The 69,265-nt window shown below is 45.7% G+C and overlaps 5 protein-coding genes across 9 annotated transcripts in view; 1 reads left to right on the top strand and 4 right to left on the bottom strand.

Annotated features, from left to right (window-relative positions):
- Window positions 1–8,703, bottom strand: part of CCKBR (cholecystokinin B receptor) — a 9,750-nt gene extending 1,047 nt beyond the window's left edge. The window contains exons 1-3 of one of the 2 annotated variants that reach the window (XM_063095650.1): window positions 8,553–8,703; window positions 551–802; window positions 148–397 (exon numbers count right to left, since the gene is read on the bottom strand). In XM_063095650.1, coding sequence (XP_062951720.1) covers window positions 148–397; window positions 551–802; window positions 8,553–8,703 — 653 coding nt within the window. The remainder of the gene's footprint in view (window positions 1–147; window positions 398–550; window positions 803–8,552) is intronic. The other variant, XM_063095651.1, reaches the window with a different exon arrangement.
- A 14,890-nt stretch (window positions 8,704–23,593) lies between these two features.
- On the bottom strand, window positions 23,594–28,381 carry CNGA4 (cyclic nucleotide gated channel subunit alpha 4). Its single transcript, XM_063092359.1, has 6 exons — window positions 28,320–28,381; window positions 28,079–28,180; window positions 27,767–27,873; window positions 26,863–27,508; window positions 25,782–26,131; window positions 23,594–24,054 (listed from the first exon to the last, which is right to left on the bottom strand). The coding sequence occupies exons 1-6, from the start codon at window positions 28,379–28,381 to the stop codon at window positions 23,594–23,596; spliced, it is 1,728 nt and encodes a 575-aa protein (XP_062948429.1).
- A 4,171-nt stretch (window positions 28,382–32,552) lies between these two features.
- Window positions 32,553–56,932, top strand: FHIP1B (FHF complex subunit HOOK interacting protein 1B). Of its 4 annotated transcripts, XM_063094469.1 has the most exons (13): window positions 32,576–32,642; window positions 42,036–42,065; window positions 43,305–43,633; window positions 43,775–44,413; window positions 44,767–44,925; window positions 45,114–45,200; window positions 45,406–45,573; window positions 49,713–49,792; window positions 50,000–50,163; window positions 50,603–51,382; window positions 53,851–54,029; window positions 54,189–54,351; window positions 56,410–56,932. In XM_063094469.1, exons 3-13 carry the CDS (start codon window positions 43,496–43,498, stop codon window positions 56,769–56,771), a joined length of 2,919 nt encoding a protein of 972 aa, XP_062950539.1. In that variant the 5' UTR covers window positions 32,576–32,642; window positions 42,036–42,065; window positions 43,305–43,495; the 3' UTR covers window positions 56,772–56,932. The 4 variants fall into 4 exon arrangements, with proteins under 4 accessions (XP_062950538.1, XP_062950541.1, XP_062950539.1 ...); XM_063094468.1 differs by lacking the exon at window positions 42,036–42,065 and having other exon boundaries at window positions 32,553–32,642; XM_063094470.1 differs by lacking the exons at window positions 32,576–32,642; window positions 42,036–42,065 and adding an exon at window positions 43,229–43,262 and having other exon boundaries at window positions 43,352–43,633.
- Window positions 56,933–57,257: 325 nt separating this feature from the next.
- Window positions 57,258–62,085, bottom strand: C4H11orf42 (chromosome 4 C11orf42 homolog). Its single transcript, XM_063092596.1, has 3 exons — window positions 62,014–62,085; window positions 57,659–58,457; window positions 57,258–57,388 (listed from the first exon to the last, which is right to left on the bottom strand). Exons 1-3 carry the CDS (start codon window positions 62,083–62,085, stop codon window positions 57,258–57,260), a joined length of 1,002 nt encoding a protein of 333 aa, XP_062948666.1.
- A 5,009-nt stretch (window positions 62,086–67,094) lies between these two features.
- On the bottom strand, window positions 67,095–68,057 carry LOC134374746 (olfactory receptor 52W1). Its single transcript, XM_063092684.1, has one exon. It carries the CDS (start codon window positions 68,055–68,057, stop codon window positions 67,095–67,097), a length of 963 nt encoding a protein of 320 aa, XP_062948754.1.
- Window positions 68,058–69,265: the final 1,208 nt, after the last annotated feature.

Genomic DNA, 69,265 nt, shown 5'->3' with positions numbered 1-69,265 from the left:
AAGTTGGAATCCCAAGGTGATAGGTGCGGAATGGGAATTGGTATGGTAATTCTTGGAGCAGCTGGAGGAAGGTTCTGGGGAATGGTGCTAAGCATCTGGTGGAGATGGAGAAGGGCATTCCTAGGACTAGGTCTTGGGCACCCTCACCAAGTCTGGCTGACCCGCGCACTGGGCCAGCGATGCACACACTGCAGCACACGGGGCCCCACTGGTTGCACGACGGTGTACACAGGGTAGGGCACCATGAGCAGTCCGGACAGCAGCCACGTGGCTACGATCACACGAGCCGCGTGGGAGCGAGTCTGCCACACACGCGCCTGCAGTGGTCGACAGATGGCGCTGTACCGTTCCAGGGCGATGGCTACGAGACTTAGCGTGGACACACTCACAGATACCCCTAAGCAAGGGAAGAGGAAGGGGTCACCTGGAAAACTGGCACTACACACTCACCAGTGTGACTTCCTCAACCCCCACTGAGAAAGCCCCCTACATCCAGCAGGACTTTTGGAGGGGAGAGGGATAAGGGGAGCTGGGTGTTTATCTCACTCACCCATGAGGTAGGAAATCGCCTTGCAGATGACTGTGCCAAAGATGAATGTGCCCATGAGATTGGGCAGGAGGGTGAAGGGCATGCAAGCCACAGCCAGCAGGAGGTCGCTGACTGCCAGTGAGAGCAGGAAGGCATTGGTGACAGTCCTCAGGCGGCGGCTCAGTCCCAGCACCACGATGATGAGCACATTTCCTCCAACACTCATCAAAAAGATCACCGCATAAAGGGTGACTCTAACGGCCAGCTCCAATTCTGGACAGGAAAAGGGAGAGGTGGCAGTAGAGGATTTGGTGCTGACTTAGCCAGATCCCTTATCCCACTTATCCCTAACCCTCACTACTCAGTCAGATCCTTATATCCCAAGAACACTTCCTCCCATCCCTAACACACCCACCAAGGACCTACTCAGTAAATGGTGAACTTGAATCCTTTACCCTTCTAAACCCTCAAGGCTTCAATTGGCCTAATTCTATTCTTCCTTAAGAAAGCCTGTCTCTTCTCAAGGTTTGTTCCAAATCCTTCCTTCTCTTTGCAACTAAACTTCTTGAAAGAATTATTGGTACCTTCCCACTTTCTCTTCAGTCCACTACAGTCCAATGCTCTGTACCCCATCATTGTTTGGACACTTCTTCCCAAGGTCACTAATCTTTAACTGCGAAGTCCAAAGGTCCCTTCTTGGCTTATTCTATTTGACTTCCCTGTAGTATTTGACACTGTTGACCAACCCACTACCTTTTGAACCATGTCTGATCATGTACTTTATTTTCTAAACAAAAACAAAGGCAAAACAAACAAACAAAACCCTTCACTTACTCTCTACTGTCTGCATCCCCTTAGCAATGTCATCAGGATCCTCCAGGAACTGTCCTCTTCTTCTTCCCACCTCCTCCCTGCACTGCAACCACTTAATTCACTGGATGACTCAGTTTCTTGAATGCATCATATGCACTCGTGACTCTCTTTATGCTCAAGTTGGTTTCTCAGCCTTGAATACTCTTTCACCAATCCCCCCCTCCCTTTCATCACTAACTTGCTTTCTGCATCTGGTGAATTCCTATTCATCCCCTACCTGTCAAGACTCAGATGGACTGCCACCTCTTCTGTAAGGCCTTTCTGGATACCTCATTTGATATTAATCTCCCCTTTGTCTGACCCATGCATGTTCCTTACACATCTATTAGAACTCTTTTGACTTTCTGCCTTATATTTTAATTACCTCCAATCACTCACTCTCATTCAACAGACATTTACAGGGACTTCCTTTGTGCCAGGCACTGGAGAAAAAGAGATGAATGTGAGTATGAAAAACTCCCTGCCTGAGTATGACCAACATCTAGAGCTCACAGTGGAGAGGGAAACTGAGATACATAAACAGATAACTGCCACACCATATGATAAGGGTGAGGTTCAGGGATGAACAAGGTGCTGTGGGAGCTCACAGAAGGGCACCTAGAGTTTCTGGGTGAGACAAAAGGCTGGGAGACTGGCCCCATTCACTTGTGTCATTGTCTATTGGGAGATTGATTCATCTTTGTGCTTCCATATGACAGCCGAGCAGGCCTAGAGAAAATCAAATTGACTTGAACTGGACCGAATCACCTACACCCATGGCCTCAGCATGAGGGAGGTTGGAGCTTGAAGGGAGAGAGGGCAGGGGGTAGAAACTTCAGGTTGGTGGGGAAGAAAGGGCCCAGAGGTGTGGCCCTCTCTTCTACAGCCCTATCTGGTACATTGGCTGACTCTTGTCTTAGCTCCCAAATTGAACTGTTTTCTCAAAACAATAATCAACTTATTTAGAAATTGTTGTAGGCATAAAGTAAGTGCTGTTTATAAGAAATCCCCAAACTGAACTCAGAAGTAACATTACTTACTCAGGACCACACACCTATTAAGGGGCTGAATCAGAACAGAAGCCAAGGCTCTGGATCCCTAAAATGCTTTGCCTCCTACTGCTCTCTTGCTCCTTTGTCATTCATCATACTGCCTCCTTCTTTTCCCAATCAAATCTTAATCTAAATGCCTTTCTGCCTCTCTACACTTTATCATGACATTTCTCATTGCATTATTATGCCAAATTCTCTGTCTTCCCCACTATACTATGAGCTTCTTAAGAACAGGGGCAAGGTCTCTCTTGTTCTCCAGTGCATGCCTAGCACTGGCATAATGTCCGGCACATGTGAGGCAGTCAACACATGCTTGTTAATGAGTCTTGAATAAGTCTGTCTTTCAATACAGAAATATACCTGCTTTCCCCCTTCTTATCCATCCCTCATCTCTATAAAGGTGTTCCATCATGCCCACGCCTCTCTGCCACAGTCTTTTTGGAGACATATGTTGGAGGGTTCTTGGGGAATAAATGACAGGCTGAGATTTCTGATACATTACTGTTGCTACTCTATACAAACAAATCTGTGTCTCCTTTAGAAGCTAGGCCCCTCTCTGTAGGGAGGGATTATGGGAGGCTTATTGTGACAAATATGAGGGGTGTGTGTGTGTATGTGTGTGTGTGTAGGGGGAAATAAAGAACCTTTGGGAAGGCGATCTCTGTCAGAGAGGTCCTTGGACCCAGAAAAAAGAGTTGGTGTCTATCTTGTACTCTCTGTGTCTCCTCCAAGTCCTCCTTCCCCTCACCCTTACCCCCGGCCCCTTGAACCTCTTTAGTTCCATTATCTTTCTCACATCCTCCTCTGGACATCTCTCTTCAACTAATTCTTGATGCAATTACCACACCTCAAGTTGGCACAGCTCTCTGAAGTGTGAAAAGCCCATTTCTCATTAATTCATCCAGTTGATGCGTCCCATGTGTGTGCCCTTGAGCTTGGCTAACTGTGCTGAACGATAAGGACGAGGCTAGGCCTCCCCCTTATGAAGTTCCCACTCTGCCTGGGGACTCCTCAAAACTAGAGAACAAAGTCCCGGTAAAAATGATCAGCAATTGTATAGCACTTTGCTATTTTTACTGAGCATTCCTAGCTATTATCTTTTTCCTAGCCACCACTCTCTAGGTCTTGCTATCAAATGGTTAGGAGATGTGAAAAATTCTAATTAAAAGCAATCTTAAAGTCAGGGCTTTGGGAAGAAGGAGAGGGATGAATAAGTGGAGCACAGGGAATTTTTAGGTCAGTGAAATTATTCTGTATGATACTACAGTGGTGGATACATATCATTATACATTTGTCAAAACCCATAGAACTGTACAACACAAAAAGTGAACCCTAATGTACACTAGACTTCAGTTAATAATGTATCAGTGTTGATTCATCAATTGTAGCAAATGCACCACACTAATGCAAGATGTTAATAATAGGGTAAACTGTGTGTACGCGTGTGTGTGTGTGTATGTGTGTGTGCATGTGCATCCATATGTGTTGGTGTGGTGGAATACGAGTGACCACAGTAGATTCAGTGACTAGGAACCTAAGGCAGGAGTGGAATCATGGGAGATGGTACCTCCTGGTGTACAGCCACTAGTGTCTTGATATTCTAGTCTATCTGTGGGCATCAGTTGCTTGGGGACAAGAGGAGAGCAGAAATCAGAGTAGGAGACTCAGAAGACGGGGACAGTTCAGCTTTTCTTCTGAGTTCTAGAGGATCTGCATTCATGCTGTCTAGATAATGGCAGAGAAGTAGGAGCACAAAAACTTCAGACAATGTCACATAAAATAAAAACTGGGCTTTTCTAAGAATGTACTGCACAGAACATTGAAACTGCTGCTATCTCAAATTCTACTTTCCACCAGGGTGTTGAATCTGGTCACCCATGCACACAGACATCAAAGTAATACTCATGTTTTTGTAGTGAGCACGGATAGCATGCAACTGACTGTGGGTAATAGCAGGGTGAATGGATGGAGGACATCTAAGTGTCAGCAGATACTGAGGAAGCAGAAGTAATACGGAAGGGTTTGTAGGTAATATCAGAGTGAGCATTGGGTAATACTTTAGTCTTTGAGATAATATCTGGGTGGGTGGAAGTAACTCATTTCTGTGGGCAATATCTGGAGAAGAGTGGCATCTACATATCTATAGGTAAAATCTGATTGAGGGTGGTTACATTTAAGTTTAGGTAATATCTGAGTAAGCGTTGTAACTTTTGAATGAGCACCACGCTCAGCCAGTGAGCGAACTGGCCATCCGTATATGGGATCCGAACCCGGGGCCTTGGTGTTATCAGCACCGCACTCTCCTGAGTGAGCCACGGGCCGGCCCAGCGTTGTAACTTTTGAATGAGCAAGGATAATATCCAAGTCTCCGTAGATAATATCGCATTTTGTAGGGAACACCTTCAGGAAGCATGAGTTATGTTCAGAGGTCTGTGTGTGAATGGGGGAATATACAAGTGATGACAGTAATAGCTTAGTGTGCAGAGGTAATATCCAAGTATGTGTGGGAAGTATAGATGTAAGATATCAACGTAACATGCTAAGTTAAGCCAAGATGTTAATCTTGATTGAGTAAAACAACTGAGCACCTGAGTGAACACAGCTAATATCTGAGTCTTTGCAGGTAATATCTGAATGTGTGAGAGTAATATATGTGATTTTATGGGTAATATCTGGAGAAAGGTTACTTTAGTGAACGTGGGGGATAACTGATTGTGTGTGGATAATATTAAAATGAAAGTGAGTAGTGTTTGATGGATGGGTAACATCTAAGAGACTGGGGCAATATTAAAGTGAGTGTAGATAACATCTGTCTTTCTGTGGGCAGCATCTGAGTAAACATGGAAATACTCAAGGCTGCATGGATTACATGAGAATAAAGTGGTAACATTAAAATTTCTATTGGTAACATTGGAGTGAGCCTGGGTAACATATGCCTCTGAGGGGGTGATATCTGGGTGAGTGTGGATGACAGGGTCTCTGTGTGTAATGTCTGCTGCCTGGGTAACGTCCAAATGTATGTGAGCAGCAACATCCAGATAAGTGAGGCCAAGCCTTGCACCTGTTCTGAATTGCTCCACATGCTCCTTCCTCAGGGCCCTTGCTCTAGTAACTATCCCTTTTCTCACCTGCACCTTCAACCTTCCTCTTTCTTGGCCTATTTCTCATCAAAATTTTTAAAATGCTTGTCTCTACTACACATACACACACGACAAAACTACACAAACACACACCCTTCCTGAAACCCATGCTATTTCTGGCACTATCCTGTTTTTCTGTGTCTCTCTCTCCCTGCCAAACTTCTTCAAAGTTATGTCTACACACCCTGGTTCACTTCTCACAACCCCCTCCTCCACCAGTCCAATCTTCAACCTATTATACGAGGGCACTTCAAAGAGTTCATGGCATGGTTTGTATTATATTTTAATTCTATTTTTTTATGAACTTTTTGAGGTACCCTCATACAGTCAGGCCTCAATACCCACAACTCTTCCTAAGGACTTCGTTATTGAATCCAAAGGATGCTATTCTTACTGTTCTGTCCTCATCTGACTTATATAGGCAGCATTTGACATCACTTGCTCCACCCTGCTTGATACTCTCTTTTTCTTTGCTTTTTGGAAGGACATAGCTTTTGGCTGTCTGATGGTTTCATCTGAATATCCTTCATGGACTCTCCTTCCTCTGTCTGTCTTTTAGATATTGGTCTTTTGCAGGATCCTGTCCTTGGACCTTTTCTCTTCTCATTCTCCACAATCTTTGTATGATTTTGTCTATCCTGTGAGTCTCTAGACAAACACCTTTCAAGTTTATGTTTCTATTCAGACCTCTCCCACAATTTCCAGACCTCTGGATTCAATAGCTTACTGGGCAATACCGCCTGCATATAAACTTAGTGGGTTCCAAACTGAATTTAAAATCCCCTCTTTCAAATCTGTTTTTGCTCCTTTGTTATTGATCTCATTGTATAGCACCAACATCCATTCAGTTGTCTAAGCCAGAAACCTGGATATCATCCCTTGACCGCTTCCACTCTTTCCATTTCTAGTCGGTTGCCAAGTTCTGTTGACTTCACTTCCAGAAGTGGCTCTCACATCGATCTACTTCACTCCATCCCCACTGCCAGTACCTTAGTCTAAGCTAGCATCATCTTTCACTTGGACCAGTGTAAGATAATAGCCACCTACATGTCCTCTTGCTTTCCATCTTATGTCCTCCAATCCATCCTCTACACTACAGAAGCAATCCTGGCAGTACCACTGAATCTTTCAGTAGTTCCCATTGTCCTTAGGATAAAATCCACACTCCTTAGCCAGGACTAGAAGGTCTCTAGCCTGAGTGATTACTATTCCCCTTTTATGGTATATGTTTTAGCTGCTCAGAAACAATGTCACACAGAACAAAATTTCATGATTTAAACATCCTGCCCCTCACTTGGGATGCCTTTTGCATCTTCTGTCCCTTCATTTGGCTGGCTCTCCCTCAACTTTTTGAGTTCAGTTTATACCTCATCTCCTTAGGAGGCCAAGCTTAACTCCCACTGCTAGGTTAGACCGGAGCTGCTCCTCTGGTGGTGTTCCTACTATCTTCCCCTATCAAGGCACTTCTCCTTTCTAAGCAATTCCCTGCTTACTTGTCTGTCTCCCCCACTGACTCTGAGCTCCACGAAGTAGGAATTTTGTCAATTTTGTTTAACTTACATCCCCGCTGTCTAGCACAATCTCTGGTTCAATAAATATTTGCTGAATGAAGGAATCTAAGTGAAAGTGTGTAATACTGGGCTGAGAAAGCATGAATTATTTTGAGGGGTAAATAAATACTTGGACTACAATTTATTCCAACTTTCCCTTCTTGACTTTAGACTAGTTTCCTTCTGCCTAACACTGTTCCCTCTCCTAGAATCCTACTCCTTCCTTTTATGCCTACTGAACTCTAACTTGAAGACCCAGCTCCAGGTTCTATCCTCTGTGAAGTTCTTGGACCCTATCTCCTATGGGTGCCCACAGTTTGCACCCTCCTGTAGGACTTCACTGATGACTGATTCTTCCATTGGCTTGTCTCCTCTCTACACTTGACTATAGACGGATGAGGGTGCAGACTGGGTCTAGTTCATCCCTGTGTGCCCAGCACCTAGCCTAGGGACTACAATAGCAGGTGTTCAGTAAACACTGAAGGAAAGGAAGGGTGCAAGAAGGGAAATATATATATATGTATTATGTGTGTGTGGGGGGGGGGGAGAGAGAGGGAGGGAGGGAGGGAGGGAGGGAGAGAGAGAGAGAAAGAGAGAGAGAGATACAGATGATGAGGGCAGTGAAAGTCATTTTGAGGACTGAGTGATTGGAAGCAGTCTGAAGGGGTGGGGTGGGGAGAAAAGATAATGACACAAAGGGATGGGGTAATGAATGAAGGAGGCAGCCAGGCTCTAGCAGGGGGAGACCTGAAGAGAGGCAGGGTGGAGGGAGGGCTTGGAGACATTGCTTGGAGAGAGAGAAAGAGAGATGGCACAGAGCCTTGAGAACAACTCCAACTCGGGAGACAGAGGGGTTTGAGGATGAGTGAGATGGAGACAGGTGGCTCTAACCAGTTTCCCCCGGTGTTCACCAAATTCAGATTTGAGGATCTTTTTCGGGAAGGCTGGGGGTGGGGGTGAGGGGCACAGGAGATTATAACTCTAACTTCCCTTTCAGGCCTTCCAGAGTACTCCCTCCTCAATCAGCCCCTTTCTTTTCCTAATCTCGCCTGCCTTCCTTCTTTCCCTTCCCTATTGTGGCTCAATGAACTGGATGTAAAAGGAAAAGAGGTCTGGAAGTGTTGGCAAGAGGAGGTCCTTGCCTCCGGACAGTCTAGGAGGGGGCTGTGCTTTGGGGTTAACCAGGAGCTCTAGGTGTGACCAGGGTGTGAAAGGGGTTCTGAGCAGGTGATGTGAAGCTGTGATGGAGTTGTAAGAGCTGTGGGAGCTGAATGTGTGAGGGGGAGCTGTTTGGGGGCTGAGGGGATACTAGGAGGGGGAACAGTGTGGGCGCCTGAGGAGGCAGTGTAGAGAGGTCTTGGGGGCCTCTATTAGTGTAATGGGGCACAGTGAGAAGGAGCTTGTTCAGGGGGCTTTGGGAGGTACCTACCTCGTGTCCCGGCTCCGCGGATGCGAGGGGACTCGCAGCTGAGGTTGCCAGTACTGCTGCTGTTGAGGAAGGGGCCACCCGCGCGACACAGGGACGCCCCCGGCCCAGGTCCGGATCCCTGCACGCTCCGGTTCAGCTTCAGGAGCTCCATCGGTCCCGCCGAGCCCGCTGCCTCCCTCAGCTCGGCCCGGCGGGCTCCCGCCACGGCTCCACCTGCCCGCTCCGAGATTCCTGCTCAGGCTCCCGCCCCCATCTCCCGCCCCGCCTGGTCCCCGCCCCCAACCCCGGCCTCTGCGGCTCCACTCCCGCTCCGCTCGCCCCGCCTAGGCTCGATGCCTCCCAGGCTCTGCTCTGCCTCTGTCCCACTGGGTGACTCTCCGCCCCCTCCCCAGCTCGGGAGTTGCCCCCTCCCCGTCCCGGGTGCTGTCCTCCAGGCTCGCCCCCTTCCCTAATCTCTCTCGTCTTTTCTTAGAGCCTTCTCTCTTGCCCACCCCTCTTTCCCACCGCCCCCGACTCCGGGGAATTCTTGGGGAGGGGAGAGAGATTGTGGGTGGTGGCTGTGTCGGGGGAGGTTGCGCGGGGAGAAAGGATGAGAGGGATGGGATAGGGTGTGGCTACCGCGGGGTCCAGCATCCTTCTCTGGTGGGTCAGAGGACCTGGAGGTGGCATTGGAGACCCCGCTGCTGCGCAGAGGCTCTAGCCTGCGCCTAGCACCACGGTTACCGTTCTGTGCCGCAGTGGCATCAGTGGCCGTGACACTGTTGCTACCATCGTTCTCTGCAGCTCCTAGCCGCAGGACTGAGGTAACCTCTGCATCTGGTCCCGCATCCTCCATCTCCTTTCTCAGGCCCAACACCCAGGCTTCCACCCAATGCTCCCAAAGAACCCTAAGCAATGGGGAGAAGAGGGAAGTCGGGGGAGGTTGGCATTTGTTCCCAGGGGAGCGACGGCCAGGGAAAGGGCTGCCTGAAGGAAGAGTCTGACTTGGGTTTTGAGGGCAGTCAGGGGTGGTAGTGAGAACTAGCCAGGATAAACCGCGGTGGGGTGAGAGTGGGGTATGATTCCAGTCCCCTCCCAGCGCAGGCAACAGAGGGAAGGCGGCGGCTGGCTCTCTCCGCGGTCTCCAGGCAGCGCCCACCCCCACCCGACACGCTGACGTTCCCTGTTTGCTCTCAGCGCAGGTGGAACCGCTTATGTAGGGTGTCAGGTTCCCACGAGAGGGGGCCGGAAGGGGGCTGGGTCACTGGGGACAGTGGGAACAAAGCTGAAAGGTGGGTGTGCAGGACTGACGTGGGTTCAGCTCTTTGGGACAGTACTTGCCTCTACTGTTTCAGCCCTGCTCCCTATCCATTCTCCTATAATTCCAAAGAAACTCCAATATGACCCGAAATTCCATCTTCTGGCCCCCGGCAGCAGCTGTAAGAGGTGGAGGCATCGGCGGAAGAGAACGTTAGAATGAGGATGGGATTGGGTTTATGGGGAATTCAGAAGCACTTAACTAACCAATCTTTGGGGAGGACCTTTTCCAGCCAGCACTGAGCTTTCAGGGGCTGAAGCACTGAAGGAGAGTTTAAGCCTGGGGTGGGGGTAGGGATCTAATCACCTGCTCCCTCTTCTCTTCCTCTTGGCACTGCCTGCCTTGCACATCAGAGAGCCCTGGACCAGGGCAGCTTGATTTGCTGTTTGTTCAGTTCCAGCACAGGTGGAACCTCAGATAACCTGTTGAACTTTTCCCATATTAGGTGGATTGGTAGGGAGTGCAGGTAAGGGAGCAGAGGAAATGTTGGGCAGAGAGGAGTGAAAATTGAAGTAGATGGGCATTCACTTATTCAGCAAACCATGTGCCAGTTATAGGGCTGTGCACTAGCTGTCTGATCAGTCTGTCTCTGAATAGCACCGACTCTAGTGGGGATTTTCCCAAGTATACCAATGACTGCAATATAAGATCATAAGTGCATCCACTAAGATGCAACATCAGAAATTTAAGAATCATCCTTGATGCCTTATTCCCTTATGGTCTTTCATCCCTGTGGTAGAGGCTATGATGCAAAACCCAGACTCCTCTTCAAAAATGAAGGATTTACTCTCCAGCTGCTGAGAGTGCTGCTGGAAGACAGTACTCCACTGTCAGCCCCTTTCAAGAATTGCCTGATCGGAAGAAAGACAGCTCATCCAAGGTCATGTTCCCTTTCTGGGGCATCCTACATCCAATGACTCATCAGCACAGAAGTATAAAGGTTCAATCCTTTTACTCCAAAGGAGGACAACTCTGAAAAATGCACACAACCCCAGAGCTCCTCATGGGCTTGACCGAGGTCTCTTTTTCCCAAGTATGCCAATGGTTATACCCCTAAGTGGGCCACCGTATTTGACTGATGCCTCCCTACATCCATCCTCCACCTGATAGCCAGAGTGATATGTTCAGAATACAGATATGATTATGTCACTCTTCTAACCTTTGCTTTTGGGATAGAGAAACCTTTTAACTGGATTTATGAAGCCTGGATGGCCTGGATACTGCTGACTGACCTCTCTAGCCACCTTATTTCAAGTCATTATGGTTCTTGTTTTCTCCCCTTTAGACACACTGGCCTTCCTTTAGACCCCCCTTTTTTTTTGACCTGTAAGGGGATCGCAACCCTCGGCACGGTGTGGTCTGCACCACTCTCAGCCAGTGAGCACACCGGCCATCCCCGTATAGGATCCGAACCCACGGCCTTGGCGCTCCCAGCGCCGCACTCTCCCAAGTGAGCCACGGGGCCGGCCCTAGACCCTTTTTTTGCTCGATGTCCTTCAGTTACATGACTTTTGCATCTGCTCTCGAAGCTTCTCTTTTCCTTCTCCACCTAATTAACTCACTCATCTATCTGATCTCAGCTCAAGCAGCAATTCCTCAGGGTTGTTTTTTCTGGCTTCCTCTCTTGTGGTAGGCAGAATTAGAAGATGACCTCCAATGACTCTCACCCTTGTATAGTTTTCTTCTCTCGAGTGTGGGTGAACCTCTAAAGATGATGAAGTACTATGACTCTCATGATTATGTTACATGGCAAAAGGAATTTGGCAGATGAAATTAATGTTACTAATTAGATGAGCTCAAGGTGGAGAGATTATTCGATTAGTCTTAACCAAATCACATGAGTCCTTCAAAAGCCAAGGGTTTTCTCTGGCTGGCAGCAGAAGAGGGAATCGGAGAGATTTGAAGAATAAGAAAGATTTCAACACATTGTTGATGGCTTGAAGATGGAATGGACCATGGGGAAAGGAATGTAGGTAGCTGTTGCTGGCTTGAGGATGGAGGAAGAGACAAGACAAGTACCTGAGATTGTCCTTTGGCTGAGAACAGTCCCCAGCTGACAGCCAGCAAAAGAATAAGAACTCCAGTCCTCCCCTGAATGTCTAAAAGAAAATTCAGTCTGGCTGACATCTTGACTTTAACCTTGTGAAACCCTGAGCAGAGAATCCAGCCACACTGTGTCAACTTCTGGGCAACAGATCTGTGAGATAATAAACGGGTGCTGTTTTAAGCCACTAAATTAAATGGTGATTTGTTATAGCAGCAACAGAAAAAAATAACACACCTCCCATCTCAGGATCAGCAAATGTAGATCCTTACAAGCCATGCAAGTAAAATCTGGGATCATTGGAAATTTGTTAAGATTTACAAATATTTGGAAAGATTACAGTGGCAGCTAGTATGGAGAGCAACTTAAGGGGTAGGACCAATTGGGAGTACATGATAGTAATTCAGGTGAGAGATGATAGTGGCTTGAACTAAAGTCATGGAGGTAGTGACAGATCCAAGAGCTACTTAGGAGGTAGAGAGGCAGAATTTGGAGACTGTTTCCATGGAGATGGTGAGGGAAAAGGATGAGATAAAAATGAATAACAAATCAATTCAAAATGGATTAAAGACTTAAGTATAAGACCTGAAACTGTAAAATTACTAAGGGAAAATATAGGTGAAACACTTCAGCAACTATGTCTGGGCACAGACTTTATGAACATGAGCCCAAAAGCATAAGCAGTAAAAGAAAAAAGAAACGAATGAGACTATATCAGACTATATCAAACTAAGAAGCTTCTGCACAGCAAAGGAAACAATCAGCAGAGTGAAGCGACAACCTACAGAGTGGGAGAAAATTTTTGCTAACTATGCATCTGACAAGGGATTAATATCCATAATATACAAGGAACTCAAGCAATTACACAGTAAAAAACAAATAACCCAATTAAAAAATGGGAAAAGGAGCTGAACAGACATTTTTCAAAGGAAGACATACAAATGGCCAACAGGTACATGAAAAATGCTCAACATCTCTAGTCATCAGGGAAATGCAGATTAAAACCACATTGAGACCACCTCACCCCAGTTAGACTGGCTATAATTGAAAAGATGTTGAATAACAAATGCGGGCGAGGGTGTGGAGAGAAGGCAACACTCCTACACTGTTGGTGGGACTGTAAATTAGCACAACCACTACGGAAAATAGTATGGAGTTACAACTACGATCTTCCATACGATCCAGCAATCTCACTTCTGGGTATATAACCAGAGGAATGGAAATCATCATATCGAAGGGATACCTGCACTCTCATGTTCGTCGCAGCTCTGTTTACAATAGCCGAGACATGGAACCAACCTAAATGTCCATGAATGGATGATTGCATAAGGAAACTGTTCTATATATACACCATGGAATACTACTCTGCCATAAGAAAGAATGAAATACTCCCATTTGCAACAACATGGATGAGCCTGGAGAAACTTATGTAGAGTGAAATAAGCAAAGCACAGAGGGATAAATACCACATGTACTCACACATATGTGGGAGCTAAGAGAGAAAGAAGGAAGGAAAGAAAGACCACAGTAGAGCGCTGGACTTGCAGAGGGAGAGAACATACCTTGGGCTACAAAGTGGAGTGGGGGGGGAGGAAGGGGGAGGGAGGGGGATGTTTGGGATAATTGAGTGGGGGACACGGGGTACGAATGCAATTTGTGGTAATGGGCACGCTGCCAATATGGATCTGGCCCTCACATTTTGGGCATGAGGGGTGACAATTAGCTTTGTATCTCATGAATATTCATAACCAATAAAAAAATGAAAAAAAAAAAAAAAGAATAACATTTCTGGTAACCAGAAAGGAAACTGTTTGATGATTACCTACTATGTACCAGGCATGTTACTTTTAATTAAATTTAAATCTCACAAAGAACTATAAATTTAGGTCCAAATTTAGGAAATCACTATTTTAGATGAAAAAAATGTGGCCCAGAGAGAGTTTAAGTAACTTGCCCACAGCCACAAAGACACTAGGTGAAAAAGCCAGAATTCAAAGCCAGGGATTTGGAAACCAGAATTCAAGTGCTCATAATATGCTGCTTCCCAGAATGAGCAGGAGTCTTACTAAATTTCTCTGATCATCTTCTTTCTCCCATTTCACACAATATATTTCCAAATTTTTCTTGAGTCATAAAATGTCCAATTTCATCTCCCGCCCTGACACACACACACACACACACACACACACACACACACACACACACACACACACACACACGGCATCCTTCACCCTCAATAAACTCCAGCTTCATAGAGAAAATAGTAACTAGTGGAGATCAACTCCCACCAGCAAATCTGTTCCCTTTTGAACATGTTAAGTTTCAGATGCCTATTAAACATCTAAGTAGAAATTCCAGTGGGAAGCTGAGTATACAGGTTGGATAGGATGTAATGGAAACCACAGAATTAATGAGAGTATGCAGAATGAGAAGAAATGGGGGACCAGGTCAAATGTTTGGAGAAGACCATTATTTAAAGGCTGGATAGAGAAAGACCAGACTGCAAAAGAGATCGAGAAAGAGCAGATATGACAAAAACAGGCAGTGAAGCATCATAAAAGCTAAAGAAGAGGTTCACAGAGAAAGTGCTGAACTCATTCAAATGCTGCTCCTGGATAAGAAAAATGAGGACTGAGAAATGTGCTTTGAATTTAGTGACCTGCAGATTCTTGGCAACCTTGGAAAGAGCCATTTTGGTGAGGTCATCAAGGCAGAAGACAGGGTGGGCATACTGAAAACTGAATGTGTTGGGAAGAAGTAAGGGAGTGAATTTAGGCAAGGCTTTAAGAAGTATAGTTATTAAGGAAAGGAAAGAGGGTAGAATAGAGGAGGATGTGGAATGAAGGATTCTTTGTTTTTTTAAAGATGGGAGAACTAACACTTTTTTTTTCTTCCTGATAGGTGGAATTACTCCAATGTATAGAAAAGACTGAAGATGCAGGAGAGAGCTGGTTAATTAATAATGCAAGGTTGCAAGGTTCCTAAGGAGGTGGGGAGGAATGGAATCCAGAACAGAAGTGGAGGGTCCTGGCTTTCGATAGGAATAGAGACTCAATTGTGAGATGGATTTAGTATAAGAGGATAATTATAGGTGGAAATAAATCATGGCCAATCAGATAACTATATTTCCTAAACTTTGTTTGTAGCTAAGTGTGGCTTTATGACTAGGACGGTGGCTGTGGGTGGAAGTGATAAGGACAGCTTCCAGATTGGGGTCTTAAAGGAGAGAAATGAATCCTCTCTCCCTCATTGCCCCTTCCTGCAGGCTGAAGGTTGATGTGAAGGTACGCCACTGTCATCATGCAGTGAGGATAACGCTCTAGGAACGGCAGAGCAACAAGATGGAAGAAGCCTGGGTCTCCTGTACTCTCAAATGATTTTACCATTCCTGGTTCTCCTGCATTAAACAGAAAGAAACCCTACAATTTTTAAGCTCCTTACAATTTTTTTCTCTGTTGTCATAGCAACCTAACCTGCATCTTAACTGAGACAGTAGATTTGTAGATTTGCTGTTTGATATTTCTATTTTCTCTATAAAGTTGGAGTTCTGTTTATCAGTGAGTCGTGTGTGTGTGTGTGTGTGTGTGTGTGTGTGTGTGTGTGTGTGTGTGCGCGCGTGTATGTATGTGACTGAAATTTTAGGAATTAAGATGGCTTAAGAAAACTCTATACAAAGGGAGAAAAAAAGTGGAGACCAGAGGAATGTAGTAAGATAGTAAGAAAGTATTGTAGGCCCACTTGAGAGTTGATGACCATGAATTTCTAGTGGTATTAGTTTCCCTAGCAGAGCTCAGTGAGTTGGATACAAGCAGGAAGAATGTTGATTGTTCAGTTCATCCAAAGTTGGGATTCTACCAGATGGGTGGGATGGAAAAATAATGGGACAAGGTGAAATAATGGGCCATGAAATCTCAGCTAAACATGGAGAAGAGAGAACTCTAAGGCAGGTGATGAAACCTAAAGGAGTAGTAGATAGGCTCCAGAAGATTGGCGGTTGTCAGCACCAAGGCCAGGAAGAAGGTAGCACAATGAATGTGTGAGCTTCCAGAAGAAGGGGTATATTGAGAGTGAAGAAGAAACACCAATGAGTGCAGAGGCCCCAACTCTGTGGCACATGGGTTGTGAGAGGATGAGAAGCCACCCTTTTCTGCAGAGTATGTACCATCCTTAGGGGACTGCTTGTTTTGGTTACCACAGGAGTTGGGAGAGCATTCAAAGAAGCTGAGGATATAAGAGCTTGCTGATCTTGGAACAGGAGTTACAGAGAACAAAACTTCCCTGAGAAGCTTTCCTTAACCTGACAAGTCTGGGTTAGGGGTCTCTCCCCTGTGCTTCTGCAACACCCTGTACCTCTCATTATGTATTTGGAGATAGGGCCTTTAAGGAGGTAATTAAGGTTAAATAAGGTCATAAGGGTGGGGCCCTAATGTGATAGGACTGGTGTTCTTATAGGAAGAGGAAGAGATAGACAGACACCACATCTCTCTCTCTCTCTCTCTCTCTCTCTCTCTCTCTCTGCCATGCACAAAGGAAAGGCCATGGGAGAACATAGCAAGAAGGCAGCTGTCTGCAAGCCAGGAAGAGACCTCACTAGAAAGTGAAACTGCCAATACCTTGATCTGGGACTTCTAGCCTCCAGAACTGTGAGAAAATGAGTTTCTGTTGTTTAAGCCACCCAGTCTGTGGTATTTTGTTATGGCAGCCTGAGCTGACTAATACATACCCCTTTCTCCAACAGTTTCTCTAACCACTCTCCACACTACTCTCATTACTTATTTTCTGTCTTTCCTTTATTCTCACACCTAGATGCTGGCTCCAGCTGAATGGTCATACTTGGCTTCAGGAACCTTGAATTGCTTACAGTTTCCTTTTGCATACCATATTATTCACCTCCTTTGCACCTTGCTCATGTTCTCCCCTCTACCTGAATGCAGACAGGTGATGGGAGATGAGGGCCAGGAGATGGTAGGTGTAGATTGATTTCAAGAAGATAGTTTGTGAAGAGGAAAAAAAAAAAAAAGTAATAGCTACAGTGGAGAAAGGGAGATATCATAAGCAGGGTGGGGGGCGGGGGATGAAAATGCAGTGCTAAGAGAGTAGAAGTTCATTTCTCAAAATCAGGAAATTCCATCTGTGTCAAAGAAAAGCTAGTGTTTGGAGAGAATGGGATTGCTCAGGGTCAGGAAACAGAGAGACTTTAGATCACAGCAAGGAGGGAACTGCAAAGTCAATATGGGGAACCATTGGAAGGAGACCTGGAGTCTTGTCCTGAAACAAATCAGAAACCTAACAGGGCAAAGAAGTAGGTGCAAGACTTCCTAAGTAGGGCCAGGCTCAGTCCTGTGGGAAACCGTCTTTCTAACTAAAGCCTTGACCTGCCAAGGTTGTCCATTCTTTGGTTTTGGTTTGATTTTTTTTTTTTTTTGAGGGGGGTTCTGGACCACCTATCTTGGCTCTTCTAGCTACAACAATTTACCTTTCCCTTGGGGAAGTCTCAGCCACCCCTGATACTGCCCCATTGGCACACATGTGGGCACATGATCCTTCTTTCAGTATTCTATATCACAACTGAGATAAGAGGGGAACATTTAAATAATACCTCAGTAAGTGTTCAGGGGAAATAATCAAAAAGGAGAATACAGTGACTAATACATACGCAGATAAACTTCTTTATAGGTACTGCTTATTTTAGGTAGCTTGCAGGTCCACAAAATATCAGCACTTTACTCAGAAAACCCAGTGTTCACACACACAGTAGTGTGAGAGTCATGTGCTCTGACGCACACACAGGCAGCTGGGATCTAGTGCTAAGAGAGAAACCTGCCACAGTTTAGTCCTTGGGGTGCCCAGCTCACCCGCTTCCCCACTAGCTCAGCCCCTCCCTGTGTCTGATGAGGCTGCCTTCTCCCCACATCTTTCAAGGCCTTCTCTTTTCTGCATTTCTATGCTGTGCAGATATGCTTCTGTGCTGAGCTCCTGCCCACGCATTCTCTGCCCACACACAAGGCCCTTCTCCTGGGATAAACATAGAGGGAGCAGGGAAGCTGGAGCCAGAGCAGGCAGGGATGTTGGGCAGAGGAAAGAAACCAGGGCAAGGACTGGCCTTTTAGGCCCCTGGGGCTTGTACTGGGAGAGAGCAAAGGCATACCCTCAGGGACTGGCTCTGGCTGGATTGTCACATGTGTCTTCAGACATGGGGCCTCACAGATGGGCCAAGAGGGGCCTGGATCTCCCAGGTCAGTGTCTTACTTGAAGTTTAAAAAAGCCAAAGGAAGATTATTCAGAGAGAGGGCTTTCATGAATATGCAAACTATTAGCCTCTAGGGCCCCGTGGGACCTGCTGGTGAAGGCAAAGGCTGAGGACAACAGGGAAAGTTACTGAAACTGGAAAGGTGACGACAGACATAGAATGCATCCATGGGCTTCTTGGTCCATGTGTTCTGGGGGTGAAAAGCACAGGGAATTTTCAATCTGTGGGGAGGGCAGTCCTGAATGTTCCTAGACAGTCAATGGTGAACCCTCAACAGAGCTGCTTTAGGCTCTGATTTGATACAACCTCCTCAGTAATGTCTCTCAGCATTACCACGATTTTAGCACTTGTGAAAAAATCTGAGCAAGGATTTTCACAAACCAGGTTGATGTTGCAATTCCCCAGCCTTTTCTCCTGTCCCTAAGTTTCCATTTCTACATCGGTAATTCTCCCAGCTTTTCAAGGCAATTCAATCCTGAGGCCTGGGAGAGAACTGGAAGGAGGGGCAGGAAGGGGTGCTTTGCGCCATCTGCTGGGCAGAACTGGCATTGCCAGCACAGCCTGGAGGTCCAGCCAGAGGACTTGGAACAAGCAGGGCAGGACCACCTGTGCCCCAGGGCCCTCAATGGCACAGCCGCTGCTAGAGGGACATAAATAGTAGTCACTACTACTATTAAGAAATTTCTGTCTTCCAGGCACTGGTAGGCAGTTTATATTCATTATCTCATTTACATTTTAATTCTCTGGCTTTTCTCTTAACAACCCTGAAAGATTTTGTAGAAAAGGCTGGCTGAGAGTCTTCCAGAAAGTAAATGGTTTCCAAACTAAAACCCAACTCTGATTAGCCCCAAATACATGCTCTTTCCCATCTGTTGTATTTTAAGGCGAGCCTAACACTTGCCCTGACTTGGGCCATGACCCTGATCCCAGCACTAAGCCAGCTGAGGATCCATCTCTGAGCTCTAGCCTCAAGCCAAACTCTGGCTTCAGCCCCAAACTAGAATCCACCCACCCTGCCTCCGGCTCCTGGCTCCTAATGTTTGCACTCGATCTTTCCTTGGGTTGGATGGCCCCTCTCCCTGTTAATCTGATTTCCTTCCAAGTTTGATACTTTATTTCCATCTGTCTTCCAGGGCTAGCAGCCAAACCCTAAGAAAGAAATGGGTAGGGTGGGGTGGGCTGAAGAAGCTTCTGTGTGGGAGTCACTAACTGGGAACTCTGAGGAGGGGTGTACATCCCAGATCCTAGCCAGGCTGAAGTATCTTGAGGATTGTGACCCAAGAAGAGAAGTAGGTCCTATGGGAGGGAGAAGATCCAAGCCACAAGCTGCTGGACTCTCAACAGGAGGGCACTTGAACAGTCTTGATATTCCTGCAGAGATCTAGCAGTGACTCCCAAACTCCTGCCCACACCTCACAGCTGCATATGTGCAGACCCTGAAGCTGAAGTTAGCAGCTCTTCTCCAGAGTGGCAGGTGGTCCCTTGTGTTTGGCTGTAGCTCCAAGATCACATTTGAGTATATTGGGCATCCTTGGCGGGGATTCACAAGCTTTGCCTCTCACAATTGGCTTCTGTTCCCACAGTTACCACAGTTACTGCCACACAGTAATTCTCAAGAAAGAAAGGAGGATGCCTACCTCAAGGTGAGGTAGTTCCTTTCCTTATCTCCCTAAAAGAAACAGTATGACAGACCTGGGTTTCATTCTATGTGACTTAGGGGCCCTGTAATATTGGGAAATTTATGTAATCCCAGAGTCTTGGTTTCCTCATTTCAAAATGGGGTAATAGTGGCATCTTTCTCATACAGTTGTCAGGATTAATTGAGACAATACATTTAGACTGGGATCTGGCATAAAGTAACTTCTCAGTAAATCTAATCTAATATATTTAGTTGCTCTATGGGCTTCAGTTTCCTGGTCTGGAAAAATAAGCATAATACAAATTTAAACTTAACTAACATTTAACTTCCTAACATTGTTATAAGAACAAAATGAGATAATGTATGTATAACATATGTTATGAATGATTCCATATTGGTGTGTAAAAAATTGGACATTTCCTTGATTCTCTAAATCAGACAATTTTCACTTAAGTTTTTAACCACCAACCATACAGGAGATTTAATCTCAGCTGTGTTTTGTGGCTTTCTTTCCACTCTCTCTTCCCCAGTTTAGGGCCTTACAAAAGTCTCTGGGGGTTTTATGTTGTAGAGAACATCTGGTTTTCAGATGACACTGACTGTGCTGGTTTGTAGTCTTCTTCAAGCCTGCATACCCCTGTAGGGCACTGCTCTGAGGCTTTGGTGCCAGCTCTGACATAGTGATCGTTCTCCAATTTCCAAAGACTCAACTCTCAGTGTTTCCTATTCTGGATCCTCTGTGGAAGTTCAGGCTGCTTTTTCTCTAGAAACCCTGTCATAGAATTTTTACTCATATTACCTTTGCACTCTGATGTTATTCCCATGATTATGGCAAAGGGACTTTCCAAATGTAATGAAGTTAGTTAATAAACAGATGACCTTAAAATAGGGAGATTTTCCTGGATTATCTAGATGAACCTAGTCCCTAACCTAATCAGATGAGCCTTAAAAAGCAGAGATTTTTCTCAGTTTGTTAGTAGAAGGGGAAGCTAGAGATTTGAAGAATGAGAAAAATTTAATGTGCCTTGGTTGGCTTGAAGATGAAGGAGTCCTGTGTCAAGGATTCAGGGACCTCAGTCCTACAATCAAAAGGAACTGAATTCTGCCAACAACTTGAATATGCTTGGAAGCAAATTCTTCCCCAGAAGCTCCAGATAAGAGCCCAGCCCAGCTGACACCTTGGTTTCAGCCTTGAGAGGCCCTGAACAGAGGGTCCAGTTGAGTGACACTATGCTCAGATTTCTGACTCACAGAACTGTGAGATAATAAATGGGTCCAAGCTGCTTTATGTGGTAATGTGTTACAGCAGCAAAAGAAACCTAATATAACACTTAAGAATTTCATTTCTTTTCCTTTTCTTGGATAATCTTCTGTACTTGTGTCCAGAAGCTTCTGTTTCTTCAACTCTAAGCCCTCACAGACAATTGGGTACAATTTCCCTCTAAGTGAATTGTTTGTGAAAACCTAGGAGCCCTAGTTTTCACAAACAAAATCTATGGCAGATAGTTTCTGTCAATTTCTGTTTCGATCCCATAGGATTCAAAAAGCTTTAGGTTTAGGGGATACAAAGATTTAGGTACTTTCTTATGATGGCAGGAGGGATAAAATGAATAAAACCCAAATGAACATTTCAGTAAATTTTCTGCCACATATATAAGTATTTAGCCTAGTGCTTAATGCACGCTAACTAATATTCTTTGGACTAAAAGAATTTATTTTTATTTTTTTCGTTATTCCAGGAACTTAAAATTGCATTCACTTCTGCCCAACCTAACCTAACTCTACCCAGCTTGACCCAAATTGTCAAAACTTTGTCCTCAACACAGTGACAGAAACTGCCCCACAACTAGAGGACCCCAGTATGGAATTGCTGATATACAAAGTGACTTTTGGTGTGGTGGCTCCATCATGAAGAATACGATTTCATCCTGGAACAGTGGAGACAGAGAAAAATGCATAACTGGCCACAGAAGAGTCTTGTTTCTATATCCATAATATGCCAGGTAACCAGTTATTACCACAGGATTCTATGGGGTGGCAGGGGCCACCTGTTATAAGAGAGCCTTCACTGGGGACAGGTGTGCATGTTGTAGTATGTCAATAAAAAGCTTATTCTCAGTTCCTTAAATTCATCAGTTACCACCAAAATGACCTTCACAACATACCCACCCATTTTAGTTCAACATGATTTGAAGGCAGAGATGGTATAAATACCTCTCGAGAAATTGACACACATCTTCCTCTAACATTGGACCTCTATCTACTTCAGCTCTCTTCTCTTTGGTTAGCAAATATACATTTGGGTACCTACTATGTTCCAGGCACAGTTTTGGCTCTGAGGATACAGAGATGAACAAGACAGACCAAATGCCAGCCTTTAGATCTTATATTTTGTGAGGAAGATATCACAAAATAACTACATATTTTTAAATGATTAAAAGTGCAATGATCCTTATAATCTCTTCTGAGAGTAGAGACTTGTCACTCAGTTTTACCTGTAAGTTAAATCCCAGTACATTTTAAAATATCACCTGGCACAGCTCAGATCTGAAGGATGGCCAAGCCCTAGAGGAGCTGAAGTGGTGACCCAGGGTGAATCTGATTGAGATGACATCAGACTCCATCCCATAGACCCAACAACATCCTCTCTGTCCTAAACCTGCAGACCTCCATCCAAATATACAAAAGTTAATCCAAAACTCCCAACACACTCATTCTAATTGTCCCTTACTATGATATTTCATTCCACCCAGTCTCTACTCTCCACCCTATATTCTGGAATACCGTGCAAAGGAGGGCTGGATTTCTGCCAGCACCAAGGCCAGCTCCAATAACTAACTTGGTAGGACAGGGCTAGGCGAATGGTCCTGGGAACTACTCTCCCTTTGAAATCAGCTCTGGATACAGGGAAGCCCTGGCCCCAGACTCCGGGATGGGCCAAGGGAAGTAAAAAGAAGCAGAGGTATCTGCTCTGGCCCACTCAGCTAGATCTCACAAAGAGAGACCCTCAGACCTCACAAAGCTGAGAATATACACTCTGGGACACAATGGTTAGTGTGTGTATGTGACTATATCTATGAAAGCACATGCACACACATAGCAGTGTAATCTATTAGCCTGATTCACCTTGGCTCAATATCGATTCTCTCTTCTTCAGATACCCCAAGCTCTTTGAATCCAATGCACCAGCTGTTACACAGCTCATGCCCCTCACCCTGTGAATCAGAATTCAGACAGAATTCATCTTGTGCCTTTGCCTTTTCTTTTCAGCCCCATAAATGCTTAGTGAGGAGGCAAATACTTCATTTAAGTGCAACTTGCAGGGTACACTTGTGAACATCTGTGGCATTCAAAAGACTTCTTGAACCAAGAAAACTTGGGGTATGTTTTGTGTTTTCACAAGAGCATATACACCTGTGGAGGGCATCTATGTGTCTGTTGGTATATGATTGTCAGCATATGTGTGTTCAGGAGATGGATGACTGAATGTGTATATATTATGTGGGTGTAAGTTATATCTATGCTTGTGAGAAAGCATGGGCGCTCTGAGAATGGGAACTCCAGAGCATTTTAGATAAATGCCTTGGGACCGGCAGGTATACGTGCAACTGTGTGTGTGTGTGTGTGTGTGTGTGTGTGTGTGTACTGGTGAGTGGGGGATTAGTGTGTGCTGTACTCCTACATCTCTAGCTGGGCATCTACAGGCCAACTCACTCTTGTCTCTGTGACCTAGCAGACAGGATGGCAGAATTTCTATAGACATGCTTTCCTACAACTCTGGATTCACATGGGTCCTGGGGATAGGATAGGATCACTCTGGGCCTGAGGGTCCCTCATGGCTGGCCCTGCCCTCTCCATCTTTGGAAGTTCCCTCCCCAGGCTCGCCCTCATCATCAGCCTCGGCCAGGTCCTCAGGCATCGGCCACTCTCGAGTCTGCCACTCCAGCCGTTCTATGCGGTAAGCAATCTTAAGTGCACCGGACTCCAGCTCAGCCAGGAGGCGAGCAAACTTGGTCTGTAGATCATCAAGCTGCTCATCAAGGCCTCGCAGCCGGGACTCTGTGGCCTCCTGTAAGGCAATCTCAGCTGCCTCGGCATTCACGTCCAATTTATTCATTTTGAGCAGGATCTCACGGCCCTTCTCCTCCATGACGGTCTGGGCTTGTGGATACTCGCTCAGCACCTCCCGCAAGTCCTCCTTGCTCAGGCAGAACAGGTCCGAATAACCTAGGCTCTTGATGTTAGCTGTACGGCGATTCCCAGACATGTTCCCTGTGGCCCATGGGCAGATGAGAGGATAGTTAGCAGGGGGACAGGAGGTGGGATTTCACTCCTGAACCAGGGCCTCCACTTCCATATTCGTGTTTCTGAGCCTCTCTTTCTGCCTCATTAATTCTCTCATTCAGTAATATACTGGGGACCAGGCCCTGTGCTGGGTGGGTATCAGAGACCTGCCTCAAAGAATTCAGTCTAAGAGGAGATAAACATTTAATGAAATTGTTACATAACAGTATGGCTGATGCAGTGTAGATGTATGCACCAGGTACTGTGGGAAGACAGGCAAAGAGCCCCGACCTAGCTGTAAGGCAGGGAGTTTGGGGAAGCCTGGAGGAAGGGATGCCTGAACTCAGTAGGAGTACCTAGGGGTAGAGGGAGACACAGGGAGGGCAATCTAGCCAGAGAGAGGAGCATGAGCTGCGGGATAGAGGTAGAAGAGAGTCAGGTGTATGCAGAAAACAGTAAGCAGTTCAGACTGGCTGAGTGCAGGGTGTGGGGAGTGGAGAGAGGAGAGAGCCAGGTCATGCTGGGTCATTCATGTAAGCCATGGCAAGGACTTCAGACCTTAGGCAGAGAGAAGTAAGAAACTGTTGAAATATTTTAAGCAGGGGAGCTACATGCTATCATTTATATTTCAGAAAGATGTTGGTGGTGGGGGGTGGGTGGGAAGATCATTTTGGCTGCATGTTGCAAATTCTCAGAGCTAGAAGGACCTTTGAAAAAGGGGGGGGTACTATTTATTGAGCACTTGCTATGTGCCAGGCACTGCATGGGTGTCTTACCCACAGAGCTCATCTAATCTCACAAATAACTCTTTGGGTTTTTAATACCATTCTCACTGGACAGGTGAGGAAACTGAGGCCTAAAAAGGGAGGTGGCTTGTCCAAAGTCAAGCAGACAACAGCCAACTGCATACAGGATGTGGAGTTTGAGGGGGTCATTGGAGGACAGATGTGAGGCCTTTAGAACTGCTAAAGGGTGGGACTCTCTGGCTGAGAGAGACAGAGACAGTCTAGAGCACATCTAGCCTCAGTCAGTGGCAGAGTGCTCACCCCCTTTTGGGTTTATCCCTCTCCCATGGCTTCAGTTTCTTTACCTGTGGTCAGGCATAACAACAACTGCACGGGCTGACGAGAGGAAAACATGAGCCAGTGTACAGTACCTGGCCTGGCCCAGAGGTGATGCTCAGTAAATGGGAATTTCTTCTCTTCTACATTTCTTTTCACTTGGCTGTGAGAAAGTTGTTCCTTGTACTAATCCCAAGTGTGTATACTGATTATTGTGTAAGTTACCAAACCTCTCTGAGCTTCAATTTCCTTATCTTTAAAATGGGGATAAGAATAGAACCTATTTTAAAGAGCTGCTGTAAAAATTTAATGAGTTGATAGGTGTGAAGCACTTAGAACAGGACATGTAGTAAGTATGAAATAAATATTAGATATTATTATTATTATCTCTGTCACTTTCCACGGGTCAGTATCCATAGAGCATGTCTACTCTCTCTTCTAAGGACCCACCCTGCTCACTGACGTTGGCTCAGCTTCTTCTCAGGGAACAGATCCTCCATGTCCTGCTTCTCTCCTGAGCCCTCTAGTGACTCAGGTTAGGGCCAGGTTTTCTTAATTTGTAAGTCCTGAGTACCATGGAGTCCCAGCACTGGATTCTGCTGTCTCCAGGCTATTCCCCAGCCCTGTCACCAGAACAAATTCTGGGGTGCCCACCTTTGATGTTGATGATGCTGATCTCCCCAAAGTAGAGCCCCGCACCAAGCACAGCATACTGTGTGACACCGTCATCTGCCACCACGGCCAGTTGACCCTCGCGGATGATGTACATCTCCCGGCCAATGTCCCCCTTGCGGCATACATATTCGCCTGGTGAGTAGGTCTGAGGCTGCAGCTTCAGCACCAGCTCTTCCAGCAGGCTGGCCTCACAGTTCTGGAAGATCTGCACCCGCCTTAGAGTAGATAGGTGTACAGACACAGCCACTTCTGCCCGCAGCCGCTCGGGCAAGTGCTGTAAAATGGCTACTTCATTGACCATCTTCTTGTTGATCTGCAGGTGCTGGTACCTGGGAGTAAGGGCAGTGCTATTTCCTCACCAGCCCCATATGTGCCTGCTTCCACCCCTTCTATCAGGGCTCAGCTCAGCTTCAGCCAAGGTTATGGAAGTACCTGACAATTGGCTAATCTCCTTCCCTGTTCACAGGTATGCTTTGACCTTTTCTAACTCATCCAGGGCACGGAAGCCTCCACCACTTGACAATGAATAAGGTATCCTTTACCTCTGGTCAGGCTCTACCCCACCCACCAATGATGATGGTGATGTCTTGTACCACCCCACACTGATACCTCCCTCGATCACCCATACTCTCTAGAGACTCTCTACTCTGGATCCCCAACTTTGTGGCACTTCCTTTTGCTTGGTCCACAGTACAGATTACCATGACACAGTCAACCATCTTGTTGTTATTGATCACCCTATGGGGGGGTGTTGTCCTCTCCACCCACCCCTTCCAGGGTCTTCTGAGCCCTACGAGGCAGTGGCACTTGCCATTCTCTGATCTCCATGCTACCCTTCCTTGGGCATGAGTTCCTCTCCCGATCAGTCTCCACCCTGTCCCCCAAGTCCAGGTTCCCATAATGGAGGAATTCCCTTCCCAAGCCCATCTAGATGACCCACCAGTGTGCCATATTTTGACTGTCTTGCCTGGCCCACTAGGCCATGGGAAGCCAGTCACCTCCCTCAGGTTCCACCCCATTCCCCTCTCCCTGTCCTGGCCTGGAACCTGGGCATTCTCACCAGTCGATAACTCGCCGCTCCAGCCGTCGGTTGATGTGCTGCAGCTTCAAGTACCTCTTCACGAGCGCGTGATCGGGGTAGAAAGCCGCATCTGCAGTGTTCATGTTGTAGATGACAGAGCTCATGCTACCCATGATGGTGGCGAAACCCATGACGGCCAGCAGGAAGTCGCCCACCATGAAGAGATACTCCTCCTCCTGGGCTGGCAGCGGCGTATCGCCCACCGTCGTCAGGATCAGCGTGGAAAAGTAAAAACTGTAGAGGTACTGGCGCCGCAGGCGCTCGAAGCCAGGCTCTGCGGGGTCCGGGTACACCCATGCGTCACGCCCGAAGCCCAGGTACCGGGACAAGGCAAAGTATAGGCAGCTGTTCCAATGGATGACGACAAAAATGTAAAGCATTAGCTTGGAGATGCGAAAGGCGTTTGGGTAAGCTGTGCGGGTCTCGGTGCGGTCAAAGGCCTCGAAGAGGCGGGGCACACGGAGAAAGCGGTTCAGTCTCAGTGTGGGTGTGTGCGGGCCCAGCTGCACATAAGCCACGTCGGTGGGCATCAGGGAAGCCAGGTCCAACAAGAAGCTCCAGGTGCGAACGTAGCGACTCGCGATCCTGCCCTTGTCCACGACCAGAATACCCTGATCTAAAAATCCTGGGGGGCGGGAGGGAATGGCCCGGGTGGGGGCGGCCTGGGTGAGGGTGGGCAGGCCAGGGTAGAATAGGGAGGCAGTCACCAGGGTGGGGTGGAGGCAAGCATAATCTTGCTCTAGGGTTTCTTGGGTGAGCACGGGGATGTTGTCAAGCAAAGGCACATGAAAGTGCAGCAATGGAGGGGGATCCTTTCTTGTTACTAGGAGTCTCTCTTTAGAAGGAAACATGGAACAAAGGTCAGTTCTAGGGGCTCACTGACCTGTGTGGAAGCGCACCACGATGTCCAATAGGTACAGCAGGTCGCTTGTGTAGTCCAGCACCAACCAGGCCACCAGATAACCGTGCTGCAAGTCGGGAAAACAGGCTCTGCAGGGCGATGATAGAAAGGATGGGCTTAAGGGCACCCTGTGTGTGAGATGCAATCTTCCCAGGCCCCTCAGAACTCTGCCTTGGGCCCTCCCGTGGGCGCCGCCCATCCTTTGGGCCCCACCCAAGAGCTACCCCTCTCTTTGGCCTCACTGTTTAGCCTCCATCCTCGCTTAAGGCCCCTCCCTTAGTGCCCCTGCCAAACCTGCACACAACGATGATGAGGTTATACATTACTGGGAAGACCATTGTGTTCAGCCACCAGTAGTAGTAATCCCCAGATGGGTCCAGGACAGGCACCGACTTCCTATGGGCAAGAGGGGAAGTCTTCCTTCATTTATTCATCAGACATTTCAAAGCTGTGGTTGTGAGTGTGGGCACCAAGAGGAACGAAGCTCCATCAAGTAAAGTGGACAGATCAGACACAGGGAACCAGAACTCCTCACCTGGCCTTAGATGGGGCAGAGGGGCTGGACTCTGTTGTCTTCACTTTGCTGTCCTTGCTCATGGTTCTGTGGCCTGGTGCTGAAGTTTGAGACATCCAGGGCTTCTCTGCCTGTAGGCAGTTTTGGGAAGCGATAGCTAGTGTTTGACTGACTGCAAGAGGCTGCCCTTGGGCTCCAGCTGTGACTTCTCTTTGAAGCTCTTAGCAACACAAGCAAAGCTAGCTGCTACTGAGGGGACAGAGGCAGTAGCTGCAGCACCCTGCACTGTCTCCCAGGGCCTGGGTTTACACCTGATCAGCTAAACATCTCTAATGAGGTCCCTGGAGAATGTGTGTGTATGTGTGTGTGTGTGTGTGGGGGGGGCGGTGTATGCTTCAGAGAGAAGCCTGGGCCTTTCTGTCTTCCTCTTCTCCTCCTTCCGCCCCCAGCTGAGCTACATATGGGCCCTCTAGGTCAGTAGATCTGGGTTCCAGTGTAGACTCAGAGACACACTCGGTTTTACCTTGTGTAAGTTCTCTGCTTGGGCCTTACTTATTTATTTAACAACTATTTACTGAATAGCTCATCTGTGTCAGGTGCTAAACTAATCTCCAGAGACAAAGAGATGCCTCTCACATCAGACATGAGCTCTGTTCTCTTTTCATTACCTGCACCCTTATCTACATCCACGTCTACTTTACCTTCTTCCTGCTGGATGATGTGATGGGGGTTATCCTATGGTGCTTTTGTCCTCATTTCCTTCCTGTTCTTGCTAATGCCTGATCTCACCAGCTATTCTATGTGTTTTCTGGATCCTCAATCTTTTCAATTTTTCACTTTCTGTGTAGATGCTTAAATATCCTATACCCAAACAACAAAAAGAGCCCCTATAAATTCTCCCTTAACCTGTTGTCTCCTTTACTACTATCATGTTTTTTGGTCCACAAATCAACATCAGAACACCTGCTATGTGCCAGGCCAATATTGTGCTAAGTATTGGGGGTAAAAGACAAATGAGACATATTCCCTGTCCTGTAGAAGTTCACCATCTGGTAGGAGAAATAGGCTGACAGGAAATTACACATCAGGTAATTACACAGGGGTGGTCATTGCCAGGGTACTGATGAATACTCTATTAGATAGGTACACAGAGGGCTGTTACAGTACATAGGAAGGGTCCCAGCTGAGCCTGGGTTCTATAGGATGAATAGGAGTTATGTATAGAGATAGGAGGGTGAAAAGCACTAGAGGCAGGGTGCACAAAGGCATGGAGACATCAGAAGTCAAGAGTGACTGGGAGAATGTTAGTTGGTTTTTTTTAGAGGACCTGGGAAGAGGGTAGTGGTGAGAGATAAGGCTGAATGATGGACAGAGGCCAACTCAGGGAGAGTTTTGTTGGCCACATTATAAAGCTTGGATTTTACCTGAAGGCTTGATTTTACATAAAGGATTTTGTACATTAAGCAATACGGTCAGATTTGTATATTGGAGAGTTTCTTGGAAGAAACCCTTGTAGCCCCCAATTCATTTTTTTGAAACTCTCTTTTCCCATGACTTCTGTGACATCATAATTTTTTTAAAAAAAATTTCTCTTTAGTCTCTTTCATAAGGTCCTCTGCCCATCCCTTCTATGTTGATGTTTTCTTAGGACTCTGTTTTAGGCTTTCTTTTCATTCCATCCTTGTGATTCTTTCTGGCTGATCTAGGTCACACAGGATTTCCTTTCCCATCTAATGGCTCCCCAAAACTCTCCCTGAGCTGCAATTATCTACATGACTAACTGTTCACTGGATGTCCCCATTTGGATATTCCAGTCACCTTCAACCCATGGTGTCAATAACTGAGCTCATTATCTTCCCTCATCTACTCTTTCTCCTATAATCCTCATATCTATCCTCTCAGCCAAAAACCTATGATCAGTATTTATTATTTTTATTGTATGACATTGTGGCCGTTTTAAACAATGGCCACAAATTCTTTGATGCTGCTCCCTTGTGACTATTTCAACAATAGAGTATAGCAGGAGTGGTTTTGTGACTTCTGAGGCTATATCACAGAAGGCCATGCAGCTTCTTTCTGGTTCTTGTGGCATGCTTGTTGTCTGGTACTCCCTCTAGGGATGCTTCCTCTTGAAACCTAGCCACCACATTGTGAGAAGCTCTGTTTGACAGTCCCAGCTGAGTTCAGCCTTTGAGTTGTCCCAGCCCAGACATTAGACATGTGACTAAAGAAGTCTCCAGATGGTTCCAGCCACCAGCCTCAAGTCAGCCCTAGGCATTTGAGCTTCCTAGATGAAGCCCCAAACATCATGGAACAGACACAAACCATTCCTTCTGTCTTGTCCAAATTCCCAGAATCTGTCAGCATAATAAAAGGACTGTTTTATGACACTAAGTTTGGGGTGGTTCATTACACAGCATAGTAGCCAGGACAAACATATAGAAAGGTGCACAATTCCTAATGTCTTGATAAATTTTCACAAAGTGAACATGCCCATGTTACCAGCAATCAGATCAAGAAACAGAACATTGCCAGTATTTAAAGAGCCTCACTATACCCCCTTCCAGTCAGTGCTTTTCCAAGGGTAATCACTGTCCTGTTTTCTAATACTATAGTTTAGTTTTGCCTGTTTTTGACTCGATATAAGCTAAGCATCAGCTTTTAATCCTTTCTTGTTATTTTCCTTTCATATGCACCTGCTCATCAAGCCCTGGATCTATCTTCTATTGTCCACATGTCCACTTCTCTGCATTCATACTACTCTAGTTTGGGCCTTATCAGCTCTTGTCTGGTCTTTTGCAAAGGCCTCACCATGATAAAATCTAAACTCCTTATCATGGCCTACAAAACTCTCCAGTACCTGATGTCTGTCCGTGTCTTCAGCCTCATCTCACACAAAGTTTCCTATGCATGCATGTTCCTTAGGCTCCCAACACACTGTACTGACTGCAGTTTCCAGAGCACCTCCTGCATGTTGTCCACTCTTTCTTGCCTTGGTATATTTTAATCCTTTGGGCTGAGACTTCCATTTCTTTTTATTTTTAAATAGTTTTTATTTTGAACTAATATTAGGCTTACACAAAAGTTGCAAAAATAACACAGAAAGTTCTAGTAAACTCTTTACCCATGTTCCCCTAATGTTAACATCTTCTGTAACCATAGTACAATGATCAAAACCAGGTATGTAACATCGGTACAATACTTTAAAATAAACTACAGACCTTATTTGAAACTTCCATTTATTTTAGTTTATCTTTCTCTTGCTTGTTTCCCACGACTCGGATGAGACAGCTTCTCCTCATGGAAGTCTTTCCTAAGCCCCTTCTCCCTTGCTTTCTCTCATACTCTACACACACAACTCATACAAAGTGCTGCTCCGTAGATGGTCCCCCTACTATAGCTCTTATTACACTACGTTGCAATTGTCTGTGTCTGGTTAAAGGGCTGAGGTCCTGGAGGGCAGAGATAGGTTCTAACTGATCTGGGATCCAGCCTGACACCTGGGCACTTTTCCGTGTTCCTTGACGAAGACAGCGCCCAACGGGTCACGGAGCAGCACAGCTCATAGGTGTTGGAGGAGGCAAAAGACGGGCGGTCATAGCACGGTTTATTAAAGTAGAAGCCAAGCGACGCGCGCAGGTGGGCCAATAAAGAAGTAGATTGTTCTCAGTCAGCCATCGGTAGGACGCCGCCTTTCCACAGACCCTGCCCACCTGCTGACCTCTCCCCTCACACCTATCCTTTCGTGCTAGCCACGCCCCTTCTGCGCCCACTGTTCCACTCAGCTTCGCCCAGGACCCTTGGCCCCGCCCCTTTCGCCCTGGTCTCTCTTTCAGCCCCACCTTTCTCCTAAGCCCCGCCTTTTAGTCTTTCCATGCCTCTAAAAGTCGCCTCCCTTCCTAGGTCCCACCCACTGCCCTCTGGTTCGACCTTTTCTTCCCCGGCTCCGCCCCCGCTCCGCGGGCCTCCGCCTCCCCAGAGGTCTTCCCCTATGACACGCCGGAGTCCTAAGGGGTGGGGTTTACAGTGCGAAGGAGCGGAACCTGGAGGAGAGGCGGTTCTCTTCCTGAGGAATGTCGTCGTCAACCCGCCCCTGCACTCGGCCGTTGCCAGGTAACAAGCGTCAACGCTCCGGCTTTGGCTGGACCCAGCCAATGAGCTGGCGCGCCATTGCCCAGTCGTGCGACGTTGGGCGGTTACGTGTAGTGCGCGGGGGCGTGGGCTGCGTGTGGCGAGGGGCGGGGCGCGGCCGGTGCGCCTGAGGAGCGATGGCGGCGGCCTGAACTCACTTAGCACTGCCGAGACGACAGGGCCTAGCCAGGGTCGGCGTTCTGTGAATGAACGGTACTCATAGGCCAAAGGGCCGGGAGAGGCGCGTGGGGGTGGGCTGAGGGGCTGAGGAAGGAAGGCACCAGGTTTGGTGATTGTACTCGTTGTGAGGGGATGTGGTGAGGGGCTGGCAGGTGGTGAGGGGCCGGGTGTGAGTGTCCAAGGTAGGGGAACAGAGAGCCTAGGGGTGAGAGGACAAGTAAGGGGCTGGGTGTAGGAGGAGCTGGGGTGCTTTCTGATGGCCAAGTTGAAGGGACTCATGAACACGGTTTACTAAGGGGCAGGGGTGAGGGACAGCCCTGGGACCAGAGTTGAGGGGGAGAGTAAAGGGTGAAGGCAGGAGCCTGCGGGATGCCGGTGGATTAGTGAGGGAGTTGAAGGCAGGGCATGGGAGGAGGGAATGAGATTTGAGGGACTTGGATAAGGCTGAGAGGTTGATTCTGAGGCCTCCATCGATGGACTGTCCTGTCCAGTGAAAGCAGTAGGTTTAGACAAAGTAGGACAGCTTGGGTGGAAGTGTTGTGCGTTTGGTTGTCGTGCACCCCTGTACTCTATCTATTTTGGAGGACAAAAAATGAAGGCATCGTGAGCAATAGTAACTGAGATAATGAAGATTATTTCTGAGGCTTAATTTTCAACAGAGTAATCACTAGAACTCCATTTCTCTCACATTCCTCCTTTGGACTGCAAACTTGAAGGAGGGCCCTCTCATGAAGGCTTTTTGGCTGTGACTACTTATGTTTGTTTTATGTCCACCTGCTTGTGGGTAACTTTACTCCACTGCTGCTCCTTACCTCTGCCGAACTGTGTGTCTTTGATGGTTGTCATCTGTATTGGACTGACCACTTCCAGTTGCTAATTCTGCTTTCATGGAGGTCACATAGTTTATTATGTACAACATTATGTTTAGGTTCCCAAACTGGGCGGCTTTGCTCTTCTTTTCTTACAGATAACTTTAAAAAAAAAAAACACATGGAGGTAAATGTATGTAGAATAAACTGCTCCAATTTAAAATGTACACGTACACATCTGTGAAACCATCATCACTCTCAATATACTGAACATTTTCCCACCCCCAAAAGTTTTCTCCTATCCCTTTGCAATTCATCCTTTCTTCCACACTCTGTAATTGGGTTTACTTTATCAGTGTTTTATAGGTCCCCTTCTCCCCACTAACCCACACGCACATGGAAATTTTGAAAATTCTGGAAAGTTGGGTTGACACTCAGTGATAATGGCTACTTTTCACTAAGTTTTCCTCTCTGCTGACAGTCTCCGATGGAGCTGAGACATCTTGACTCTCCCCAGCCTCAGGAAGAGTTAGGCCTTTCCTATCCAGACCATTTCCTGAGACTTAGGGGCAGCCTTAATCCCATTCTGGTACGGAGTCTCAGCCTCAGGACCAACTATTCTTTCCTGTGGTATTGCTTTTCTCTGGAGGCTAAACAGGACTTCATACTGGTGGAACCCCTGGCAGCCTGCTTAGACAGTCAGAACCCTATAGGACTTACATGTATAATACAGGGTTTAGAGCAGTGGGTCTTAAATTTGGGTCAAGGACCTAGTCCAGTTATAAAGTTTATATCCATCCAAGGTGGAAGGAGAGAAGTAGACAGCATAGTGAGTTTTTCATAAGGATAAATTTATTCTGAAATTAACATTCCTACTCTTTAGGTGTTGAAGTGCTTTTTCACTCATAAAGGGTGACAGGAGATGGTGGGTTTTAAAAAAAATGGTCCTATTTGCCAAAATAAAAAGTGACAACCCTATTTTTAATTTTTAATTTTTTAAAAATTATTTTTTCTGGTTCATGAAGTCCCAGAAATTTAGAGTGATGATGGTGTGGCTGTTGTATTAGGTTGAGGAAGCACGCATCTGTGCAATATTTGTGTATAACTTCCGACATCTGAATAGCATTCATGCTTTACATAGCAATTTCAAATCTTACTGGATTTGCATAGATACCTGTGAAGTAAGCAAAGGTAGGAATTCTTACTTTATAGATGAAGAATCAAGTTTAGAAGCCAGAGGTCACATAGGGATAAAGTGGCAAAACTGGACCTGAAATTTAGTCTCCTGAGAATGAGAGTGACTTGGGGAAAGAAGCTTTGTAAGGGCCGAGCCCATGGCGCACTCGGTAGCGTGCTGCGCTAGCAGCGCGGCGACGCTCCCGCCATGGGTTCGGATCCTATATAGGAATGACCGGTGCGTTCCCTGGCTGAGCGCCGGTCACAAAAAAAAAAAAAAAAAAAAAAAGAAGCTTTGTAACAGAGAGTGAAGGTGATGTGGGGCAAAAGGCATGTGATGTGTAGGAAGGGTTGTGATGATACGGAGGACCTTATGCTGGCAAGAAGCATTTTTTATGATTTCAAATTGTTCTATTCCCCAAAAGGGATTAAAGGGACTTTGAGGGTGTCATGGGGATGAATGTTATGTTTAATTCTGTGACAATGAAATAGGAACAAATATATATAATACCTGGATCACATCTTATAATGGATCACATGATGCTAGTGATAGGATAAGTCAAGGCACATGCCAGAGGGTTCTTAGGGACTGTCCAAATTTTTGGTTATACTGGAGAAAGCCTTGGATTTTGTAAGCTCATTGCTTGCTATACTGAATTCTTTGTAGAAATAGTAGCATGTTGAGTATAAAGGGTTTTGATTTATGTCGTATAGCTGAGTGGTAGGTCTGAGAGGATTAAACATAGATGAGGAAGATGATATAGAGATAGAAACGTGTTTGCGGTACTGTGTGTAGTCATTTGTTCCATATTTGCTATGTGCCAGGTACTCTGCTAAGTGCTGGAAGAATAAATTCATTCATCCATATATTCATTTATTCATTCAGCAAATTCTTCTTGAGCATATATTCTGTCTTTGTGATGCTCACGTTTTATGGGATAACAAGATAAATATGACATGGTCCTCTGATCATGGAATTCTTAGTCAGATTGGGAGAGAAATACACATGAAAAGATAATTTCAATTTAGAGAAAGAATGTGAAGTATAAAAATATATCATAGTGAGGTGGCTACATCTCTGTATCTAGTCTCAGTCTCTCCTTATGTTTCAACCATATATATCCAGTGGTCTACTATAAATTTCTGCAGGTATCTCAAAATTAACATGTCCAAAACAGAACTAACTCATTGTCTTTGGCCAGAAAGCCCACTTTTGCACCCATATGTCCTATCTCAATCCAGTCAAAGATTTCAGTGTCATCTTACATTCTTTCTGCTCCTTGATTTCCCTGTTATCTCTCTTCTCTTCATCTCTATTGTCATATCTTCACTGTTAAAGCTTTAGTTTAGCTCATTCTTGTCTCTCATCTGATTTTTTTTTGTCTCCTGCCTTAAAACTTGCTGTTTTCTAGTGCATCCCTAGAATGATCTTTCTAAAAATACAAATCTGATCATAGAACTCCCCTGCTTAAAAAATTTTGGCTCTTTGTGTCCTGTAGGACAACTTCCAAAATTCCTTAATATGGCGTCATTTGGCCTCAACTCACCTCTCTAGCCTCATCTCTTGCCACTCCCTACTCTGTGTTCTAGCTTGAACAAATAGTTCATAGTTCCCTAGAAACATGTTACTTTTTTTGAGTCTTGAAATTTTTTCAATAGCTGTTTCCTCTACTAGGAATGCCTTTTCTTTTCTGTCCATTAAACTTTCCTTATTCTTTAAGATCTAGTTCAGTTTCACCTTCTCTTTGACATTTACTGTCACCCTCGCACACAGGATTAGAGATAACCATGTGTGACATGAGAATTCATTGTTGTAAGGGAGAGTCATTGTGTGATAGAGGTTCACTTTGTGAATTATAAGGACTCTGCTGGAGTCAGGTGGGGAGATCCTTGCAAGAGGCAGAGGTGGTATTGGGGGGAAGAGAGGGAGAGAATTGGGACCATATCCTGATATACCATTTGTCTGAGGGATATAAAAGCAGGGAAGACATGTGTGAGCCGAACTTTAGATTTGTAGGCACCTATTAGGTAGTTGGTTTTTTGTTTTTGTTTTTCCTTTTGTATTCCTGTGAGGTTTTAATCAGGTCTCTCTATTCTCAATATTTAGGAGGGAACAGACCGTCCATGCCTCTTATGTCAGTCATCAGTCTTCTTGCCTAGGAAGAGCTATTGTAGGGAGAGATAAGCCTCAAGACTTTCCTGACCTGTTCTTGAAAGGTCGTTTTGGTCTCTCCCTGTGTGATGTAGGTGTTGTAGGTGTATCCTTGCCCCCAGCTCCCTCCTCTGTACCTCTCCCAAGGGCAAAGGTTCATAAGTGAGGCTGAGCCACTTCCTTCCCTGTGTCTGCTGTTCCAAGGTCAGTGAAACCTTTGTTATGTGCCTCTTAAGGGGTGTATTTTGGGCCCTAAGATGAGTGTCTGACCTTCATCATTTGTGGGTCTGAAAGATTAGCTCCTCATTCCTCTTTTTACCCTGTGGTTGAGCCGGAAGATAAATCTGGGCGGGGGGTTGGGGGGGTGGGGTGGGGGCAGGGAGTTGGACTTTGCTGTGGAGGAAGGGGCACTGTAAGAGTGTGGTGATTCCATCTCTCTCTTTGTCTTGTTCTGAACTTTGCAGAGAGTCTAAGTAGGTGACAGGAACACCAAGCTATAGCCTTCTTTTATGTTTTTGCAGTTTGTAAACAGGGTTTATCCAGGTTAAATGTTGGGCTTTTGCATTCTGAGATACTGATTCCAGTGTGGCTCATCTCTTTGAGGTCTGTGAAAAGGGGTGGTGTGGAGGGGTGAAGAAAGGTCCTGGAGGTCCTGGAGCAATAGTGGAAACTCCAGGTATATTGCAAGGTAGGAACAGTTTGTTAATCTTTGGAACTGAGTTCCAGAAACTGGAGGCAGTTTAGTTTTGGACATATTAAAGCCTTACTTTGCTGTGACTGTATGCTTGACCCTTCTTCAGCTCACTAGCTCATAGGGGTATGTGTGTGAAGTGGTGAAGATGGGCGTGTCAGAGCAGGTTAGATCTCCTCTCAGATGTGGGCACCTTGGTCAAACAGGATCAGGAGAGGGAAGGAAGAAAGGAACATGTAATTTATAGAGCACCTGCTTTATGTCTGGAGTGCTGCATAGATTATCTTTATTTAATTCTTAAAACTAATAATATTTTTATTTCATCAGGAATTTATAGGTGAGGAAACTGAGACTCAGATGTGTGAAGTGATTTATTTAAGATCCCACAGCTGGAAAATGGAGGACCGTGATTCAAACCTTTGTTTGAGAGACTTCAGAGCTCAAGCGTTATCTACGACTTTGTGTTTTTCTTGTTTGACTGTAGAGTGTCTATTTGTTTTTAGTTCTCAAACGAGATGTGATTGAGAAAGTATTCTGTGAACAGTAATATTCATGTGTCTGCAAGGCTCCTTGTAGGTCGCAGATAGCCCAAGGTGGGGTTGAGAAGAGTTTAATAAAGGGACTGTATTTACAAAGGTATGGGTAGAGTTTAAGGAAACCAACAAGGGATGGTATAGTATCTCAGGGCTAATAAACAGTAAGCAGTGCTATTAATGGGACAGTTCTTACCACTTTTTTCAACTACTGACTTTGCCTTCTCCAGTCCACACCTACTTGGGCAGATGGGTAAGTACTTTGTCCAGTGCATCCCTACTGCTGATAGCTATTAGTCTGTGTATTTGTTTGATGGTTTATGGGAAACCGTGTGTGAAAGACTGAACATCCATTCTGTGGCTCTTCCACCTTCTCACTCTTTCACTTCTCCCCCACTGTCACTCTTTTGTGTGAGTAAGGGTGGGAAGGTGGGATGAGTGGGGGTGGTAGTAGATGTTAGCTTCCCTTTATCTTCATTTTCATGTTTACCTGAAGTGACACTCATCTTTTATCTGTTACTGTTTTCCTCCTTTCTCAGAGAAAGTGGTATACTTCTTTTTCTCAGACTAATCCTATGCCTGATTTCTGTCTTATTTATCTATAACCTTTCACTTTCTTCAGACTTCTTTTCTCACTTGACACTCTTGAGGCTCCCCATCCTAAAACAAAACAAAAACAAGCAATAAAAACTCTTTTGACTCCCCTCTTCCTGCAGCTTCTTCGAGTTGTTGCCCTATTTACATACTTCCCCATATCACTGAATTTTCTGAAAGTGCATGTTCCACTTCTTTGACTCCTATTTATTCTTTAACCAGCTATAGTCGACCCTTCGTGTCTGTGGGTTCTGCATCCATGGATTCAACCAACTGCAGATGGAAAATATTCGGGAAAAAGAATTGTGTCTGTAATAAACATGTACAGATTTTTTTTTCTTATCATTATTCCCTAAGCAATACAGTATAACAATTGTTTACATATTATTTGCATTGTATTAGGTATTATACATAATCTAGAGATGATTTAAAATATACTGGAGGATGTATATAGGTTATATGCAAATACTACACCATTTTATAAAAGGGACTTGAATATCTGCAGATTTTGGTATCCATGGGAGGTCCTGGAACCAATCACCAAAAGATACCAAGGAATGGCTGTACTTTCCTAAGTTTGTCAAAAACTTGATTGCTAAAACCAGTGGACCATTTTCAATCTTCATTCTACTTGATCTTTCTATAGAATATACACTATGGATAACTTCCAGTTTCTTAAAACTTTCCTTGATTTCTAGATCATCATTATTAGATTTCTCCTTCCATTTCTGGCTACCTTCATAATCTTCTTTAAAGACTTCTCCTCTGCTTTTCTAAATCCTGGTTTTCCCTAGGATTTCACCCCCAGCACCTTTCATGATCTGCTGATTTCCTTGAATAAAATTCCATCTACTTCCATAGATTCATCTATAACCTATGAGCTGGTAATTCTTGAATTTATGTCTCTAGTCTTGATTTCACTTGAGCTTAAGTATGTTGTTTCTACTTGCTTTCTGGAAATCATGAATATCCTGTAGGTGTTTCAAAACTTAACACATCCAAAACTGTACTCATTCTCTTTTCTAAAACACAATTCTCCTTGTTATGTGCTCCTAGTCCATTAGTGGCATTATCTTTTATTAAATCTCCTATACTTCATATTAGTGCCTTGTGTCATCCTCATTCCTTTGCCAGGTCTTGTTGCTTTTACTTTGTGATTAATTTAAAACTGGAGGCAGATTATCTGTATTTGCATCCCAGTCCTGTCAATTACTAGCTAGCTAACTTTGGGCAGCTTAACCTATCTGGGTTTTGATTTCCTTATGTGTAAAACGGGGTAATAGTACATATAGGGTTTTTATGAGCTTTAAATGAGCTACTTCATGTAGTGCTTAGAATGGAACCTGGCACACAGTGAGTGCTTAATATAAATACAGCTATTATAATTATTATTAATTCAACATTCAGTTCCACAAGCATTTTTGAATGCCAGGCACTATATTGGCAATGAGATTTCAAAGAAGAATGAAAGATATGGTTCCTTTTGTCAAGGAGCTTGCTATTTATTGGTAGAGACATTACAGGTATAAATAATTTCAGTATTGCATGGAATATGTTAAGATAGAGATGAATCTTAGGTTTATCTTTTCTAATATTGTTCTTACCACCTTAGTGCATGCCATTACTTCTTTTTTTTTTTTAAAGGACTTTATAATAGCTTTCTATAAATTGTCCACTTCCATCTATCTTTCTGTGCTCCGCCTTATACTGCTATCTGATGTATTTTTAAAGGCAAATCTGATCTTGTCATTTCCTTGTTTAAAAACCTCCTTTGTCTCCAGGGTGTCAATAGGTAAAACCCAAACTCCTTAGTATGATATTCAGTGATGTTTATAACCTTCACCCATATTTATCCTTCAACTCAATATTGTGCCTCTCTTCTCTAAAATAGTCTGTGATTAAGCCACACTGAACTTGAAACTGTTCTTCAAATTTGTCATGCTCTTTCATAGTGCCATGTTTTTTAAGCCAGTCAAATTTAGCAGTGGGGGCATACTATTTTCATATGAAGGAAACCTTTATCTCTTTTCTCTGTGAAACCATTATCTAATTAGTAAAGACCTAAGTCAGATATTACCTCTCTGATCCCTCTTATAGCACACCAGGCAGAGTTAATCACTTTCCTTCATGTCCCGTGACACTTTTGTAAATACCTCTATTTATAATATTTGTTGGAGTTTATGTTTGTGCCCCCCACCCGCAACTGTTTTTTACCATTTCTGTATTTCCAGTGGTAACTTAGCACAGTGCTCATTACTTTAGCAGTATAGGTATAAATTAAGTTAATCAATGAGTAAGCCCTGTCTGCTCTTTAGGACTGGCCTGTTCCTTCACCTGTCCTACAGTAAGGGCAGAAAGATGGAGTACCTTTTCTTACCCATCGTAAGGGTCATGGCTGACATTCCTATAACAAAAGACAGGTTAATAAGAGAGAAGCATAACAGATTTATTTAGTCAAAATTTTATGTGACACAGGAACCTTCAGAAAAGAAAACCCAAAGATTCAGGGAAAATTGTTTTTATACTTAGGTTTGATGAAGCATGGGTAGCCATGTAGAAATGTGATTGGACAAAAGGATATGATCTAATGGTAATAGACCGAGTGGGGGAACCCAGCAAGGGGTTCAAATTCTGTTCACATTCTTCTTGGACTCTCTGTTGTAGCATTCTTCCTCTCAGGTATGGGGCAGGACCTCTCTAGAATGACGGTCTTGTGATCTACTGTTGGACAAGGGTATGTCAGAGAATTTCTTTATGGCCAACTCCTAGACAGAAAGGTGGGTGAAGGTTAGAGTAACATTTCTAGATTTTATGGCTTGTGTTGGGGAAGAGGGTTCTAGTTTCTGTGATCTACCCTGGGGAAGAGGAATTCTGGTTTCTATGATTTGCTTTGGGTAAGAATAAGGGGCAAGAGGCAGGAGGGCGGGAGAAAGTCAGAGAGACCTTGGTTCTGAGGCTATTTCTAAGGCCTTCCAATGTGCATTAGTTCAAAATATTCCATATGCCAAGTGCCATACTTTGGAGTATCATTTTCTGAGTCCCAACACTACCTTCCTTTAGTTGTGAGCTAGTAATTGTCTGAGAGAGTATCTGGGTGAAAGGAGATATTGGCTAATATAACCTTGGGGCAAAATGTGGGGCTGATGCCAAGTCTCTGGATTCCTTCAGCCCTTGTTGAGTGTAAAGAGGAAGGGCAGGCTGGTCGGTTACTTCAGTTGGTTAGAGTGCAGTGTTGTAACATGAAGGTCAAGGGTTTGGAATACCATACTGGCCAGCTGCCAAAAAAAAAAAAAAAGTGATAAATAAAAAGAGCCTAAGAGGAAGGGCTGCTGAACCACACCTTTCCTCTGAAGGTTTTATGCTTGTGAAAGGCAGTACTGAATCAGGGTGTGGTGGCGTGATGGAAGAAGAACTATGGACCATGGCCTGGGCCAACAGCTATTTTGATACTTTTCTCCTTTCTCTTGTGAGGGTATCTCATCATATCCCGTATCCCTGCGAGTGAGTATTGTATATGTCTGACAGGAGTGGGGGATATGTGTGTATATGGGAGTGTTCTTTTCTAGAATGAAAATAGCTCTGCTCTTTTGGTTGACTCTGAATTCTACCTCTTAGATTATGTAGTCAGATAAGGGTCTATTCACCCATCTCCCAGAGGCTACTTGCTAGGTTTCTAGTAAGTGACCTGTGATAGGCAGAAAGAAATTTCTTCCTCAGTAGTCTCAGAGGGCTGGAGTCAGATCAAGATTGGGTTTCTTGTTTGTTCATTCATTCATTAATACATTCATTCATTCACTTAGCATTCGTAATTCATACATTCACCAAATATTTATTGAATCCCTAGGCACTGCTCAAGGCACAGTGATATAACACTAAATAAGACAGACAGACCTTGCCCTCAAATAGCTTATCTTTTAGTGGGAAAGGTAGACAAATAAACAGGTAATTTCAGATAGTGAAAACTGCTAAAAAGAAGGTAGGATTAGGAAGATAGAGAATGAAGGTGGGAAGATGTGCTGTTTAGAAAGAATTGTTAAGTAAGGCCTCTCTGAAGAGATGGTGTTTGAAAAGAACTTAGCCATGAGAGCAATATGAAGAGCAGAAGGACATTCCTCGCTGAGGGAACAGAAAATATTCAAGAAGGCCTGTGTGACTAAAATATGAGTGAGAAGGAGAATGGTAGGAAGTTATACAGATGAGATTGTATAGGCTCCTATAGGCCAAGGTAAGGAATTTGGATTATTACTATTGTGATAGGAAATCACTGGAGGGTATTCAGCAGAGGAGAAATGTAATATAATTTAGGTTTTAAAAATATCACTCTGGTTGTATGGAGAATAGACTCTCAGGGGAGCAAGAACGGAAGCACAGAAACTAGATTGGAAGCTATTGCAATAGTGAGACATGTTTTAAGGGTGGAGATGATAGGGTTTGCTGATAAGCTGGGCATTGGAAGTACGTGAGAGAAGAAATAAAGACGATGCTCATGTTTTTGGCCAGAGTGTGGAGGTGAATGTTGGTATCATTTACTGAGATGGAGAAAGTTGGGGGAGTAACAGGTTTGGAGGTAGAAATCATGAGTTCTGTTTTAGAAGTGTTAAGTTTCAGGTGCTGACTTTGTTTGTTCATGTATATATATGAATGGAGTTTTCAGTGGAGTGGTGGTTCTAAGTTCTTCCTGATGGGGAATGGAGAGAGGTAAGCTTCTGTTTATCCCTTCCATTCTCTCTCTTGAATTAGACTTGCAAGTCTGGACTAGTCAGTCACCTCTGGGCTTGCCACTCTAGCCTGGTGTAACCTCTGGCTCCATGGCCAGCTACTGGCTCCTACAGACCGGATGAAGCAGACTGGAGACACAACTGGAGAAGGCCTCCAGCTGGCAAATCCTCACAGTGTAGTCTACTGGCTGCTGGCCCTGCCCCGTCTGCTTCATGGAGAGAATGAACTGGCTGAGCAAACTGGCCTCCAGGGGCCCTGGGCACCGTGTACCTCAAGGGGCCAGTCTGCAGACTCCTGTCATGGCTGACCCTGAGACCTGCCTCATGGTCTTCAAGAATCACTGGTCCCAGGTAGGAATCTATACACCAAAGGGCCTAGTCTGCTGGTTACCTGAGTTCTTATAACCTTCTATGTTCTGTGTTCTCACCATCCCATTTAATCACCTTATCATCTTAGGGTGATTCTTTCTACCTTCTGTCCTTTTTCCCCAGGTGGTGCGAATCCTGGAGCGGCAAGGCCATAGGGCAGCTTCTGGGGGTGCAGATGATCTCAGTGCTGTGCGCAACCACACTTACCAGATGTTGACACTGCTGGCAGAGGATCGTGCAGTCCCCTCGGCCCCCACAGGCCCTGGGCCCCTGTTGGAGTTTGCCCTGCACGAGAATCTGCTGACCCGTGTATTGGCATGGCAGCTGCAATGGGATGAGCTTGGGGATGGGGTTGAGGAACGGCGGGCTGAGCAACTTAAACTATTTGAGATGCTAGTGAGTGAAGCTCGACAGCCACTGTTGCGGCATGGTCCAGTTCGTGAGGCTCTGCTCACCCTGCTGGATGCCTGTGGCCGCCCTGTGCCCAGTAGCCCAGCACTGGATGAAGGCCTGGTGCTACTTCTCAGCCAGCTGTGTGTGTGTGTGGCCCGTGAGCCTTCATTGCTCGAATTCTTCCTACAGCCACCTCCTGAGCCTGGAGCTGCCCCCCGTCTTCTCCTCTTTTCTCGCCTTGTTCCTTTCGTCCATCGAGAGGGCAGCCTGGGCCAGCAGGCCCGTGATGCCCTACTTCTGCTTATGGCTCTGTCAGCTGGGAGCCCCACTGTGGGCCGCTATATCGCGGATCACTCTTACTTCTGTCCGGTTAGCACCTCTTGGCATGGCGGGTAGGGTTTGGCGTGTAAACATTGGACAGCACCTTCCTGTTTGGAAGATGTGGAGAGGCTATTTACCAGGGCTTTCTCCTCCAGGAATTGGCCTCCTGGATTTGAAAGCAGCCCCCTGGAGTTGGAGTGGGGGTGAAACATGGGCTTAGATGGATAGGGCAGGAACTAAGGCTCTTTATGGGCCAGCGTTCCCAGGTGAGGTCCTGGCACATTGGGTAGCTAAATACCTGTTTTGGTAATAGCTTTTACCCCACTCCCATCAAAACTCTGGATTAATAGTTCTCCTGTCCCTCTTTTTATATCGTCTGAGCATTTGGTAACCTCTCCTAGGTGCTGGCCACAGGACTGAGTGCCCTTTACTCCTCACTACCCCGAAAGATTGAGGTCCCAGGAGATGATTGGCACTGCCTGCGACGGGAAGACTGGCTGGGAGTGCCAGCCCTTGCACTTTTTATGAGTTCCCTAGAGTTCTGCAATGCAGTTATTCAGGTAGGACTGGGGTTCCCAGAAGGTCTGGTCCTTTGTCACTTTGGGGTGGGTGTGAGGAGATGCATTCCTTGGAATTCTGCTATTCTGCCATCTTGGAAGTAATACACCTACCTTTATTGTACTTTTCTACCTGCTTCCAGACAGCAGTCTCCTCATAATCCTCCTCCTTCTCTCTTGTACCACTACAGGTTGCTCACCCTCTGGTGCAGAAGCAGCTGGTTGATTATATCCATAATGGGTTTCTGGTTCCTGTCATGGGCCCTGCCCTGCACAAGGTGAGAGTCATAAGTGGCAAGGCAGATTAGGGGCTAGGCCATGGGGTATAACCTCAGTGCCAGGACCAATGTGGGAGGTTGTGGGTGGGGCGCTCCTCCCTTTTTCCCTATCTGCTCCTGGTTTATCCTTAGAACTCAGGGAAAATGACTCAGTTTATGTGCAGGGAAGCCCTAAATTTCCATACTTTCCCTTCCCTTTGTCCAGACCTCTGTCGAGGAGATGATTGCCAGTACTGCCTATCTGGAACTTTTCCTACGGAGTATCTCAGAGCCCGCCTTGCTCCGTACCTTCCTGCGATTCCTGTTGTTACACCGGCATGACACCCACACCATACTTGACACCCTCGTTGCCCGTATTGGCAGCAACTCCCGGGTATGGTCCTTACCTCTTTCCTGGCTTACCTGGGTAAGCCATTTCTCTTTCTGACCTTTGTTCTGAGAGGGTGTTCCTGCCATTCTTTGGCCTTGTCTATAGTAATCACTTCAAAATTTAAGTGGCATTTACTTTCTAGCATTAAACTTTTAACGATTTTAGGTACAGATTTTAATCTACTCCCCTACTATTATAATAAATGAATCTAGAACACAGTTACCTTTTCTATATGACTTTGGCTGCTCATCATGACTATTGGTTTTGCCATTGTGCAGTGCTTGTAACGTAGCATTGGTCCAAGGTTCTGTGTAGCTGTTCATTGCTCTGTGGCTGGCTATGGGTGACTTGAGATCACTTTAGGTTTTGTGTCTTCTCTGATAGATGATCCAGCTGTACTGGTATAATTACCTTCTCTCCTCTTTGGATTTGCTGCATTTGAGCTAGAATTTAGGGTACCCACTCACCTATCTACTTAGATTCCTTCCTCCTAAACATTTTTATGAAATGTTCACTGTGTGCTATAGTGTTTGCTGGTGCTGGGGATGTGATGATAAACAAGGTAGATGTTGCTGACTTCATGGAGCTTACTTTATAGAGAAGGTAGACAAACATGTTAATAAAATAATTGAAAATTGAGATCAATGTTAAGAAAAACCAAAAAGAGTTCTTAGAAAATAATAGGGTGGTCGACGGCTAAGCCACTCTGGGGCAGACTTTTTAGTGTGTACCCACTGGGGCCTGGGCACGCTGCATTTGTTCTGTGTTCACTGTGCAGGCAGCTGCTCAGGCCTGCTGCTGGGAGCCCCTTCTTCACCATGCCTGGCACCTGCCCACTGCTCTGAAGGGTATGGGGAGGGCCACTCCCTGAGGAGCGAGGACCCTGGAGCAGGTGCCAGAACCCACAGCCCTGGGCCTCCGTGCGCCAGCTGCACCCATAATGCAGGGTCTGCAGGGCATAGCCTGGCCTTCTGACCTACTCTGTGTCTATTTTCAAGAAACAATTCAAATTGCTGCTTGTATTTTACTGTACCTGCCAGTATAGGGACCATATCTGGATCCTGTTTCATTTTTAGAGTAACTTGGTAAAAATGCTGCTCTTGATGCCCCATCCTTCCCATAATTAAACTGCATGTAAGCTCTGAGGAAAAAAAAAGTAGGGTGGTCAAGGAAGATCTTTCTGAGGAGGTAACATTGAGCTGAGACATAAAGGTTGTGAAGGAGTTAGCCTATTGAAGATCAAGTAGAAGGACAGTTTAGCGGAGGAAGCAGCATGCAAAAGACATCAAATGGGGGAAGAACTTACCGTATCTGAGGAAATAAAAGACCAGTGTGACAGAAGGCATAGTGAGCATGGGGTGAAGGGACTGAGATGAAAGTAGAGAGGTAGGTAAGATTCAGATCATGCATGGCCTTGTAGACCATGGTAAGAAGTTTGGATTTTAACCAATAGAAATGTATATAAAATGGGAGTAAATAGTTTTTAAGTAATAAAGACCTGAAGGCTTTCTAGGGGAATAAAGCATTATTTTAGCTATGGATTTTATAGTATTTATTTTGGCTCTAGGATCATTTTTGTTTTCTTCCTTTATTACAAATAATTGAAGTTCCCTGATTCCTCGTGTTTAAAATAGAAGTTCTTCAGTCATCGCTAATATTCTGGAAAACTGTTCTAGATAATTGAGGTACGTGGTAGTAGAGTTCCAGGTCCTGGATAACTATGTTTCATATAGGTATGGTTTCTGAATAGCTAAGATAGGGTATATAAGAGATATTCCAGACTGACTCTGATTAGACCAGTGTTTCTCCCATTCTAGTACTAACCAGGCTTGACCCTCCTTAGCTTCTAAGATCGGGTGTGTTTAGGGTGGTATGGCCATAGACTAGACCAGTGTTTCTAAACTAGGTGTATATTTCAGAATCATCTGTGGAGCTTTGAAGACGACAAGTCCAACAACAGATTCTAAGCTCTACCTCAGATCTCTTGAATTACAATCTTTGGGAGGAGGCCCAGGGCATGTATATTTTTAAAATGTCCGAAAAGTAATCATGATACATGCCTTGTGTTAAGATTTTTTGGTATAAACCGTAGGGAATAGCTGTCCAAGGTTTAATTTTACGAAGATGTCAAGAAAGTTTTATTTCTCATTATACTGAATTTAGGCCATATTTGGCCTCATGGAATGTCCTATTCATGTTTGCAGACAGTTGGTTTCCTTCTTGAGGTTAATTTTTTTTTGTGTGTGGGGTTTGATCACCTTCCTTTTGTCTTAATCTTATCCTAAATTCTCCCTCATTGTCTTTAGTCCTTAGTACTTATTTCTGTTAGTCTCTCATTTGATCTCCTGGCCCTAGGAGCCTTTCATGTTCTTGGGGTTTTTATTCTTGGTTCCTGGTTCTTGGAAGAACCAGATTTCTTTTGGTTTTCAGGATGCCTGTGTTAAACATGTAGATGCTTTTCTTTTCAACTTCTGGTCCTTTCAAGCTTGATTCTGTTGGCTTGACTTTGTAACTTATGTAGCTTGTCTTTTGTGCCTTGAAGTGAATCATTCTGGCTAGACAGTCTGTGTGCCTCACTACCTGTATTTGTTTCCTATTGCTGTCACAACAAATTACTACAAACTTAGTGGCTTAATACAAAACAAATTTATTATCTTACAGTTCTGTACGTCATACCTCTGACACGGATCTCACCAGCCTAAAATCAAGGAATTGGGTCCATGGGGGGAGGGTGTTCCTTTCTGGAGTCTGTAGAAGAGGATCTGTTTCCTTGCTCACTTGGGTTGTTGGCAGAATTAAATTCCTTGCAGTTGTGGGACTAATATCTCTGTATTCTTGCTGGTTGTCAGCTGAAGACCACTCCTAGCTTTCGGAACCAACCAGATTTCTTGGCTTGTGGACACTTTCTTCCATCATTATAGCCAGCAATGATGGGTTGAGTTGCTTTCATGCTTCAAATTTCTCTTCCTTCTTTTTTCCCCAGGTGGAAAAGGTTTTCTGCTTTTAAAGTCTCATGTGATTTGATTGGGCCCACCTAGATAATCTAGAATTATCTCTCCATCTCATATGCCATAATCAATTACATCTGCAATTCCTTTCTGCCATGTAAGGTAAAATATTTATGGGTTCTGGAGATTAGGATGTGGACATCTTTGGGAGGCCCCTTTTCTATCTACCATACTACTTTTCAGGAGTCTGAAGTTTTTCAGTGCTACTTAAAGTGGTCATTTAGGATAAGTCTGCGGAATATCCTTGCTGTCCAAAATGTGAACTGCTGTCTCACTCATCACTTTCCTACTATGTGGTTGGCTTTTAATTCTCCCACAGTCATTTATCAAATAATGAATATCTAGACTGTATAGGTAGTACCTTAGACTACAACTCATTAGTTGTCTTCAGGGAGCTCAAGGTATCTGACATCCTTGCCATAAAGGAAGTGTAGAGAAAGTGCTATGGGGTTTCAGAGGAGTGAGGGAGAGCTTATATGTGTTTGTTCTCTTTGCCTAGCCAGAGATGAACTCCCCTTTTTTCGTTTCTAAGACAAGGTTTCCCCTGCTTTGGACCCACCTACTTCTTCCTTTTCCTGTCAGCTGCCTTTGAGCTTTTCTTTATCCAACCTTCTGAGACATACACTGGTGTTGGAGAAGTGACTCAGACTACATGTTCACAGCCCCACCCATTTCCCAGTTGTGATTCTTCCCGTTTTCTCTGGTTTCTTGTTGGTAGGCATTCAGTTACGGTGTTGCTGCAATGTCTGCTGACAGGGATTCATTTAGTTATCATGTTGCTGTTGTCTCCTGTTAGTCATTCATTCAATCACAGTATTTCTTAGCATCTCTTTTCATGGGTTTTCATTTAAGTATTCCTGGAGTTTCTACAGGCATATGTATGGTCTATAGAAATCTATTGGGTGTGACACATGGTTCATTTCTATCTGTGAATAGTAAAGTCTTGCCCATAAAGATCATGTCATCATCTAGTTAATACTTGAATAACTGTTATGTGCCAGGCCCTGTGTACATTTGTTCCTTTAGTAGTGGTTGGTTGGGTGTGGGGCTGGGGGTTGGGGGTTCCCATTTGGTGAACAGCTTGGAAGGTAGAGAGCTCTTATGGTGACTCCCTCCCTCCTCCCCCACCCCCAGCTCTGCATGGTCTCTCTGAGTCTCTTCAGGACCCTTCTGAACCTCAGCTGCGAGGATGTCCTACTGCAGCTGGTTCTCAGGTACCTGTGGGGCCAGGGCTGAGGGATGGCTGACCTTGAACTCTCAGGGTTTTGTGCATTGCTGGGGTGATGGGCTGTATTAGGGTTGCTCATAAGTATCCTTTTGGAGCCTGGCTTAGTCATATAGTTCCATTGGCCTGATGTTCTCCCAGGCCCTGTCCTTCCTTTCTGATTCACCCTTTGTCCCCTTTCTGCTGTCTTTCCCAGGTATCTTGTCCCATGTAACCATGTGATGCTAAGCCAGAAGCCAGCTGTGCGTGATTTAGACCTATATGGACGAGCAGCTGACAAGTTTCTCTCCCTAATCCCACGCTGTTGTCGGCACCGTGCCTCCAGCCCACCTCGTCCAGAGCATGCCTCGTGGGCACGAGGTGGGCCTAGCAGAGAGGCAGGGAAGAGGGAGGACATCATGGGTTTGGCCTGGGTTTTGGGGGAATCTAGTAAGAAGGCGGAGCTAGGGTGAGGGGAGGAAGGTGGCCATGAGTGGCATTCTGTCTTTGGAGAGGTTGATGAGGAGTTTTGCAGGGGGAATCCTTAACTTCACCAAACAATTTAGGGTGGGACTTCTGGGAAGAGCTCTTCTTCTTTCTAGTCCTGTACTCTTCTTGTTTCCATTGTTTCTTTGATGGTGGTGGAGGTAAGAGGGGGTGGTGAGTGAGGAAAAGGTTAATCTGGAGGTTAGAGAATTAGCTGCCTGAATAGGTTCCATATTTTTCCCTACCCCTTTCTCTCTTAGTCTCCCTAGGTGTTTTATCTTTCCTGAACATCTGTCTCCTTGATTTCTTTTATGTTTTTTTTCCCCCTTCTCAGGCCCTGGAAGCCCAAGTATTGACTCCTCTTCTGTGATGACAGTGCCCCGGCCCTCCACACCGTCTCGTCTGGCTCTTTTCTTGCGGCAGCAGAGCCTGAGTGGTTCTGAGTCCCCAGGCCCAGCCCCTCGCTCACCAGGGCTTGCTGCATCCCCAGCCTCCAGCCCGGGCCGACGGCTCAGTCCTGCAGAGGAGCCTGGTGAACTGGAAGACAATTACCTGGAGTATCTGCGTGAGGCACACCGTGGTGTGGACTGCTGTGTCCGAGCCTGCCGTACCTGGTCTGCCCCCTATGATGGCGAGCGGCCCCCTCCTGAGCCCAGTCCTGTTGGCACCCGGACTAAGAAACGCAGCCTACTTCCTGAGGAGGACAGGGACAACGTGGGGGAAGGGGAGGAGGAAGAGCTGGGGAGTAGGGGACTGGCTGGGGGTGCAGGGGAGGGCCTTGGCCACCTGTCCCCTCCCCAGCTTAATGGGGTGCCAGGACCATGGCCTGAGGGGGCCAAGAAGGTTCGTCTTTTGCCACAGGAGGGAGCTGGGAAACTGTTAGAGGGTACCTCTGAGGGCATGGCAGGACTAGAGGGCTTTGGGCAGGAGCTCCGGGAGCTGGAGGTGGCATTGAGCAATGGGGGAGCTGGTTCAGAACCCTCCATAGAGCCTCCCCTACCTCTTGAGGAGGAGGAGGCCTACGAGAGCTTCACCTGTCCCCCTGAGCCCCCTGGCCCCTTCCTCAGCAGCCCTTTGCGGACTCTTAACCAGCTGCCAAGCCAGCCCTTCACTGGTAAGCTACTTAGCCTAGGCCTTCTCCTTTTTGTACTCTTTGCATGTTCTCGATCTGTTTGTGCTACTTTCTGAAACTTCTTGGCCGTGTTGTTTCTGTGTATTTGCCTAGCCCCTCATTCATTCTGCTTGGGTTCTTTCCAGATACATATCATGTGATACTTGTGTCCCTATGTCTGTCTATACATCTTCCATGCTTGTGCTGGTTTGAGTATTGACTTATGTCTGAGCCTTGTATGTCTGTCCTATGTGCATGTTCCTCCTCTTCTGCTAGTCTGGCCATTTCCTGGGATTTGCAGTTAGGATATTCTGTGTTTGGTGTTTCCTGATGAATCTCAACAATATTTCTGAACTATATGGAAGACAAATGTGCTGTCCTAGTGGAGAGTCACCTATCAACCCTCTGTTCCATGCCATTTCCACTAGCTTATCTTTCTTTGTGTTGGGTCTCCTGTCAGCTCTCTGTGGCCCAGGGTCAGCTCTTCTGGTGGTTTTCCCCTACTCAGCTCCTTCTTTCTTACTTCTTCAAAGAAGTACCCAATTTCAAGTTTCTCCTGTCTACTGTCCTTATACCTTCTTGCTTGCCATAACTGCCTGGTAACACTGGCTTAGGGATTTGCGGTTAGTAGTAAGGACTGAAGCAGATAGAGTGAAATACCTCTTTGAGGGCAAATGACAAAGTGTGGCCCTGAGTTCTCCAGCTGTTATTTTGGGCTCTTTAGGATGCCTCTAGAGCTAGACCCCATCTGAGTGGTTGAGCTAACTCCTCTTTGTTTTAGTGTGAGAGCCAGCCTAGCCCTCCTCCAGCTGTAATCCTCACTTCATACCCCATGCCAGGAAAAAAAAAAGCAAAAAGCAAAAAACCAAAAAAACCTCTAGTAAGCAGTGTAGTGGCTAGGCTAAGACCACTATAGGCCTTGGATTAGGTATACCTTAAGTTAGCATCCCATCTCTGCCATTGATGCATGTGAATCACTTACTATAATGCTGGCACATTGTGAAAACTATAAGTGGTAGCTCTTCTTTGGGGGTATCATCTCTGGGTACATAGCAGATTTAAGTTGGCCAAGGGAGCCACCCATCTTCCAGTTGTGTGTAGTCAAATTGTCATGCCTTGATCATGTCCTGACTCACTCTTCTTGCAGATTACAGAAAATATATCTTTTCATTTATTTAGCCTCTGCTTTGCTTCTTCCTGCTACTCAGTACCACTAGGAGGTGGTGTGCAGGTTTTACTGCAGTCTTGAGGTATTGAAGGTTTTGTCCTTTTTTTAATTTGTAAACTCATCTGAGATTTTTGAATTGTCTTTGCAAGAGACTCCCAGGAAATGAGAGGAACAGGATGATAAAGTTATGGGGTATCTTAGGACTCTGTTAAGCTAGAGTTAGAGCTAAGGCTAGTCATGTACACCTGGAAAAGATGATGTTCAGGATTTACTGCTTCCTGCCCTTTATTGTTTTCCTGTCTCAATTCATTGTACAGTTCATAGATACACTCCCTTTCCCTCCAGGATCCCTGATCAAGGCTGTTGGTTCTAGAGTCCTAGTGCTGGTGATGTGGCTTAGTTGAGGCCAATTCTCCTAGTAGATAATACTAATCTATTCTGTTATTTTCCTTCCCACAAAAGACTCAGTCCTGAATCAGTTTTCTCTGCCCCTGAACTAAGGTATTCTTTTGCTTCAGATTTTATTGCACCTTCTTGGTTCCTAGCTCCTGAAAGACAAGCTGATGTCTTTTCTGATTCCCCAAAGATTTCTCCCCTAACTTTAAATTGGCCCACATAGTTACTTTCTTTGTCTTTGCTACAGTTTCTTCTTGCTTTCTTACAGGTTTAGTGTTATCCTCTGCCTATTCATTCTTCTGTCATGCCTCTTGAATTTCATTTTTATTTTTTATTGGTGGCTGGCCAGTATGGGGATCTGAACCCTTGACCTTGGTGTTATCAGCATCACACTCTAAGTGAGCTAACTGACCAGTCTGAAGTTTTTTTAAAAACTGAGAAATATTATGTAGCTTATGGTTATTTATAATTGAACACTTCAAATTTTCTGGATCTCAGACTGAATTCTTTATACTTGATATTTCTTAGATCTTCTTAATCACCTTGTGAGGTAGGTATATTTTCTTATTTTACCAAGTAGGAAACTAAAGCTTGGAGAGTTTTGATTTTCCAGTAATATAACTAGTAAAGGATAAGGCTGAAATCTGAAACCAGATCTCTGACCCCAGAGCTTGAGATCTGGTTCTTCAGCTAGAATGTGTGGAAAGCTGGCATATGGACTCTGGTGGGTCCATGTGGTGTCTGTCTTCTTATTTCTTCTAAAATAAGTGGTCATGGGATGTTTAAACATACCCAGAGACTGACATACAAATAATTTTCATCCAGTGGGGGTCTCTTTTGGGGAGGAATGTGTGCAGTGTGCATTGTGTTCAGGCCTTATATCCTTGTGCCCACCCCCTCCCCCCAGGCCCCTTCATGGCCGTGCTCTTTGCCAAACTCGAGAACATGCTGCAGAACTCCGTCTATGTCAACTTCCTGCTGACGGGGCTGGTGGCCCAGCTGGCCTGTCACCCCCAGCCCCTGCTCCGCTCTTTCCTGCTCAACACCAACATGGTCTTCCAGCCCAGTGTCAAGTCCCTGCTGCAGGTGTGCGATGCATGCATGCATGGGTGCGTCCAGGCTCCATGGTGGGCCAGGCCCTCAGCTGGAGTGACCCTGGGTGGGCTGGGAACAGGCCCAGTGGGACTAGAAAGGAATGTGTCAGTCTTTCATGACACAGAAATGTCATGAAGTTGTGCTTCATAGGTGCTGGGTTCTGTGAAGAATAAAATTGAGAGCTTTGCGGCCTCCCAGGAGGACTTCCCAGCACTGCTATCCAAAGCCAAGAAGTACCTCATTGCCCGTGGCAAGTTGGACTGGGCCGAGGGCTCTGCAGCAGGACCTGCCACCCGCCGCAGCGATCCCCTAGGTGAGGCCTATCTCATCCCCCACTCCTCCCCATCCTAGATAGCCTATTAGCCCGGGTTTATTGAGCTCTTATTAAGGGTGAAACCTTGTGCCAGGAACTAGAGAACTGAGGAAGATTGAGTCTTGGGTCTTGATGTTCATCCTCAGGCTTCTAGTCAGAAGGTAGAACATAGTTCTAGCTATTAAGAGCCAAATCAGCAGTACCAGCAAAAATTGCTCTAGGATTTGGTGACAAGCAAGGGGACAGAGTAGTCTCTAGGTTGTGATATTGTTACAGCTTAGTAAAGGGTGTGACATTTGACATGGGCGTTGAGAGATGGTTAGGGTTTAGGTAGGCAAAGGGGTGGGTGGTCTTATTCTTTTACTCAGAAAAATCTGGAGAGTGACTAGAAGATTGTAATAACAGAGGGAGCAAGGTCCTGAAGGTGGTGGAAGTAATGGGATCTAGAATATCAGAACAGGGTTAACTTTGGACAGGAAAAGTTTTTTTTTTTTTTTTATCCCCCTTTGAGGCAAGTGAAGAGAGAGCAAGGAGGAAATGAATTGTACCAATGCAGTTGTGGAGTGTGGTGCGGAAACCTAGGGATTTCATGTCATCCTTTATTTGCTAATTGATGCAGAAGGCAAAACCAAATGCTGAGAGCATAGATGAGAGCAGAGATGAAATGGAGGCTTAAGGAGAAAAGTGTATGGGTTGGGAAGAGAGTACCATGAGCATTATTATGAAACTGTGTAGATCCAGCTGAAGTTCCTTAGCATGATTTCCTTATGGTCTGGAACTGTGACTATTTCTTTTTTCCACAGTTCTGGCACTGGGGTCGCTGTGGAAGGGCCACGAATACAAAGATAGATAAGACACAGTCCAAGCCCTTCAGTTCACAGACTAATGTATGAGGTAGAAGACATAGAAACTATTATAGTATGTTTACATAAGGGCAGTAAAATAGGAAGTCAGTGGAGGGTAAATGAGAGGAGGTTTCCCAGAGAGGTGGGGATAGTAAAGTTAAGCCAGGAAGGATGAAAAAAGTGGGAAGAGCAAAATTCAGGCAGAGGGAGTTACAGAAGCATGAAAGTACCTGGAGGGTTCCAAGAAGATAGGTGTGGATGCAAAAGCAAGGTGGGGTGTGGAAAGTTTGAGAAGAGGTTGGAGAAGAAATGTGAGCCTGGTTGTGAAGGGCTCTGAATGCCAAGATTTATAAAGCATCTCTGTAGCCAATATTAGAGGTAGGGAAAGGGAAATGTCATGATCTAGAGGCTGGAGTCTAGGCTTTGATAGTGGATATGTGTCTAGACCAAGGAATCTAGGCAAATAATCAGAAGAGAGAGGAGAGCGTTTTAAGTGGCTCTTTTGAGTTTAGTCTGACATGTTGTCTGCCCACAACCAGTAGGAGGGAGGTTTTGGTGGGTATAGGACAGAGACTGGTGAATGGTGAAGTGGTGGTATAGGAGAGCAGATCTCGGAAGGACAGTGGAGTATGATGGAGATGGAATAGTCACTGAACTGTGATTGCATATATAGCCCCTGGGGGTACTGGAGAAGCAGGGGATGTGGGTCAGGTGTTATAGATAGGCAGGGGAAGATGGAAGTGGTTGACTCTAGCTCGGGAGGATGAGCATAAAATAAGGGCATGTCATGGACTGAGGAGAAATAGTTTGGTGATGGTAGAATGGTGATTGGAAGGAGAGGAGAATCTCTCAGGGTGAGGGGGCATGGAGAAGGAAGGAATCTTGGCTAGGAATGAAGTGGCTAATGTGTTGACTGGTTAAGTCTGAGGATGATGGTTGGCTGGGTGGGGAGACTGGATAAAGGGAAAACGGCTGGGCAGGCAGCATTTTGATGTTAGAGTGAGAAAGAACCCTTCTCTACTCTGATGACTCTCAGAGGTGGGACAGGAAATGGTACCTGAGGTTCATTTCTGGTCCATTTTGTCCTTTCTTCCATTCCCTCAGAACCCTAGTGGAGAAGTCCAAGAACCTAGGGGGTGGGGAAGTTTCCTTTCCTAGACCAAGGAAAGGTCCCTGATCCCAGCACCTTTATGATAACCCTGTTTATTCCCAGCGAAGAGCCGGAGGCCATCCTTGGGGGAGTTACTCCTGCGTCATGCACACAGTCCAACCAGGGCCCGGCAGGCGGCACAGTTGGTCCTTCAGCCTGGGCGAGACGGAGCAGGACTTGGCCTAGGTGGGGGCTCCCCTGGGGCTTCAACTCCAGTTCTACCCCCCCGGGGCGGGGCCCCTGAGCGCCAAGGTGAGGCTCTACGAGTCAAGAATGCTGTCTACTGTGCAGTCATTTTCCCTGAGTTTCTCAAGGAGTTGGCTGCCATCTCCCAGGCCCATGCTGTCACCTCGCCTTTCTTGTTGGATACTACAGAGGAGGGATCTGGCCCTCCCATCTCAGGCTTTGGGCCCCTCAATCCTTAACTTTCTTTCATGGACAATCAGGGCCATGGCTGGCCTGGGCTAAGGCCAGGGCACAGGCTCCTTTCTATGTTTGGAGGCAGTGGCAAAAGGACTTTTTAATTTATTTCAGATGAATGTTTTATGGAGAACTTGTTGCAATATGTATAAAAGGGAAATCTCTATTCTTTGCTCATTCTTGTTTTCTACCCCTTTTCTTTGGGGCTGGGGCCCCAAAAATGGTTGTACATAGATGGGGAGGTGTCAGGGGTATTTTCTCTCTAGTGAAGACATTGATGCCAAGGTTTCAAGGTACCCTTTATGTCCTTAGAGGGTGAGGGGACTTGAAGCCTAGGGAGAAAGTGGAGACTCCCCCTTCTCTGGACCCCAGTAGGAAGAAGCCAAATGGGCCTAGGATGGTTTGGGGGAGCAGCAGCTGATGTTTATTGGGGACCAGTATCCCTGTGACAGATCTTGGGGGCCTTGCCCCCTGCGTTTCTTGCCTCAGCTTCAGTTGTCGCTGTCGAACTCCGAGGACAGACCCTGCAGCAGGGGCAGGGACATGGAGTGCCGGTCGGGCTCCCCGGGGTCCCCACCCTGGGATCCTGGTGGGGGGCTGCGGGGACTGAAGAGCCAGTTCTCTGCTAGGGTTGGGGATAGTCACAGCTTAACTCATGCCCTGGTCTTTCTGCCTCCCCAGTCCCTTCCTCTGGTCCTCTGCTATTCCCACCCTCTTCACCAGGACCATGCTTCCATCTCGGCCTCCCCTGGCTCCCTCACTCCATCCCCCTCACCAGAGTTCTGTGCAGAGTTGTGGGTGCCCCACACATTCCTGGGCTATCCTCCCCATGCCCTCTGCCTCCCGTACTTTGTCCCTCTCATCCCTCTCATCTTCATTTCTCTAGCAGTACCTGACAGCATCCGGGGCCCCCTCCGGAAGGGGTTTCGGCCCTTGTAGGAGAATCTGGTGGGTCTACCGTCTGGCCCTTCCTGTGGAGGTGGCGTAGCTGGGGCTGGGACAGGTGGGGGCACATCAGCAACTTCGGGGCCATTGGCAGGTTCTGATGTGGGGTCCAGAGGTGGCACGATGCTGAGGTTGGGTCTGACCCAGTTGACCCCATGGGGCAATGGGTCCTTGGTTAGAGGCTTCTGTGGTCCTACTACACCCTTGGGCTGCAGTGAAAACTTGAGGCAGGAGAAAGCAACAGGCAACGACCGCTGTAATCGGAGCAGCTGAGGCTCACGGGCTGTAGGCAACAGCTCCAGCTGCAGCCAGGAGCAGGAGAAGACCTGGTAGATGACGTAGATGCTGTGGGTGCTTCGGAGCCAGGGAAGAGTCTGCTGTAGGCTCACCTGCCCTGGTGGCAGCAACAGGAAGGCTACCTTCTTGCGCAGACCACCCATATGTAGGCAGATCCGGCAGGGCTGACCATCCAACAGTCGCATCTCTTCATAGGCTATCTCTGCTTGGCCATTTGGTGAGTATTCTCGAGTGCAGTGGGCAAAGGCACCATCAGACCCTGACTGCTCCAGGAGGTTTGGTAGTGGCCCCACTGGTTTCAGTGCCCTCCGGCCCTGTCGACCTGGCAAAGCTAGGCGGGTGTGGGCTAGGCGTGCCTGTTTCACTAGCACACCCAGTAGGTCATAGCAGGGTGCATCCGAGAGGAAAGGTACTGCCACGATTTTGGACCCAAAGCGCTCCTCGATGACCTGCAAGTGGCCAGTTTATAGGTCAGGGACTGATTTAGTCCGGTATTAACGTATTCTATTCTAGATTGACCGTCCCACCATTCACTGTTAAATTGCATCTCTACAGTGTACTAGGACTTATACCTCCCGCTTATCTCCTAGTTCTCCCCTGTGGTAAAACCTTGAATGTCTGCTATGTGCCAGCCTATGCCAGAGACTGGGAATACATAAAAGAATGAGACTTTATCCTTATCCTAATATAGTTCAGTCTAATGGAGGAGACAAAAATGTATAGTAGTCAGCTAAGTAAAATAACAGAGAGCAAGGTATGAAGGAGACAAGAGATTTGACAGCCTATTTTTAATAGAAAGGATCAAATAAAGTTTCTTGGTGGTAATGCTTGAGCTTTGAAGGAATTAGCCAGGTAGGAGAATGGTCAATCTAGGCAGAGGGGAGAGTCAGTGTAAAAACCTGACCTTATAAACCAAGAGTGGCACATTTAGGAACATACAATTTCATATCACTTACATGAACTGTATAAAGAGGGAAAGGCACTCAGGAACTAGACTATGAAAGGCCTTTGTGTATATGCTGAGTGACTGGAACTTTGTCCTGAGGGCAATGGGAAGCCACTTGAAGGGCTTTGGGTGGGAGGGACAGAGTCAGATAGATATTTTAGAAAGCTAGTTTTTAATGTAAAGGCATAAAGTAAGGAGAGAGAGATCAACTAAGAGTATTATAACACTCCAGGCAAGACATGATGAGGCCCTGAACTAAAATAATGGGGAAAGATATTAGAGATATTTAGGTTATAGAATTAGTAGAAGTTGGTCACTTAAGGGGTGTGGGAAAAGGAATCTTCAAGGATCATTCCTAGGTAATTTGTTATATGAGCGATGTCATTAACCAGGAATGGGCACAAGGAAATGGGTTTGGAATGTTCATTCTTAACACTGTGTCTGTTACCTTTTAGTATATGCCTTCTGCTCTAGCTGCAGGAGATAGTTCTTTTAGGGAATTTGAGGCCTCATCTTGGTAATGCTAGTTCTGATATGCTGTTAGGGATTCCAGTTCTCCTTGGTTTTCCCCTTTTTGTCTTGGCCTTTTTGGGCTTGGTAATCCAGTTCTGGAAAGTTTACTTCATGACCAACTGGAAACCCTTTAAGATCCTCCCTAGTAATCTTGACTCATTCAGCATTTTGTTGGCTGAGACTTCTGTCCCTCTGTTCTGCTAGGGAGTAGGGGTACACAAAAAAGCCCTTCTTTAGGTCTCTTTCATATTTGAGCCCCATGCTTGAAGTGCTGTATGCTACTCCCTACTTCTAGCCCCCAAATCCCACATGTCTGTCTCCCTACTGATGACATTGCCCACTTTGCTGGCCTTCTTCGTAGAATTCATCAATGATCCCTTAAGGATGGTCTGCTTTTTGCTACAAAAAGCTGTTTTGGAAGTACTACCCCCTAGCATAATAGGGTAGTTAACTGATGGAGTTATATCTGTACTTTGGACCAAGTGTGGTAGTTTGAAGACTACCATCTTTTGTCAGCTGGCCAAGGAAATAACTGATGTTCTTTCTTGATCTGTATGGAGGAATTTCCCATCATTACTTCTTTGCTTCACTGAGACACGAAACAGTTTCTTTTTGGGTGCGGACATCAGGCTGAAGAACAGGGCTCTGAGAAGGGCCAGTTATGTTTCCAGGGGTGAAAGCAGAGCACTGGTTGGTTGGCATTTTTGGGTAGAATGCTTTTGCCCCATGACAGTGAAAACATAATTATCAAGCATAACTTCATAATCCCACCCTAGCTGCTCCTTTGATGTCTAGGATTCTGCACAAATAAGACAAATGGGAGTGTCTTCAGGAGAGGTCCCTCAACAGGAGTGTGACATTTAAAATACCTGATGCTCATTGTCCAAGTTTCTGCTTAAAAAAAAAAAAGGTGAATCTCTGGTTTAGCTGAAGGCTCTTCCACAGCATATAGGCATTAATTTGCCATGGAGTTTTATTGGGCCCTCCAGTGGTTATCCTAAAATAGGAAAAGTAAGGAGCTCAGTAACTCAGTTCTTTGCTAGCGTGACTGTGTTCTTGGTAGAGTCACCATCTGAGACCTACTAAGTTTCTGCTTCTGGGTGGAAATTCTATGGACCTTAGATGCTTGAAAATTTAGGTTTCCCGGGGGCAGTCTAAGAAAGTGATGGTGGAAGATTGTCTCTCTAGATATAACTTGGTTGCTTTGAATTCTGACTGGGGAGCTCTTGAGCCACATTCTGTTTAGCCAAATGTTTTACAAAGTGCTCAATAAACTGTCAGCAGTTCTGGAGTCAGGAAACGAGGTCATTCAGAGGTGTCCCTTGAAGGTGCCACATACCACTAGTGATTTATCCTACATATCTCTATCCTGATTTTCCTGACAGTTTTCCATTCAAACAGGATAGTGAGTTTTTTTTATACTTAGAGATGGTGTAGCTTTCTAATAGTGGAAGACCCCATTAACTTTCACCCTAATTCTTATTGATGTAGTCCAGGACCAACCTTCTACACTGCTGAAACCAGTTCTTCTAATACTTGGGAAGACCTTGGCTCTCCTGTTTCTGCTTCCTTGGGAAGCTGGCCTTTGTGGTGAGCAGCTACCCCATCTAGAATGGGATCTACATGCCTTGAAGGCTGCTTTGAGTCTTGTGGGGCACTGCTTTAAGATGGTTGTTTAAGCTTGGTGGGCTGCCTTATATGAGTGCCTTAAATTCACTTTCCTTTAAATTACATAGCCAGAACCTGATCCCTAAATTGTCTAATCTGAGAAATTTACTGCCATTTAGCCTGTAGCTGACAAGTGGTTTGGTGAGATTTGTTGGACACTTGCAAACCAGATACATCTGAGATCTCTCTGCTCCTTGAAATCTTTGTATTTGGCTCACAACCTAAATTTCTCACTCTGTGGAAGTGAAGGGGAGGAGATAACTGTGAGGGGCTTGGAGGTAATGTCTAGGCTGTACAGAAAACTTAAAGGGTCTTTTGTGGTCCACCCCTGTACTTCTGTGGCCTCATTTTCATCACTACTCCTTTGAACTCTGCTCTAGAGGACTATTTGCAGTTCACAAATATGCATTTTTCTTTTTCCACTCCTGGCTTTTCCATATGCTTTACCTTTAATAAATATGCTATTCACTGACCCACCCATCTGTTCATTAACTCATTAAGGTGTTTATTAAGCACCTTTTATGTGTCAAGTCCTCCTTTCCCTCTTTGTATGAATAACTCCTACTTGTTAGCTAGAATGTCACACTCTCCAGGAAGCTTTTGTGACTTCCTTTGTCCTATCCCTGCTTAGTGCTTCTCCTCTCTGCTCTCAAAGCTCCTTATACATTGCTTTTCAAGGAACCTTTCTTACTAATTTTGGAATTGTGATTAAATGGGACAATTTTTGCAAAGCACTTTACCGAAGTGCCTAGCACATAAGCACGCACTGAGTAAATGTTAGTTATTGTCTTTAGGCTTCCTACCTCTTCCTACTCACAAGCTGCTCAGACCCATCCAGGTCACACTTTATTACTTCCTCTTTAGCCTCCTTTACTTACCTTATCCTTGATGAGGGTCCAGGTGGCATCAGCTTCATCCAGTGTCAGCAGGTGGGGGGTACCAGCCAACATGGTGGGTGTGGGAAGGATTGGGCAGGGCAGTGGCTGCTGCAGGAACCCCAAGCTGCCCAGGGAGGTGAGTGCCCAGGCCTTGGACTCTGACCTACTGCAGCATGAGGTCATAGAGGTCCTGTTAGGTGATGGACCCTTGGGTTGGGAGAGGACAGTAACTTTCTTAGCCTCACCACAGCCTGTAGTTTATACTCTTGAGTCACCTATCCATCCTTCTGGTTTAGGGGAGGAAAGTGCAGGTATCTGTTAGGGTGCATTTGTAAGAGTGTGTGTGTGTGTGTGTGTGTGTGTGTGTGTGTGTAGTTCTTGGTGTGAGTTCTTTGAGGAAACAGGATTAGGACTCTCCTCCCTTCAGCAGCCTCTCTGAAATAATTTGCTGTCTTATTAGCTGCAGGTAACTTCTTTGTGAGGTTGAACCTGGGTCCTGAAGGACATGGGAGAAGTATAGATCAGGGCTTATGCTGAGAACTAAGCAGTGGTTCGCCACCTTGGCTTCACTTTGACGTTACCTGGGAGCTTTAAAAATTACTGATGCCTATATCCTATCTCCAGAGGTTCTGATTTAATTGGCCTGGAGTGTGCCTGGGCATCACAATTTCTAAGAGCTCCTCAGGCAATTTTAATGTGCAGTCTAGGTTGAAACCCATTATTAATAGGTGGGTTACAATTGCAATGAAAACTAGGTTTGTGTGTAGGAAGGTGCCATGACTGAGCAGTGACAATGTAGAGGGTAAGAATCTAATTGGGATAATGTTGCCTTAGTAAGTGGAGAGAATTTTCAGGAAACCAGAATTACCCAGGTAGATTTGAGGAAATTTTCTTCATGCTCTATACCCTGTCCAATGCCGATTTGTATCTAGTAGCTACTCTCTCACTCCAGCTCTTATGTATGGATTATCTCCCCTTGTGTTCTTTGAAGAACCACTCTAGAGAGTCTTTTCAGTAGCTATTTTCCCACTCCCTGCCTGTCTAAGGAGTCCCCTCTCTGAGTCTCTATGGAGATTCTCCTTTGTGTCCAGGAAGATCTTTGTGTGTAGGGGGTATCCTCCTCTGGCCCAGCCCATTGTGTAGAGCTGTCCCACAATGTTGGTTATCATCTGAGCTGGCTGAGGTGGTATGAGTGTGGGGACAAAGGAAAGGGTCCTACAGTGGTGAGAGAGTGTTGTCAAGAAAAGTTTCTTAAAGGAGATATATAACTGGCCTCAGGGGAGGGCAGGTGTCCTTAGAACTAAGGATGTGGGTGCCTGGACTTTGAGCAATGGTTTGACAGTGGGTGTAATCCTGTTTTCCAGGAGAGGAATTAATATCAAATATGTGTTGAGCTCTTCTGTGCTAGGGGCTGTGCCAAACACTGTGAGTGCATTATCTTAGTTAAACCCTTTAGTAACTTCTCAAAGTAAGGTACTGTTTTTATGCCATTTTACACATAAAAAATGGGTTCAGGGAAGTTAAATAATTAGCCCAAGACAGACAATGAGTTAATAGAGGATCTGGGATTCAAGTCAAAGTCCATTTGATTCCAGCTTTAGCCATTAAACAATATTTATTTTTGGTGAAGGGAGAGACCAACATGTTCCTTCTGTTCGCTCTAGTGTGTTCTGGGAGGGCTGCTTGCTAGATGGAAAGTACAAAGTGGCCTAGTGAAAAGGAAATGGGCAGGATGAGAGGAGCCACAGTGGACCAGATCAGAAACCCCAAATTTCTCATTATGACAAGTGAAACCGTATTCCTTCTTCCTTATGTCACTTTAGCATGTTTTTTATTATGGTTGACAAGAAGTCACCTGGTGTAGTATAGTTGGCACCTCTGTTCTCTATAGGAAGGATCTCTGAGTGAGGTAGAGGCAGTGTAAGAGAGAGATATACACAAAGACAAGAGACATAGACATGGGGTAAAACTGACAGTGCAGAGAGAGATGCAGAGGTACATAGACAATGAGAATGACTGATAAACAGAGACAGAGAGTGATGCACATTCAAATCCTGAGGGGATTCCAGAATGAGAAGGGGGTGGTTGAGGTAGGCGTAGGGGTGGTGGGCTGTTGGTGAAGTAGGATGAGCAGGATCTCTTTAGGATTTTTGTTCATGGAGAGGAGCTCAGAGGGAAAACTGGGTACTGATGAATTCAGCCAGAAGCCCATACCTTCTGTCTTTTCTCTTGCTGATTGAGTACTGTGATTCTCTAGGCTCCCTAAATTCTATATTGCTCCACCCTGACATTAAGTAAGTCTGTCTTTCCTTTTGGCTCATAGAATTTGAGACTGAAAATTACTAAAGGAAAACAGATGATAGCTGAGTCCTGGATGAACCTGGTGAGCTCCAGGGCTGGGCTGTTTGGGCCATATCCTGCTCATGGGGTTTGCCTCCATTGTTGCACAGTCTTGGGTCTCCCTGGGAAAGAGGCACATATCATCTGTGGAATATCTGAGAATGACCTGAGTGGAAAGCATGAGGGCAACAAGCAGATGGGTCTGTTTATCCAGAGAACATGCTGTTCTCTGCATGAACCTCTAGGGCAGTGTAGAATAGTGTTGACAACAAAGACTTTAGAATGATAAGGTAAAGAGCCCTAACAAGTCTATTCTCTTCTCTCAGGCTTCAGGGAAAGCTGTGCAAGTCCCTAACACCTTATTTGAAACTTTTTCGGACAGATATGTTTTGGAATTTAGAATTTTTCTTATTATAGAAAGGGAATATAGTACATATATCATATGTTAAGGAGTACCCCACTGGAATTCAGGACAGCACCCTGTAGTCAAACACATCAACATCTCCACAGTTAAATTTATGAATATTCACGCTAAATGAGCTAAATAAAGACTATAAATAGGGTCATGATGTTGAGGTCAGGTTTTGGGACAAAGTTATGAAAAAAAATATTGTTTCTATTGTTTCTTCAGAGATTTTTTATTTTGGAAATGTAGATAAGGGATTGTGGGCTTATAATTAATTCTTCTCAGGTTGTTACGAGGAACAAGAGAGTGCCTGTAAAGCTTTCTAAACATATCACATGGTAGGTATGTATTCATTCTCAATCTGGAAGAAAATGCCGGTGTCCAAAGGGGTGGATTTTTGGCTTGAAGGAAGAAAATTCTTACAATGGACAACATACAGCTTTGGAACCAGCTACCTTGGGGGTTTGTGCACAACGAGGATTGAAGTTGCCTTAGAAGAGAGTTTTCTTATGGTGAGGGTGTGCGGGCAGAATTCATTGCTTATGAAGATTGGCTGCATATGATTTCACTTTTCATTAATGGAGGGGAAAGACAAAAAATGTGTGTGTATGTTTTTGTGACCCAGGATTATCATACATACATTTCTTTATAATATATTGCTTTATTACATTGTAATAAATATCTTACTGCATACATGTTTGTTCGCATCTTGATTATTTTTTCAGGATAGACTTATTAAAGGAGAGTCACTAAGGGAAGGATATGAACATCTTAAAGACTCGTGACCCATTAGGATTAGAATTTTGTCACAATTATCCACAAGATCATTGCCTGGAGGGCTTTTAAACTCAGAATTTTATGAAGAACATTTATTCTTGAGAATGACTGAGCCTATACTTAGGTTGATGTAGATTTCCCCCCGCCCCATCCACTTGGATTCAGTGTGACGATGCCTCTAAAAACCAAGCAGAGCTTCTGGGCTATCTCTTCAGTTCCTTTTTAATGAAGACCCGGTGAAATCCCATGTGGCCCTGGAGATGGCATCATCTGCTTTTTCTGTTCTGCAGCTTCTCTTCTGTGTGTCCCCACGGTGCTTGGTCCAGCTATCTGTGCCGAGTGGGCTGGGTTGCTCCTGGCTTCAGTGGCTTTTTGGTTAACTCCAATACCTGTGGTTATGATAGTTTTTTTCTGGAGAGCTTGGGTCTGCATCTGCAGCCTGCAGCTTTTTCAGATCTTATAACAGTGACTCCCTGCTTTCTGTCTGAGATTATACTCATTCTAAACTCCATGCTGGCGTGAAAGACTTGTTATGCAGTATTTCTTCCAGAATGGAGTCTTAACTGAAAATGAATCCCCTGTTGAGCAACACCACGACACTTCCCCTTTAATATCTATGCTCTGTAAACTGCAGTAGTGTGAAATATTATTTTATCATATTGCACTGACATTATGTGCTTCTAGTGATGTTGGCCAGGACAAATGAGGGTGCTGATGAGGATTTTATTTGGGGATTTTAGGACTTTACGTTCTTGGTTGAGGGTGCACAAAAGGGCAAACTGACAAGAGACAATAGTGACTCGACTTCAGGCAAACAGGTGATGTAGTTAAAATGATTTTTTTGTATATCGAAATTTCTTTCAGTTAGACCCCTGGTCCCTGAAGCTGCAGGCTTAGGGAGAGAAATTCCAGCTGTTAATTCTTGGGGCTTTGGTGAGAGTGGGGAGAAGCAGAAGTAGTGATTACACATGAGACCAAGAGCACTGTCTGAATTGGGAATGTCTTAAAAACCAGTGTTCTGGCCAAATTGGGACCACTGGGCACATTAACTCCTTCCCTGAGAATGGGCTGAAAACAATTTGGCTCCAGGAATAGAGAGGGCTGTGATCCCAGACAAGTACCCAAGCACTTTCCTCCAGAGGCAGTATAACTCTTTAGCAGTGCCAATCACTTCCTCCAAGTATGGGATCTGTAGAGGAGCTTTTGTATGGGAACATGGGAAGACTTAGATTGAAATGATGGAGGTGGGGCAGAAAAGGACTGTTCTTTAAGTTAGATCTTGTTTATTGGGATCCCATACTAGTTTCCTGATCTTTCTTATTTTCCCTGCATGGTAATGTGTAGCCCCCTGCCTCCTGCCTCCTCCCAAGCAGGATGCATGGCTAGGCCAAAGTCTACAGATGCCAGTGGTGCACATAGTAGGGGCTTCACAGCAAATACCTGTTGAGTGATTATCATGATCATGTGCAGTTGGTGAGATGACACACATCCAGACCCCAGACTCTCCTCCGAGTGTCCCACCTCCTGCACTCCTAGTCTCCATTGTAATCACTGTTCATTAGAACTGGCTTTTTCTGAATGTGAATGTTTCCATGAGTCGGTCCCTGATCTGCTTGGTGCGGGCCCCATAAATGAGGGGGTTGAGGGCAGGTGGCAGCAGCAAGTAGATGTTGGAGAGAAAGATGTGCATGGGCTTTGGTACAGTGTGACGACCAAAGCGGTGTGTGAGGTAGGAGAAGAGACCGGGCACATAGAAGGCCAGAATGACACAAATGTGAGAACTACATGTACCAAAGGCCTTGGCACGGGCCTCCTGGGTAGGCAGCCGCAGCACAGCATGGGCAATGAGCCCATAGGAGCTGGTGATGCCCAGAATATCCACACCTGACACAGCCAGTGAAAGTGCCAGCCCATACAAGTTGTTTGCCCGTGTGTTACCCACCACCAGCTCAACCACTGCCATGTGTGCACAGTAGGCATGACCTATGGTCTTGGCTCGGAAGTGCTGAAATCGTGCCACCAGCAGAGGGAAAGGTACAACAATAGCCACAGCTTTGAGTGCCAGTGCTAGTGCTGCATAGCCCACACGGGTTTTGGTGACTAGGATCGGGTAGTGCAGTGGGCGTCCTACTGCCACAGCACGATCACAGGCCATGGCCAAAAGCACACCAGATTCCACGGCAGTCAGTGCATGCACAAAGAACATCTGGACCAGGCAGGCAGCATATGGCACAGGTCGGGGCCCAAGCCACAGCACGGCCAGCAACCCTGGGGCTATAGATGTGGCTAAGCTCAGGTCTGTGGCTGCCAGTGTGGCCAGGAGTAGGAACATGGGTTGGTGTAGTGTGGAGTCTATCCACACCACTGCCAGCAATGCTCCATTGCCCAGCAAGGCCAGCACATACATGGGCCCAAAGACCAGTGTCAGCCAGGCCTGGTCACCCCCTAGCCCTGGAATGCCAGTCAGTATGAAGAAGGTTGGGCAGAGGAAGGTAGAGTTGGGCTGTGGAATTTCTGCCATTCTGTGAGAGGCAAAGCTTTAGAGCTCATGGGGGCATGACTCCTGCCAGGGAAAGAACAAAGGGAGATATTTCAGGGGTATCACAGTGGCACAAACTCATCCATTGGGTATGTATAGGGGTAGTGCAGGGCTGGAAGGATCACAGGGTTATAAACTTTGGTTGGGGGTTTTGGATGGATAATTAAGGTCACACTAGCTAAGATAGGAGAATCCTTTGCTTCTAAAAACCTGTGAGTCTTGTAGGAGGAGAAATAGGGGAACAGTGGTAGTGAGGAAGGAGGTTACTGCTGCGGTGGCTGGTACAGCCAGAGCCCTCCAATTGGAGGTCAGCTGAGGTAGAGTTGAGATGAATGCTTTTCTTCCTCCGGGTCCAAGTAGTGTCAGTCTCAGTCTCTGTATATGGGGAGAAAGCCAGTGCTGGGTGGGGATCTGGTCTTAGGCAATTCTGTACCTGACTATGTATCCTCAGGCAGAACCTATGAGCCTCAGCTTCTTCAGCTCTACAGTGGAGGTGGGCACAATGATCTTAAGTGTTTCCAGCTCAAACATTCTGGTCATGAACATTCCAAGAAGAAAGGGAAGCAGAGTAGAAAGAAAGGGAGAAACAGTAGTAGGAGTCAAATGTGGAGTGAAGCTGGGAGCCTGGTGTGGCAGGAGAAAATTTGGTGGGTTTTGGGAGTGAGGGGTGCTTACGTTATTCTGAACTTGATGCTGAAGTAGTGAACTTGAGCACCAGCTGGAGAGCTGAAGTTGGAGTTGGGGAGCAACGGAGAGAGACGATAGCAAGAAAAGGAACTTCTCTGTCTCCTTCTTCACGATCCAGAAGGGGATCCTACTAGAGTATCATTCCTGGGGTGCCAGAGGGAATGGAGAAAATGGCACTCAATCCAGAGTAGCAGCCATATAAGGAAGAAGCATCTGTGATATTGGAGGAGGCAGGGCGAGTAGACCGACTCCTCCCCGAATCTATCCCATAGAAGAAGCTTAATAAATGTTGCATGGATAAAGGAATGAGGGAGAAATCACCAGCTGAAGGCTTGATGGGGGAAAGATCCTGAGCACTATGTGTTGGGGGCTTTTGTTCACTTTGATGAGTGCCTGTGGGGCCCTTTATGTGGCTGTTCTACCTACTTCCCTCAGGGCCCTTACTCCTCCCACCTGTGCCACATTAACTCTTCCCTGCTCTGCCTCTTTCCTCAGTGTTACTG

Source organism: Cynocephalus volans, chromosome 4, assembly GCF_027409185.1.
Source record: "Cynocephalus volans isolate mCynVol1 chromosome 4, mCynVol1.pri, whole genome shotgun sequence".
NCBI lineage: Eukaryota > Metazoa > Chordata > Mammalia > Dermoptera > Cynocephalidae > Cynocephalus > Cynocephalus volans.
This window is presented reverse-complemented; position numbering and strand designations above follow the sequence as displayed.

Coding starts and splice junctions, on each gene's coding strand:
- CNGA4 (XM_063092359.1), bottom strand. CDS start 28,381: ATGAGCAAGGACAGCAAAGTGAAGACAACAGAGTCCAGCCCCTCTGCC. Junction 27,874..28,078: donor CTCATCATCGTTGTGTGCAG/GTTTGGCAGGGG, acceptor ATCGCCCTGCAG/AGCCTGTTTTCCCGACTTGC. Junction 24,055..25,781: donor CAGCATCATCAACATCAAAG/GTGGGCACCCCA, acceptor CATGGGCCACAG/GGAACATGTCTGGGAATCGC.
- FHIP1B (XM_063094468.1), top strand. CDS start 43,496: ATGGAGAGAATGAACTGGCTGAGCAAACTGGCCTCCAGGGGCCCTGGG. Junction 45,574..49,712: donor GTATTGGCAGCAACTCCCGG/GTATGGTCCTTA, acceptor CCCCACCCCCAG/CTCTGCATGGTCTCTCTGAG. Junction 49,793..49,999: donor CTACTGCAGCTGGTTCTCAG/GTACCTGTGGGG, acceptor TGTCTTTCCCAG/GTATCTTGTCCCATGTAACC.
- C4H11orf42 (XM_063092596.1), bottom strand. CDS start 62,085: ATGTTGGCTGGTACCCCCCACCTGCTGACACTGGATGAAGCTGATGCC. Junction 58,458..62,013: donor GGACCCTCATCAAGGATAAG/GTAAGTAAAGGA, acceptor GGCCACTTGCAG/GTCATCGAGGAGCGCTTTGG. Junction 57,389..57,658: donor GGGGCCCCGGATGCTGTCAG/GTACTGCTAGAG, acceptor CAACCCTAGCAG/AGAACTGGCTCTTCAGTCCC.
- LOC134374746 (XM_063092684.1), bottom strand. CDS start 68,057: ATGGCAGAAATTCCACAGCCCAACTCTACCTTCCTCTGCCCAACCTTC.